The sequence below is a fragment of the Antedon mediterranea genome, chromosome 6 (genome assembly GCF_964355755.1).
Source record: "Antedon mediterranea chromosome 6, ecAntMedi1.1, whole genome shotgun sequence".
NCBI lineage: Eukaryota > Metazoa > Echinodermata > Crinoidea > Comatulida > Antedonidae > Antedon > Antedon mediterranea.
The window spans coordinates 18757680-18820800 of record NC_092675.1 but is presented as its reverse complement, the minus strand read 5'-3'; the positions used below and the strand labels follow the sequence as shown (position 1 = coordinate 18820800).

General features: G+C 33.9%; 5 protein-coding genes across 6 annotated transcripts; 1 reads left to right on the top strand and 4 right to left on the bottom strand.

The window, feature by feature from the left end:
* Positions 1-8817: 8817 nt before the first annotated feature.
* On the bottom strand, positions 8818-25246 carry LOC140052097 (broad substrate specificity ATP-binding cassette transporter ABCG2-like). Of its 2 annotated transcripts, XM_072097501.1 has the most exons (17): positions 25229-25246; positions 23083-23285; positions 22738-22797; positions 21742-21856; positions 21149-21301; positions 20165-20322; positions 18374-18525; positions 17110-17229; positions 14982-15151; positions 12738-12803; positions 12362-12447; positions 12128-12217; positions 11800-11924; positions 11162-11316; positions 10805-10894; positions 10396-10463; positions 8818-9562 (listed from the first exon to the last, which is right to left on the bottom strand). In XM_072097501.1, exons 1-17 carry the CDS (start codon positions 25238-25240, stop codon positions 9415-9417), a joined length of 1971 nt encoding a protein of 656 aa, XP_071953602.1. In that variant the 5' UTR covers positions 25241-25246; the 3' UTR covers positions 8818-9414. The 2 variants fall into 2 exon arrangements, with proteins under 2 accessions (XP_071953602.1, XP_071953601.1); XM_072097500.1 differs by lacking the exon at positions 25229-25246 and having other exon boundaries at positions 23083-23610.
* A 2326-nt stretch (positions 25247-27572) lies between these two features.
* Positions 27573-34438, top strand: LOC140052099 (alcohol dehydrogenase class-3-like). The gene is made up of 10 exons (XM_072097504.1): positions 27573-27678; positions 28276-28377; positions 29825-30054; positions 30175-30307; positions 30808-30894; positions 31800-31929; positions 33117-33247; positions 33480-33615; positions 33838-33976; positions 34194-34438. Exons 1-10 carry the CDS (start codon positions 27658-27660, stop codon positions 34216-34218), a joined length of 1134 nt encoding a protein of 377 aa, XP_071953605.1. The 5' UTR covers positions 27573-27657; the 3' UTR covers positions 34219-34438.
* On the bottom strand, positions 34360-47278 carry LOC140052098 (methionine aminopeptidase 1-like). The gene is made up of 10 exons (XM_072097502.1): positions 46851-47278; positions 42776-42910; positions 42345-42405; positions 41557-41648; positions 40044-40195; positions 38835-38905; positions 37531-37662; positions 36020-36163; positions 35356-35421; positions 34360-34668 (listed from the first exon to the last, which is right to left on the bottom strand). The coding sequence occupies exons 1-10, from the start codon at positions 46956-46958 to the stop codon at positions 34487-34489; spliced, it is 1143 nt and encodes a 380-aa protein (XP_071953603.1). The 5' UTR covers positions 46959-47278; the 3' UTR covers positions 34360-34486.
* LOC140051721 (uncharacterized) lies at positions 45046-46302 on the bottom strand. Its single transcript, XM_072097016.1, has one exon. The coding sequence runs from the start codon at positions 46300-46302 to the stop codon at positions 45046-45048; it is 1257 nt and encodes a 418-aa protein (XP_071953117.1).
* A 4111-nt stretch (positions 47279-51389) lies between the features above and the next one.
* LOC140052454 (piggyBac transposable element-derived protein 4-like) lies at positions 51390-52349 on the bottom strand. The gene has a single exon (XM_072098065.1). It carries the CDS (start codon positions 52347-52349, stop codon positions 51390-51392), a length of 960 nt encoding a protein of 319 aa, XP_071954166.1.
* Positions 52350-63121: the final 10772 nt, after the last annotated feature.

Below are 63121 nucleotides of genomic sequence, written 5' to 3'. Positions count from 1 at the left end.
TAAGCGAAGTTTCCGAATCATACTTGACCTTCAGCGAAGGAGACTGCTTTTCTCTTGCGGCACAGAAGAATATATTCTCTGAACTTAGAAGAAGTAGGTCATTTTGATTTATTTTGTTATTGGTTGACCTGTGGTGTTATGACATAACAACACGACAGTGTAGACATTGGTTAAAAATGCAAAAGACACCTAAAAACGATCGATTTTTAAAGGTTCAATTTTCTCTATAAAATGTCAAACTAACAATACTTACTTGATACTTGATAGTTAGACCCGCGTTATTCTTGTAAAAAAGATTCTCAGTTTTCATTTTAAAGATGGCATAGAGGGTGCAGAGACATTCCAGCTGTCAATGGTTCGCTGTCAAGCTGCCTTCCACTCTGATTTTTTTACTAAATCCAGCACAGGTGGAATAGGAGGCTGTTTGCAATTGCTAATATACATATGTTTCAGTTAGATCGATTTCTTCTTTCCTCAAAATGCGCGCATTTGTATTTTTTTAAAGTCTTATTTTTGTCTTTTAAGTCGTATGCATCTTCTCTGCAGCTTTTCTAATTGATGTAGCGATGTCTTGTTTGTATTTGGTTCTATAAAACAGATCCACAAGTAGGTATTTCTGTTATACGTTTCCTTTAGGGAACTATCTTGGCCATTCCAATTCGCTGTTTGGCTATACATTGTCCTAACCAACAAAATCATGTACATAATAAGATTTGTATTATTTATTGGTTAAATAGAAAAGTTATCTATTCTAGAAATAAACCCTACATCGGTTTATTGTAAAGTAATCTACTAAGCCACAGTATGTCAGTCATGATTTGTTTACTAATTAGAACTAGACACAGAAAGGTGAAGAACGCATGAAATTTGACAAACAATTTATCAAGTTTACGGATTGAAAGGTGTTTTAAGAACGAGAGAATAACCAGGTATTGCTACAGGCATGTGTTTGGTGAAGTTTATTGATCAATTGTTTCCTCTGTTTTATATTATCACCGTCATTCAAATATATTTAGATATCGGTCAGTGATTAATTGATTAAAATGAATATGAAATTAGAACGATTGAAAGAGCGACTGGAACTAAATTAACAGAGAAGAGCTCTGTGGATCGACTGAATGAACAACTCGCTTCACTTATAATTAGCACTTTTTGACAAAGTTCAATTACTTGGATGAGTACAATCAGTTTAAAAAACAATTCAATATAGGCCTATGTTATTTTAAGAAATTAGACAGTAATTGTAACGCGGCGCTTACTATGATTAAAGTCATATAAAATAATGTTTATGTAAAATCTAAAGTAATGTGTACAGTTAATGATTGTGCCATCACCATACTCATGGTATAAGTACTTGGTTCTTCTGATCTATCATTGTTTATACTGTAATAGCGAGTATGCGCTTCAAGTAGAAAAGTTACTTCTGCCCATGATCATATTATATTTCCGATTGTACGCAGTATGCTTTTATAACTATAGCTTCAATTGTCAGCATTGCCACCTAGACATAATGAAATAATTTTATGAGTTTGTATTATACACACATAATTGAGAAATGAGATTAAAATATTCTAAAATTTAAAAATCGAATAATATTCCGTAATTCTGTTATATACAATAATAGCCTGTTGCTTGTTTCATCTAAGTTATTTACTTGCGTAGGTGTTGAGGTACCTCGTTAGTTTCCACGTCGACCTGAGGGTATACCCACGTCTTAATAATTAACAGTCAAATCTCTTAGGGCAAACACTGTTTACGTTATTGTCCCTAATACGTTCTATAATTTCACCAATAAAATAGATTTTATTTCTATTTTTTGTGCGTTTAGTTGTTTGTCTACATCTTCCATCTGCACATTCCAATCACTAAATGTACTGTTATTTGAATCGCTGAGTTAATAACGTTCAACGAACTAATGTATGGAAAGGGTCCAAATGTTCATAATGTAGGCGATGCACCTTCTTAACAAATTTGGGTTTGGGAACTTAGACCTACTGTTGTCTACACTAGCACATTTGAACAAATTATACAAATTCAAAGTTTGATAAAATAAAGTCGAAGTTTGTCAACTGATCGTCTGCATTAGCAAACTTTGGAAAAACTGTTATGTTCATCGAGCAAACTCTGAGTTTTTAACAAATAGTTTGCCAAAGTATAGAAGTATAGACTTCTTTTTGGTCACGCGAGCCTGTAAACTTCTCCAATAGTAGAATTCTAAGATTTAAAAGATCGAGTTTGCTACAATTTAGAGAAGTTTATGAAATAATGTTTAAAAAGTTTTGAACAACATTTGTTTGATACTTCTCCATCTACAGGATCATGGATAAGAACTGTACGATAACCAAGTTTTTTTGTAAACGAGAGCTATCTTTGTTTGATATTGGTTAATAATTTTGGAAACTAGTTTGTGTCCAAGTTCATATAGTCTACATTGTACAATTATAACACTTTTCTAACCAAAACTCGAAGCCTCGTTCTTTATGAACTTAGTATAGTCTTATAGAATTTGCGGTTCTAATGATGTTAGTCATGGTTAGATTTGCAATAGATGACTAATTTGCTGTTTATCTGACCAACTGATTGATTGGTTGTTTAAAAAAGTATGCAAATTATTCGAACTTCATATGAAAATAAATATTTACAATGCCTAAAATTACATTTTCACCGATGAGATTTGTCTCAAACCAAATAATAATACAGGTATATCCCTGGTTCTATATTTTAAATAAAATTATATGTTTGCTGTAAGCTATAATGCTTTATTTTTGGTAAATAAATGAAATAAAATAATGAAAGAGGAAAGACGGAATACAAACAATATATTACAATAACTAACTTGTAAAACGAAAACATGAATGTACACTGGTAACTGAATTGTTTATACCAATAAATATTTTTCATTCGAGATTCGTGATTCTTACACTTAATAAGCGTGCTCGTAGGTGGACTGTGCATCGGATGAGTGTTTTCGTATACTTATCTCAATTGATTGAAAATTGACATGTTTTGATGTTAACTGAGATGGATTATTTCTGGAATTCTATTTTTATTGTGCAAAATCCCACATATACCATAAACATGTACTTAAAGGCAACTTATATTAACTCAATGACATACCATTTTTAGTATTTTTGAGCTAAAAATAATTAAACATTCAACACAGAAAAAAATATCATGGAGAATAAACGTCAGATACAGCAATTTACTGACCAGATTATTGTATTTTTATGATACGATGATCTTCATTATAAAATAGCGCTATAAAATGTCGCATTATACATATTATATTATATATCATATAATATAAAAATGCCAACTTGATTTTAAGGGCTACTAGATGTCTCTATGTAGACGGTTACAAGTACCAGTACCAGTACCAGTACCAGTACCAGATGATGCAATATCAAACACGTCAGCGATGACACCAAAGACAAGGTAAAATCATGTTATGATGATCTATGAATGTATCGAAGAAGGTTGATGGGTGAGCGGAAGGTCAATCCAATACTCGGATCCCAATTCGTGTACGATTATATAAATGTCTTTAATTTCTTACAAATGTTGAAAGATAGAAAATGAAAAACAAACATGGGCAACATGAAAGTACCGCGGCAACTTCTCTCTTCTTCGCAGAACAGTACGTCATTTTGACGAACCAGTTTGTGTTGACATCAATTATCGGATAAACTTTGGATCATTCATGTCTACAATAAAGGATTAAATACTTATTGTTATACATCCATGTATCAATGTCATTTTTAATTTAAAGTGAACTACAAATTAGTAAGATTCCATGTAATTGTCATATTTGTATCTATTTCTATTATTCGCTTACTAAAATCATCTTCCTTTCTTACTTTTGAGAATAGCCATCGATAATGTTGCCAATGATGATAATGTAGGTAATGGTAGTGGGATGCTGTGGTGTAGACATGATAAATATGATAATATATATACTTAATTGAAAATTGAAAGAGGAAGATGATAAAATTAAAGATAAATTAACTTGAGTGTTTTCCTTTTATTCAAATATTAAAACTAAATATTATGATCCATCTAAATTAAAATGTATGTATCTAATGTCTACTACAAATACTGATTCCATTACTAAGCTTGGAATTGTTTTTTTTTCTTCATTTAAACGCAAAGCATAATTTTTAAACGCACTCTTTTCATAATTATAGATAATGTTGTTATATACTATTTGAGCCAAATGCTATATGTAATAAATAATGTTTCTTGGATTTTTCCAAGGAAGAATAATGAATGTTTATGAGTTGAAGAAAAAAGAACAGATAGAACAATCAACGAATGAAAATATTATAATATATTCACTTCATATACAAAACATTCATTACTTTAGGAATAACAAATATCAAAGTAGCTATAGATTTAATCTCAAAGGTTTTACAAATCATTGTTATATTATTAAAGATTATTATTAGTTATTGAGGCTCAGATATAATGCGTGGGGACGTTTATATATAATTTCACCACGGGATAGAGTATTTGAAATACGTGTTATAATGTATTAAGTAATTTAGAATATGAAAACCTTAGTGATATACCTGCAGTGTTATTATTATGTTTTAAGACGAATCTCCTCGTTGAAGATCTAATCGACAGATTCAATTTCATTGTGGTACTCCTAATTTTAATGTTAGTATTTGGATAAAATTAAAACGTCTGGGAATATAAATTGTAACCGCGGCTCTTGTTTGAGTATGCACCATGATGATTTAGTATATTAAAAACTAGCGAACCGCGACTGCGCCGTGAAAGCTTCGATTATTATTACTTTTATTATCGTCAGCAAAATAAGTTTTAAAAAAAGAATGATAATCATAATTATAACACTGTATTGTTTTTTGTTATTTGAAAATAATTTCCATCATTAAAAACGATGCATTACTTTAATGTGTCAAAATTATCATTATCACCAGAATTTTGTTTCTATTCTTGAACAAAAATAACGTGTCTTCTGGCAAACATCAACATTGCTCTACTTAAAAAATAACTAATTATAACAAGACTATGTGATTGGTAGCAGAAGTAAGTTTCAATGGTCTGTATGTAGTTATGCGATAACCAATACAATAAATGAAACAACTAGCTGCTGTTGAGAATGATGATGGTGATGATACACGGCGTCAACCTCTTCACTTCATTTGTATACGGTAGGCATCATGAAAAGATAGTGAATAATAAACGCGCGCGTAGAGAGATGCAAACATACGGGTCTCAAAGTTAGAATACGTGTAAGTTAACCGTTTTAATAGCATTGAACTGGAGCACGGGATAAAAACTGTATTGTCAAGTGACTTCATAAGATCCATGCGGACTAAACGTGTTGAAGTACACTTTGGTTCATTGCAATTTTTTTTATCCATAGGGAAATATTGATATAGATGATACAGAAACATGTAACTGATATTAGCTAAGCAGAATATTAAAGTTGGAAAAAACATCATGAAATACTAAACTAAATATAACTGCCAGATAATACAATTCTAAAACATGGTGTACTTTTATAACATTCGATATTCAATAATGACATAAAAAAACCAACAAAAGTGATGTTTGGTATCACAGTGAAACTGTACTGTGTCTAGAACGATAAAAGATAAATCATTATAATCACAGTCTAATACCCACAAAAACGTTGACATTTTTCTGTTTATCAGAATTCTGCTAACAGCAGTTTTGATATATACTAGTGACAAATTATACCCTAGAGTTTATTACTAATAATACCAATAGCGAACAACATGAACGTACATTTAAGTCATTGTTTATTGCACAAAAGCGTTGTAAACATTAAAGCAGTTTTAACATTGAAATTAATGTTCCCCAGTATAGCGGCCTTAAGTAACGACTATGTCGTGGGATCATTCCATAGAGTTCACTCAAAATTAACTTTAATTGGATATATAGAATATTCATAGAATGATGACGTCAGTGGAGTAGTTTGTACATCGTTTGAGGGTTGTGATATTTGACATTCATCATTGCCTCGAATGTGGCACGCGTGTACACCAGGAACAGATTTTACATGCATATTTTAAAAAGATAATGCAACCTATAATAGTAACTGTATTTGTGAATTGTAAACCTCGTATATAATAAAATATATTTGTGCCAGTACCTAACTAAAACGGTTTTTTTTTCTCTATACAATTGTTGTTCTAATTAGCACAGCAGCGGCTACTTTCAGTCCCCGTACTCTGTCTATAGGACACATAATGTATCAATTCTTTACGAGTCATAATAATGGGGTTATTTTTGGGGGTGAGGTGGGGACGGGCAATAAATGCATATTTATTATATAAATACTGTATCGGTACTAATAAATACAGGACCCAAGTTAGTACTGTAGAAGCCCTCTAAGTGTTGTTTGTTTACGGTTACAATACTGGCTCTCGTATTTCTCCACAGTCGTACACATAGGCCTACCATCGGTAGAAGTCACATTTTCGTTTAAAACAGTATGAATATATAGCGATTGTCGGTACTGTATCTTTCTCCAGTCATTGGAAAATATACTGTATGTGGAGAATAGCACTAAGAATCGGGCAATACTATATGTAAATTTACTTCTATAATGTTAACCTGGAATAAGATATACTGTTGAAGCATATGCAAAGTAATTGGCTCAACAATGTAAATACTGATTGATTTGAAGATCCAGTGATCAATGCGTGGGTGCTTTGATGAATATGAACATTAAGCCTGTTCCAGTGTTTTCAAGGATACAGAAAATCAATGCTCAGAACAATTGAAAAATCAATAGTAATTTTAAAAGTTATGAGTATGTAATGTTTGATTAATCTTTTTCTATAATTGATTAAAATATAAAAACAGATTTGATGGATAAGTCTGAAATACAATTTGTGTTAGTCCGTCTTAGTCAATTGCTAATTTGATTCAATTATTTGTAAAAAAAAAAGGAAAAGTGATATGCCCAAATATGGACGAGATTACGTCATCACTACCATTATTTTTCAAACTAATTTTATAGTGTAGACAGAGTCAACTGCTAATTTAATTTAATTATTTGTTTAAAGAAAAGAAAATGAAATTAATACTTGGTTCATTTGATTTGTTCCATTTCTTCGTGTTTTTAATGTCACGAGAATGTCTGTGAATATCTATGTACATATTATTATTTTTCCTGGTATTGTTTTTGACAAATCGGGAACTTATTTAGTATAATTATCGTTATAATTCTATTCTCACGAATTTTGAATAGGCAGTTAAAAAAGCATGTAATACATTTCCAAATTCTGATCCAAGATAGCCTTTTAAAACATTTTTTCTACTGAGTGAAATCAATTATCCAATTATTGGACATTCATAATGTTCAATTTGTACCACAGACGCTGCAATCTGGCAATCCCTTAATATGTTCTATTCAATTGCCATGATAAATTTATACCGATCGCCTAAAATAGGAACCTAACTCATATGGACGTATTATCATGCGTGATATAAAACTTTGTATGTTATATACATGATTCCAAATTGATTTTGCTTAGAACTCCATTCTATTATCATAAGCGTTTCTCAAATGAAGTCCATCATAAAATACCTAAAAGCAAAACTGATGAGTCCTTTGACTATAACGACCTATTCTTTAATGAATGTGATCCTATAATTTTCCTAAGGGAAATTTAACTTTCAGGGATATAATTAATTTTGACGATCGTATAAATATAATTGACATGTGTTATTGAACTACATAAACGTAGGAATTCTGTATACTTTAAAATGTTTCAACGACTCATTATGTATATATTCATTATTATATTGACCGTTTTCTTATGACACATAATTACACACTATGTAATGGAGATGAATAAATATCATCTATCACCTCAGCCTAACGATATGTTGTTTGTCATTTTCGAAATTATAAGAAAACATTCTCGTTGGCAGAGACATTAAAAAGAGAGTGTTTATATCCTGAAGCGCTGTCACCCACTCTGGTCCCGCAGGCAATTGTCTCCAGTCTTTAACACCTATTCCACCCACTCTGTCCCCTGGAGGTTTAACTGGGATGTTTGTTACCATTTTTATATTTCTTACTGACATTTGTGATGATTATCATTGGTGGTGTTGTCAATAATTGCCAGATTTTCATTTACAAAATACACAGAGGTTGAGTTTTGTAAATACAACAGATGTCTTTGTATAGTAAGAGTTTGAGGCTAAGACCTGAACCTGGCGAACCTCTTGGCCTTGTTAGCGACGACAGTGATAGGAGCAACCTTAAACTGCCTTCCTAATGTTTTAATTTACCGAGGCACCAGGAATAATAATCTGAAAGGTAAACTGGTTGGTCAGATGAAGAAGGACATTTCCTGTTGTCTAGTTTTGTTTATTTTGTGTTTATATCTTTCGTCTTCATTTGAGTGTTATGCTTAAACCTACCAACCACATGGCCGGCTATACAACGTCTAGCATGAACTGCGGCCGGGGTACAAGTACACAAAGGTAACCCTATAATCTTCCGAAAGATGTACTGGGTTCACTAACATTCAACCGAGCTAGTGTAGGCCTACACTGGATCTTCGGTTTGAAGTTATCCAAGACGCCAGGTGAAACATAAAACAATGTCAGATCAGAGAGAGCATGTTAAACTATTGTAGAATCACACCAAGTGCAAATTTGTCACGGTTATTTAATAACAATATCCATGAATTTAATTTTTTATTTGATCTGATGCCCCAGGAGAAACCAACAAATACTATTATACTTTTATAATACTATTATATTGCGGTTCTTTTCAAATTAAAAATCAGTCAGTCAGAGACACAGTGATATGGATACAATCATAACTTGCTAAACTATATTTATTGATTGCGTTGAAGTATTGAACATGATTGGACGGCGAGCCTTAATAGTTTAAATTATCTTTACAAAATTTTAATATTACAAATATAAAAATCTAAAAATCCCATAATACTGTACATCAATATTTTGTTTAAATTCCGATCATACTACAGATTTCTGAATCTTTTTGTAATCTACTGAATTATTTTGTCTTTTAGCAAAATACGGGAAAGACATTTTTATCAGTCACTTTGAAGAATAAAACTTAAAATTTAAATTAAAACAACGAAAGTTGTATCAAATAAAATATAAAAACAAGAGGATATATAGAAGGAGACAGTTCTGTATTTTACCTCGCTAAAAACTAAAATGTGCGTAAGGCATTTTTAGTGAATTCAGTAAACATTTGATTGAAGTTTGCAATCAACATAAATCATCTTATTCTATGAATAACTTATTTTACCCCACTATAATGACTGCGATTATTGTAGTATAATACCAAAGGATGATTGTAAGAAGTGACTCGATTTTTAATAGATGCTTTTTGTCTGATTAAACATTATGTAAATGAATCAATTTGATTTATTTAAACTTGGGTGACAACCTCATCTGTAAATATGCTATCAGTAGAAGCCCTATAGATATAACACCCATTGCAACCTGGTTTTGCCATAATCCCCATGAGCTGTAATCAATGCCTTGCTCATTAAGGTAAACTGTTCCTGGTAAACTGAAACAAAACAAAAATGGTAATTGATATACAGTATGAATACATAATACATACATGTACAGATTAAAGCTGCGTTCACACTGGGCCCGAATTTGGTCCGGCGACAGGAGAAAATTCCGGCTGTGTTACTATTTTCTATCGATGAAGTACGTTTACATTTTATAACCCGAAATGAGTGAACGGTTCTAAAGGCATGCACTCATTTTCTCGGCTTATTATCCCGCCGCCGAAATCCGGCCACGGTAAGAGTGTATCTCTAATTTCATAACATTCAGTATCCAATTAATAGTGTTTTAATGCGTTGTTATTATTATTGAGTGGGTGTGCGGCCTATATCGTTTCATTCGTACAAACCTACATTTTAATATTAAGCAATGCTATTTTTATTTATCTCTCAAAATCATGTTAACATCAATATTACACATCGAAAAAAGTAAACATACTCTATATTCATTCATTCATTCATAATGGTATATATATTAAAATCATCTTCACAGAAAAACTGAATTGTGACCATTTTTTACATTATTAAAAGGTACTTAAAATATTTAAAATGTTTAAAAAAAGATAGCATAAAATAACATCAAACATTGAGAAACACACAATACATCATAAAAAAACATTAAAATAAACGAGCACAACATCAAAACTAGTAAAAATCTAAATGACTGGCAAAGTGAATTGAAAAAAATTACCTGACATTAAACAAACACAAACCCGATTCTGTTTCTGTCATTAGGCAGATACTAACCGACTATCGCAAGTCATATATAAACTAGTCTAACTGTCATAAATACTTAGGACTATATTGTTAAAATGCTGTGATTTCTTACCATGGATCGGTTAGTGTTACGTTTACAGGGCAAAACGTAGATGTAGCAAATTCATTAATAAGCAACGTCTGGTATAAAAAAAGATAATACAATGAAATAACAAATGTAATTGTTTTAAATTATTTATTTAAGCAACATTTAAAGTTTTGAAATCTTGGAAGCCAGATTTCTCGTCAGATACGAGCCGAAACTCTAAATTTAGACGTAAATATTTATGCGTCTATAATGAACCAAACTGATTCGTTTTCTGATTCATAGAAACATTGTATAAATGTAAACAAATTCGAACTTGAACTCCTCCTCCTACAAATTTCATTTTGGATTATAACATGATGTGATATACAGTAAACCACTTCTAGTAATCGATGACCAATATATTATATTAGTTTTGTTAAAGAATAAAACTTACGTTTAGGCTGTATCTGAAAATGCTTGTGTACTGTAACCATTGCAGCCAACTTGGCAATGAAGAAATATTTACAAGAAAACCGCCAAATACCTATGAAAGGGTTAAAAATGAAGACATTTTTATCATTATTTTTGTATTTAGAAGCACAATTTTATCTTTTATTTATTATTTTGTAACTCCCACATCCCCATATTGAAAACTTTTTCAGTGGTGAATAAATGTTCATCATATTAAGAAGAATACATTTATGTAATACTACATAATGGATCAGGGTGTTCGTAGATAAAATAAACACTTCATAGACGCTTCATTCCTTTGTATTAAATATTTTAAAGAATTGAATCCAATGAATCGTACCATCATAAAAACGTAGGCCATTGAGACAAGAAGAGTTGCAATTCCAACGATGTTTATTCTAGCTCCCATGCAGAACGCCAGACTACATGCAGTGAATGATGTCACAACTAAGTCCAAAAGGAATATAAAGAAGTTCGAAGCTTCTGGAACGAATCCTGAAGGAAAATATTAACAATTAAGGCATATACTAAATTAGTAAGGAACCATTGCTAAACAACAGAGTCATTTATGGATTCAGGTAGGGTCATTCTCGATATTATAGTTTTTACCATTATGATAGTCATACTATTACGAGAAGCACACATTAAAATGAAATCCTTTAAAGAGGCTTAGCACTTGGTAACGATTAATCACAATTTAAAAGACGAAGCGTTTTGTGTGTTTTTTTTAAATAAAAATTATAATTTGGAAAATAGTTAGATCGTACTAACAATCTCCAGAAGTTATACTATTAGTTCTAGACATTCCTATAGGCCATACCACGGACCGATTAGCACTCAATCAGTGACGTATTATTAATCGTTATTGTTAATCAAAATTAGATTGTGAAAATCATATGTTACGCAAGTAACAAATGATAAATGAAGCAACATCAACAGCATGATTAATGCTGTAATGTGCAAATGTTCCTGAATTACCTATCATCCAGTACGTGATAGCTGAAAATACACATGTTGGTAACACTCGCATCGGGAGAAGATCGCAGAACACCTTCGCCATGAAGTAACAAGAAGTACGATAGTAACCACTGGCAGACTCGTGACTGAAACACAAGTAATATGTAAACTTTTCAAAACATTACAATTGCTAAGATTTATTTATGTTTTCTAAGGTTTAATCACGTAATACAAACTTGGACAAATGTATGTAGGCCTATTATGTATCATGATATTTTCACTTTTCAATTACGGTATCGATCATTTTTATAATTACAGTTAAAGGTGTACATTATGTAAATATTCATACTTAAAGATAACCCTTTCTTGAATAAAAACTTCAACTGCTCCCATGTTTGAAAATATCATGTTCATCACAAGAAAGAAAAATGCACCAACTCTGAATTAAAAACAAAGCCAATCTAACAGTTAATGAATGCAAATGTATGTACAAAAGAAAATAATATTTTTGTAAGTAAGCGTGTGCAGAATGACTTTTGACTCGACAGAAGCTCTTATTAACATGTTGATAAAGCAATTTTACCTGTTTTGAATTCCGGGCGTTAGACTGTTATCAAGCTGGAAATAGATGCCACCGACAATAAGTCCAAATATCACCATAACAACCAACTGTAAACACAATTAAGACATGAATTACACAGAATATACTGTATAGACTTAAGAAAAACAATGTTAGATTTCTAAAGGGGCATTGCAGATCGTGCTTGGACTGAAGCTAAATGGTTCATGGCTTTTTTTTTCGCGTTTCGTAAAGACAAGAAAAAGGCGGATCAAAACCTCAGTACGCTAGGAAAATAATAAGTTATATAAGCTAATAACTAAGATATTTAAATAATAACAATATAATATATTAATACAATAAATAATATTAATACATATATGTATTTTGTTATGATTACCTGAATTGTTGATGCAGCTGGATTTCTTAGTAAGTTCAAGACAGATCGCTTAGACACGACAGATAGCTGAAAAGTGTAAGAAAGATTTATAAAATAAAATGAATACATCTCAAGACGTATGACAGACCAACTGGGTCTCTGTTGAGGGATAAGAATATATAGATCATATTTTTATTTACTCCCTATACATGTATTTTTTTTATGATTAACTTCGCCTTTGACACCTGATTTGATTGTATTTATCAATATGCCTAATATCGAAGTAAAATCCTATCTGGTAAGGTTTTTCAGAGTGGTTGAAAAACTTGAATGTCCACCCCAACCTTCGAAAAAATCGTCCCGGATCCACCCTGTATAATACATAGCACAGATAAATTCGGGTGACAAAACCAACACAAACTAGATTTAATTCGTCACTATGACGAATTATAGGTTATATGCATTGATTTAAATAAAGATAATTGATTTTTAAAATATATATTGATTGATTGATTTTCTCAGAATCTTTAATTATTTATAATATATGATAGGACCTTGCTAACGCGAACACCATAGCCGGTATCACAATCCGATCAAAGATCCATATGCGTATAATGTCATAAACCACATTTGTTGTTACATAATAATAAAGACATAAGTTAATTTTTATCTAGATTTCATTATAAATCATGTGTATAATCTATACACTAAGAAATAAATTTGAACAAACAATACGGATAATAAAAAAAAAACTAATTTTGTTTCGTTTCCCAAGGTGAGACTCGATCTCGGTACTTGAATGCTATAGACACGAGCAAAGACCACCGAGCCATACACAACTGACTAAAAGTTATGGAAAGATTCCTCAGTGTATTTACTATGCAGTAACCACTTTGGTGCAGATAGATTATTACATACCGCAATGAATTATAATGTTTTACTATGATGACATCTTTAAAAATTAAAAAAAATGATGCACTGTCAAACTATATACTTTTAACTTTAATATATGAACTTCTTAAGGAAGAAAGTTAACGTTAAGTTTGTTATTTTGGCCTAAGAAAATGTTATAATTTGTTTGATTGTCGAAATTAATTTTGTTAAATTTAATATGCCATTAATGATGACTTAATCAACTTTTGTTCTTCTAATTTCATAATAAATCATACATATGATACATACACTTCAAGAAAATTAAATAAAAAATAGGTGTTCCCGAGCATTCTAACGATATATATTAATTTTAAAATTTAGCATATTTTCACCATTTTGTTAACTTACACGTGCGTAGCCCGTCACTTTTGACGTGCTCGTATAACGCTGTTTCGCGTTGAAAAGTGAATAAAATATGATGATATTATTAAAGAAAGGTTATACAACAGTAATCGGACACAAACAGTGTGCATTAACGTTTGACGCGCAGTGCGCGTGCAAAAATCTGCGCACTCATGGCAATTTTTTAAACGCTTAAAATTGCCTGAAACGTACTCTAATTTCATCGAAAATAAATTCTGACAATTTTCAACATTTTAAGCGCGCGTACGCATGCGTTATATGCGCTACGCACGTAATTGTATTGCCATATGATGAAATATGACCTGAAATTTATGAGTACCAAATTTTGTTTAAAAGTGATTCATGTTTGTGAAGATATGATTACAAACGTGATTTCGTTAAATCGCGCGTAGACCGCGTAATTTTTGATTGCGCATCGTGAAAACATAACCACATCGATTCCTGGCCATAAGGAATATACTCTGAAAAATTGACTTAGATAGATGAAACTGATGCCAAGATAATTCACGGACAAATAGTGCTAAGGAAAGAATAAATAAATAAATAAATAAATAAATAAAGATTTTGACAGAATCAAGAGGTTATATGCATATCATGCATATAACCTAATTATTTGTATCACAGGCTCGTCATAACTCTGCTTGCAACAACTATTTATTTATGTTTAAACAACTTATGAAGATGTTGTGGGGGCGACAACAACATCTTCTATGAACCCACCAACTAGATTGCCTTGCTATGAAAGAATCTAGAACCTTTTCAACAGAAACACATTATTATTATCATATTAGGTATTACTTTTAACAAAGTAAAGATATCCGGATATTGGATAACTAACTCTGAACACGTTAAGTTCTGTCTACACTATCAAACTAGTTCGACAAAAAATTGTGATGTGCCCAAATATGGTAGTAATATACTCAAACATGGTAGTGATATGACGTCATAATGTCCATATAAAGGCCTTACCTGGGTAAGAAATGAAGTTGGATAGTCGAGTTTTTGCGAAAACATTTCTTCATTGCCGGTGTATGTTTTCCAAATACTGTCGAGTTCTTGTTCCATTGTTTTCTGATACGATGTGTCTAAAAACATATCTGCCAGAGATTTGCTATTCGCAGCTGCGTTTCCGTTGAATCCTTTTGGAAAGTAACATTTTACAATCTCAATGGACACGGATTGTTTTAATTTAGTTATACTATAATATTACAAGCCTATTGTAAATGTTTATTTATTTATTTATTTATTCAACCATATTTCAAGAGGGTGACCCAGCCAGCGGAAGCTGATTTTAAGGGGCCCTCAACAATACGACATAAAACATAATAAGTAAAAAATATATTACAATTGTTAAAATTGAATAATGAATAAATATAAAGGTCAAGAAGATAACAATTTAAAAAGAGTCATTATTAAGCATAAAATTCTTTAATTTACTTTTAAAATTTAAAAAGGTATTGCAATTTCTAATAGAAACGTCTAACGAGTTAAAATATGTAGGTCCTTTATAATTAAAAGAATGTTTAAAAAGTTCACACTGAGGTCTTGGAACAACGAGATCACCCCTGGAAAGTTGCCGGGTAGCCATTATTCCATTGGCAGTAATTCTGGCAAGCCCACGGCAGATGTTAGTTGGGGCGAGATTGTTAGAGGCTCGATAGGCAAGACAGCCCGTTTGATAGTCAGCAAGTTGAGAAACGGTAAGAGTAGAAATGGTGTTAAAAAGTTGACGGGAAGGAGTAGTGTAAGGAACTTGAAGAATAGTTCGGAGAGCTCTATTTTGAAGTTTCTGAATCTTAGAGATGTGATTAGGCCTTGAGCCCCACACCGTGATGCAGTAATCGATGTTAAGTAAAGAAGAAGGGCAGTGGAAAAATTAAGGAAACATCTAGTGCGGGAGAGAAGGAAAATAGAAGAGTTAAGTTTATTGCAAAGGTGGGAGATATGGTTGTTCCAGGTGAGGATATTGTCGATAAATACTCCAAGGTGCTTAACGCAAGTGACATTTTCGATGGGCTGGTGATTGACAGTGAGTTTAATGTCAGGACTCCGTCTAAGTTTTTGTAATGTTCCAATGAGCACAGACTTAGTTTTTTTGACCTTGATATATAATTTGTTAGCAGATAGCCAGAAGTAGAGATGGTTTAAGTTGGTATTAAGGTTTTGTTGTATAAGGGCGGAGGACTTGTTAGCAGTGAAAATAATAGTGTCGTCAGCAAACATATTAGCAGAGCAAGTATTATTTAAGCAGTTAGGGAGATCATTGATATAAATAGAAAAGAGAAGAGGACCAAGAATAGTACCTTGAGGGATACCAGTATGAATAGAAAGAAGAGAAGAGACAGAAGAGTTGAAGGAAACACGTTGGAAGCGAGAAGAAAGGTAAGAATCGAACCAAAGGATAGTATTGGGGGAAAGGCCAAAGAAAGAAAGCTTATTAAGGAGGATAGAGTGGTTGATGGTGTCGAAGGCCTTGCGAAGGTCGATGAAGACGGTGCCGATTGATGTGTTGAAGCCAGGTGTCATGGGTATTAATAAGGGCGGTAAGGGTAGAGTGGCCGGGTCGAAAACCAGATTGTTGGTCAGAAAGAAGATTATTAGTGTTAAGGTAAAAGTAGAGTTTTAGAGCAGATGGGAAGAACAGAAATGGGACGGTAGTTGGAGAGTTCGTTTTTTGGACCGGACTTAAAAAGAGGAAACATGAGAAATTTTCCAGAGAGAGGGAAAGGTGGAAGACGTAACAGAAAGATTGAGAATGTAGGTAAGAGGACGTTTTGAACCTAGTTAACTTTACAGAAAATCATTTCCGTTAAATCCTTTTGAAAGTAACAATTTACAATCCTGATGAACACAGAGTGTCAATTCATTTGAATATTCAGCAGTTTCTCAAAGGAATTCGCATCCGCAATAAAACGCAACTAATAGTAAAACATTTTCATTGCAAGAATGCATTATAAAAGTCCAGGGACTTGGTGTGCCTGGTGAGTGGGATGTAAAAGTGAAAGTATATAACCTGATTCATTAAAGTTTATTTAAGTGCGGCAATGAGATGGATCATGCAGGAGACGCACATATTATTATATGTACGTATACATACCTGTTACAGCTTCGCTGCCAACGACTGTAACCTCTTCTAGATCGCTTGACCTTACGCTATCCCCATTTATTACGTCAAGAAAGAAATCCGGTGGGTTGTTGTGAGCTTCACATTCGTAACCTTTTTGAATAAAGAAATATAAATGAGATTACCGTTATACTTTCAACCCGTATGTAAACATTTTAAGACTGAAATAATTTGAAACAAGAGAAAGTTAATTAAAGAGAATGCCTGCCGCCGTCCGTCATCTTTTTTCTTGCGTAAAATACATAAGCAATTATTAGACATACTGTAATCACGTTTACCAAATATTTGTAGCAAAGGCTTTTACTTCCTGATCGAAACCGACATTTTGAAATGTTTAATGTATACTCTATCTGTATTTAATTCATTCATTCATTCATCTTTTAACATATGCTTCCATAATATCTAAACTCAAAAGTTCATCTCCTTGTCTTGTCTTTGTTTTTTTAACAAATAATTAAATATTGCATTCGTTGATGTAATGTTCTCTTGATGAACATCGGTCGAAAATGCGTTGGTGGTGGAATAATAATCATACATCCACATGATGTGAGAGGAAACGGAGAGCTTATCGACATTGCGCTATCGAAAGTGAAAATAATAATAACCATAATGACATTTACTAATGTATCCATGAATAGCAATACTCATGAGTGAGTCATATGGCTGAGCGGTTAAGGCAGGGGCGCCGTTTACCGTACCTAAAGAGCCAACAGCAACATCGGCAAGGGTTCGAGGCCGACTCGCTCCTAGTTCTGGTGGTGGAACAAGTCTTCTCGGATAAGGACTATAAACCGTAGGTCCAGTGTACACAGTTATAACCTGTGTGTACTTTAAAGAAACCCAGTTCATTATTCGAAAAAGAGTAGGGGGTTACCCCGGTGAACTGGTTCACACAATAGCCCCTGTATCAGGGGGATTACCACCTATCTGATAGGACAGTGATTAATTCACTATTGGTAATCCTTGGCCACATTGCCTAAAGACATAAAATAAATAAATAATAAAGAAAGTATTAGCATCGCTTTATTCATACAAAATAATGGTTTCCACAAGTTAAAAGACCGTCCGCTTAGCACACAGTAGTTCCAGACTGAGTTTTGAGTTAATATTAGTTAAAAGAATAAATATGTTGTACATAATCATGGCGTTTCATACATCAAAAAGCCTCGAAATAACTACCGACTTGGGACAAGTCTTGAGCATATATAAAGAACATTAGTGGAGTATTATACTGTACCTATATTTTCAAAATGTTTCAGTGCATCTTTGGCAGGTCCATGGAAGACAGTTTCACCAGCATTTAGAAGATGTAGCTTATCAAATAAGCGATAGATTGAATACCGTGGTTGATGAATTGAGAATATGATTGTTCGTCCATTTTTTGATAATCTTTTAAAACATAATAAACAGAATGGTCATTGCATTAGTATAGTTACTCAGTATTACGATAATGGTTAGTAGACGATTAGAATCTCAATCTAAAACAAAGATTAAAATAATATATAAAAATGTCGAATCTCGTACGGTAGAGTAAAAAAATAACTACCAAAAAACGGTACCAGGCCCATTTCCATAACACACGTGTATCAATGTCAAATATTAAAACTAACTTAACCTATATCTATCTCATTAAGAAAAGGAAACCACCTCTCTTGGGTTCTAACCTTGTCTTCCGATTGGGAAGCTAAAGCACTAAAAAATTCAAAATAAAAAACATCGAGCTTGTGTTAACATAACGTATTTCAAAAGAGGAAATGTATGTGTGTCAGAGGAGACATGAACAGTAACCCAAGTGGTGGGAGAAAGGTTGCAGTAGCGGAAGATATAGAAAAAAAACTATACGAGAGTCGGGTGCGGGTGGGTTTAAGACGTGGATTTGCAATATTCTTTAATTTTGTAATTTAAGACGAATTTACACAGACGAGCGGTAACAGTAATGTTATCGCTCGTCTGTGTAAATTTGCCTGATGGAAACTAATCTCCTAAACTGTTGGATACACTTCAAATGGGTGAGTATAAGCTTTATTCACATTGGTAAAACCCAAATTGACCCGGCTAGGCAGGTTAGAAATCATGGGGTTGAAATGGATGTGGGTATGACTATGACTTCTCATATCTCAAAAACTATTTCTGCGTCGTCTTTTCACTTGCGAAATATCCGAAGGATTCGCAAGTTTATTAATGAGACAACAGCTAAACAACCTGTTCATGCTTTTGTCACTTCACGACTGGATATGGGAAACTCTTTGCTATACGGGCTACCACAAAAACAACTCCACAGGCTTCAACTGATTCAAAATACAGCGGCACGAGTTGTTAAAAAATTACCAAGAATGGACACATATAAAATACTTTGGAAATATTGCATTGGCTCCCTGTTAGGTACCGCATTGTTTTTAAAATATTACTCTTTGTTTTTAAGTCTATAAATGGCATGGCTCCTGAATATATTTCTGACATGCTTAGGCTGTGTTCCCGGAAGTAATCTGCGTTCTAGTGATTCGCTGCTTCTACATCAGCCTAAGTCTCACCACTCATGGGGAGACAGAGCATTCTCCGTTACTGCTCCTCTTCTGTGGAATGCTCTGCCGAGCTCTATAAGATTTTGCAAAACTGTTGATACTTTTAAAAATTATTAAAAACACATTTATTCATTAAGGCATATGGAAATCATGAGGTTTCTTAAAGTTTTTTAGACTTAGAATTGTTTAGTATACTTTTTCCTGGCCAGCATTATCTTTGGGGTACCTCTGTCTTGGTTGTTGTCTCTGAGCACCCGGTTGTCTGTGGCAAGGCAAATGTGTATCCTGCTCTTTTGTTTGGTCACCTAGGTAGGGGTCCGGGACCGCGACAGAACGACAACGGATGGGGACCCTCCAAAGAAATTGCATTTTTTTTGTCAGGGATTTGTATGATTTATTTCTTTTTATTTTAAAATGCGCCTTGAGCACTCTTGAGTGGTATGTGCGCTATAAAAATCTTATTATTATTATTAGTATAATGCCAAGTAAATGACAAGAAAACTCACTTTGAAAGTAAAAGCATTACAGAGTTAGCCGTATTTGCATCAAGACCTGTGGTCGGTTCGTCCAAGAATAGCACACCAGGCCTAGTTATAAGTTCCATACCGATATTTGTTCGCTTTCGTTCACCACCAGAAACACCTCTAATGAATACCGTTCCAACCTATGTTAACAAATATATATATTATAATAAATTCTACCCTATATTTTATCTACAATACAAATGTTGTGATTATAGGAAGGTGTATTGAATTGAAATATTTTATTTATACTACTGGGCAACTTCTTCAGTCAAAGACTGGTCTCTCAGACCTGATCAGTGGCTGTGATGTACTAGTATACCGGGGTAGTCCCTCTACTCGTCTCGAAAGGTTCTTTAAAGTGCACACAAGCTAGATGTGTACCCTGGACCTACGGTTTATAGTCCTTATCCGAGAAGACTCGTTCTACCACCAGAACAATGGAGTGAGTGTGCCTCAAACCTTAGCCAATGTTATGGCTACTTACGGTAATCATTATTACTAATCCTGATGTAAAATTTTCATGAAAGTATAATAATGTTAGTACTACTAACTAACAAACCCTCGCGATTATAAAATAGATTCATATTATGGAATTAAGTAGTACCCTCGCACTATTAGGTTAATGCGTATTCCATTTTTAAAAACTATTCGTATTCAAATTCTTTAAACAATCCCTCTTCAATTCAATTATATCAGAACGTTCCGTGAACGTAGTAGGTAGTATGTTCTTCCAGCCATACATATGCCTAGTCTGGGTTCCACACTTAATACAGTATTAGTAAAGGATAAATATTTTGGCACATAATTATGACGTGTCTTACGTATACTACTTGAGCTTGAAACTCCAACAAACATCGAAGTCTAACATATGCCCTTCTGTGGACGTACAATATGCTATCATCTTTTTTTGGTGGAATTCTTGGGAACATTATGTATTATTAATGATTATCTTGTAAATTTAGTTACCATAGTATCGGCACATTTATCCAACCCCAGCTCTGAAATAATTTCAGTAACTCTTTCTTCTCTTTCTTTGTTTGAGACTGTCTTTGGAAGTCGGAGTTTTGCGGAAAATGCTAGGTTTTCTCGAACGGTCAAAGTTCCTACAACAACGTCATCCTGTAATAATATGTACAGTGCATTACTAATAAAATAATTTGGAATCTAAAATCATTTTAATAATAAATGTTAAGCACATGACGTGGTTTTACAAGAAGATCTGCTGATGATAAGATAACCAAACGGCAATTACATTATATCAGTATTAATGACTAGTAGTGATTACGTCACAAAGATTTGACATATGTGTTGAATTTAGAGAAGCACACGGACAGCTGATACGTCCTCTAGTGGGAACTAAGCTTAGGCTAAAAACATCCACAGTTTGTGACTATTCTATAATTATGTAACGTATATTATACGTTATATAATTATACAATAGCAGTAACACAATTACCAAGGGTTTTGTGGACAAACACAAACATAGATTCATTAACTGCCTAATTATATTGTTAATATTTAACTTTGCCCTAACGGTGAGTGTTTGTTTAAACTCTCACCTGCACGACATATCCAGACACCAAGCGGAAATCTTCAGGCCTAGTAGCACCATCTATAAGAACACATCCTGATAATCCCTTTGGATCTTTACGAGCAGCCAACACATCAAGTAACCTGACAGACATTAAAGGAGAATGTTACAACTACTGTATGCGATAAATACCATCTAATTAACGAATAATCAAGAGTCGTGTTATAGTGGAATTATAAAGAGAGAAAAAAAAATTAAAAAGACGACCATTGTAAAAGTGGTATTTAATTTCAAACGGGAACCCGTAATCACTGTTATTTTGTCACAAACATAAAGGGGGCATTCACCCATGGGCGGCGGTTTCGCAATGGACACACTAGTGAGTTGATTTAGGATTACCAGAAAAGAGTGAAATTGTAATTTCATTTATCCCTGGGATTACAAAATAATCAATCTATATAGTATATGATAATCTATTTAAAACGCAATAAATCAATTGTTTTGGATTTTTCCAGGTGTTTTGATTTTTATGGTTTTTTAATGTTTTTTTTTCTTCATATTTTAGACGTCTCACAGGCGAGCAGTTATATTCGTTTCAGGTATGATGGTGAGACACACAACTATGGTGTACTATATATTTGCTTTGTGTAGGCCTGTAGGCTAGCTGCTGTACTAGGCTGTACATAACGTGACACGTGATTTTTACATGGTGTTGTTTTCAAGAAAAATACGGGTACAACAACCATCTTGTGTTTTGTTTGTAACAAATGATCAAATCTAATTAGAATTCTATGTGATCCGAGTTATCCCTGTATAGTATAGGCCTATAGTGCCTAACGCTTTTGAAACTCAGTTGTTTATCGGATCTGTAGTCACATGAGAGAATAATAATAAATATATTATTGTGCGACGCACATTTTAAATGACGAACCGTTCAAGGTCCACTGAGGTTTAATAATTTACTCCACGGCTGAATACATTTCTATTTAGTCTTTGTTGAATTGTTATAAAATATACTACGTACGATGTTTTACCACCACCAGTAGGACCAAGAATAGCGTTCATTCCATTTGGAAATATACCACTGAAAAGTAATAAAAATAGTTATATTCATAAATATAATCATTAACTATCGTTTTGACTGTTAGTACATTGTGTATACGTGTTTTGAGTATCGCTATCATCATCTGTAATAATATGTTAATCATCCTCATTCTTCCTCACCATTTTGTCTTCATTATATCCTCTTTGTCTTACCGTCGTCCTCATAATCTTCATCAATTCGATTTCATCTCATTCTAATTATAAATAATCAACATCGTCTCTTCAATATCATCCACAGTTTAAGTCACATACATAATTAACTTACCTAATATTCATCAAAATATCTTTCTGTTGTTTTACTCCATCTATTTTGACAGGTACACTGTAGTTAATGCCATGGAAAGAAATCGTAGATCCAGAAACGGATTGAGACCGTCCAATTTTACCGTTTCTGGTTCCTCCATTCTGATTAGCCGATCCTGTTGCTGATCCATACGACGAAGCGTGTCCAGAAGGAAAAAGCTTTTCCTGAAAAACAGATTCACCTTTATGAATGTTATTTTTTTGGCTTACGCAGTCGACTTCATCATGAGTCATACAGCCGACTTCATTTTCTGCTAGGCCTTTATCAACAGCTTTCAACATTTTCAGATTTAATAGCCAATATTATACTGTAGTCCACATGCTAAAAGCATCTGCTACAGCAAGCTGGTGAAGATTATGGTCAGCGAGACGATAACAAACTATAGAGTATTAGACTTAATTGACCTTTGAACTTAATCATAAAACTGTTCAGTTATGTAAGTTCGTAAAGCGTTATATAAGTGCGTTCGAAGCATTTGCTTGTTTTGAACGTGTTTATATTGTGCGATAATTGTTTATGGGATAGAGGTAAAAATCATCAAAGCGTACGATTCTGTTGCTTTTAAATATCCCTCATGCGGCTGAAAAAGTACAATACGGTACATGAAAAAAAATGAAGATTAATAAAATAAGACTTTGAATAGGCCATTTTGCAGTTTTAAAAAAGGTTATTCACAAAATAAACGTTTAATTTTAACCAAAGACCCATTGTCTAACTTTATTTTTTGCTTTACATTACATTTTTTTCAGGTAAATTATTATAATTTTTTCGATCCAGTTTTTGTGAAATTAAAATGGCATATTAAAAAAAATTATGGAGACAACAAAATATAATAGTTATACTGAACCGACCTAGGTTCACTACGACTGCACAATGTACGAGAGAGGTATAAAATAATAATTATTACGGTATTTTATACCTCCCTGGTACGACCACGTTAATTGTACATCCGAAGTTTTCCTCTATAACGCATTTAAAACTCCGATGTTTGTGTTAAAGCGAGAAAATAAGCAAGGCGACAGGCACGTACGTTTAATTAATGTTATGTAACTCAATTCTAATCATGCTACTCAATAATATTATACTTATAATAACTATATTATACGGGTGACAAATAGAGCATACCGGTCCATTACATCATTTTTGTGTTCTGAATTATCCCTCAATAATGCTCGAAAACCCGCTTTATCGATTCTCTGCGGTCTTGATTATATCGACATAACTTCGGTTATGCGCGGCCACATTTTCTTATTGGACTCGTACGTACGCTTCCATCTCTTAAAAATCCATAAGCTCGTAAAAAGCTGATAACCGAGCATTTAGTGCATTCGCATCCCATTATTTACGATCAAGAGTAGACGCCATGTACATAAACAGTCACTGGTTGTAAAAATCATTAACTACCGCTACAATAAATGCATACTTTAATTCATTATTCCGAAAAATTATTTCAGACGCATTTATATCGTTTAGGCCTACTGCGTGTCTCGAAATATTGTCCCGGATATTCGTTCCGGAAATCCCGTAACGGGGACCTTAAAGCTTTCATTCTTGTGTATGCTTGCTTATATTAAAACTTCACTTAAACCTGTATATTTTTACGTTATTGGCATATGGCTTAAAACTTCACCTATGGACAGAGTAGGCCTAGGTCTGCTTTTATACCTACCACACTTAGTACTCTCAGCTGTAGTGTTAGAGCTACGTCCATTGTAAAAGTTGAATAAATAAATAAACAATTATATAACTGTTAATCACACATATGCCTCATGTATAAGCCTAACGTTAAAAAAGTAATAAATATCGTAACCGTAATTAAATACCACAATTAGGCTAAATTAAAAAGATACAGTAGCTTTCTTTGTATAAACATTGTATTAATAGGATTCTAAATAGGATTCGAAATGTTTGTTTCGAACTGACGGGACACAGTAGGCATGGGTTATGTAATTACAGGTGTCTCATACTATCAGGTGATATACCTACTGGACTCATCTTAGGAAACAATAGTTTAAAAAACCGGTTCCTGCTTACGGTAATAAATCGTCCTTAAGTTAAACATTAAAACTTCTACTAAAATGTTTTATGTGCATTACTGTTGACTTACCCTTTCTGTCATTGTATTTGTGGCGTTACGACACTCAAGACCACCACTTGAACGTACAGTAAATACAACTTAAACTTGTTACTTCGACAGGGCTCAGCGTTTACTTTGGCCTTTGGAGTTTGAAAACTTCACTGTTTGCGTTTTGATAAAGGATTAAAGCAGTGTGAATGTCATCACATGAGGGCTGAGAGTGTAGCACGTTGTTGATTGGCTGTCGAGTAATGAGTGACTAAAGATGTGACTCTTTTAGATAATTCACACATTTTGTCTTGTATTCGACATTTAAATAGGTTACGATTAAAATAGCGACGATTCTGAGATAATTTGACACGATATTATATATAGCTTATATGTAGATGATGTTTGATTAGGGCAGGCCAAAAGTTGACCCCAAACAACATTGCATCCGTACAAGAGTGTCCCACCAGAAATTTCGGCAACTTGGTTCTGTATAAATTTAAGGCCGGCCGAGCATATAATCTCACTGCTTCAATTTCCATCCCTTCTCCCATTTGAGATGATCTCCCCAGACCCCACTTGAGATCATCTCACTTTCGTAGTTATGAGTCTTTACTCTCGTTTCTGAGTTCAAATTGATAAAGTAGGACGCGGGTCTATACCGTCATGTTCATATGAACTTAATTGAATGTTTGAACCGAATTCAATGATATTTCATTACACAAAAAATAGGCTATATATAATAAAATCATATATAAAAATGATTTATAATCATAAAAACAACACTCTTTATATAATTATTTATATATTATTATTACTGATCAATGATTGATTTTATAGAATGGGATTAGTTTTTAATTAAAAAAAAAGAAAAATCCCAAATTAAAATCAACCCATCAATTTCCTAACAATAACAACAACATAAATGTATCATCTTCGGCATGCATGATAAAGTACCTGGTGCATAATTAAGAAAGTGCGAAGTGAATTTGTGAATTTCTAATAAAAAAATATTGAAACATAAAACATTCCGTCATAGTAAATGTGACTCATCAGGGCCAAATTAATGTTCCCGTAACTCATTTGTTATGAAAACAATGCGACAATCAAACAGGTCTATGGTTTTTACGATCATGTAAATCACTAGATCATGAAGGGTGTGGTGCGGGTCTGCCTATAATTTGTAAGCACTGGGTCCGCCTCTATTTCAAACTTAGATCCGAGTAATAAGCTATCGGTAAGTTGACTCAGCATTAGGGGTTCAAACCTGACTGCTAACAGTGTTGTGTATTTTCTATAGAAAAAGAAACAGTGTGAATAGAAGTGTGAACAATATAACTTGACACCCGGGGCCAATTAGCACTTTTATAACTTGTTTTATTGTCGGATTGTACAATTATATTATATTAACATAATCTGGGCTTTGTTGAAAGCTGCATCCACTAAAAGTTCAAATGTCTGGATATTGTTTTATTAAATGGTAGTTTCACAATATTGATAAATGAATCGAAACTTCTTTAAAGTTCTGTTTGAGAATTTTAACTTTATGAATCCTTTTTCTTTATGTTTGAATGTATCGTCTGTATTTGTTTGTATTGTTTAAGAGGGCCTCTTCACGTCAATGTAGGTAGGTAGAAGTCAGCTGTACTGCTGTACAGTGTTATATCTACTCTTGTAAAAATAAAGTTAAATAAATAAATAAAAGTTGAGCACAGACAATATGAAGTTCTTATTTAAGGATTCGCGCATGACACTTTAGGCCTATAATATTAAATATTATTATATGGTCCCTTTCAACAATGCGACACAATATTGGATAAGAAAATTTAAATGTGTGGCTGGTGGGCAAATAAGTTTAAGGCTTACTCACCAGAAAAGATACAATAAACATATGACGAGTAAGATATATAGTAAGAATATAAAATAAAAAGTAAAAAGACCTAAGTAAAATAAAAAATTTAAAAAGCAAATAAAAAAAAAAACAATAGTATAAATTATTAGATAAATGACCTGAATGACCTAACTACTACTTTGTATTATATTATTTTGCCTAGTTTTTGAAATTCACTTTCATTTTACAAAATATTCATTCTTATCATCTTCGTCTTCAAACAATTGTTTTAAAAATGAATCGTTTCATCCTGATAATTTTGTCATCAGAGTTTTTACATAATATTTATAACAAAAGTATGGTAAATTCCTTAAAACATTTGCCCAAATTATCTTTTTTTATCTTTAAACATAATTTATATTGATATTTGTTATGATTGATATGTTTTATGATACAGTCTCTATTTCAAATGTCGGCCGCTACAGTTTGGTCATGTTTGACTAAACATCCAGGGGTGCATGTCAAAAGGTCATGTTTGCACGTTCTCACTTCCTTTTCGAAAGAAGTACCACACGTTGTTTCACAACACACGGATTGCTCCTGTTAAATTTAACTTTATTTGAAATTCTCAGCATATAGTATGGCGGATACTGTTGGAAAGGTACCCTCAATTCCGTTAATATGTTTTGATTCAAATAACATATCAAGCTGAAGCCTAAATATATACATGTTTTACAAAACTAATGTAATGTATTAATAATTTTTACATTAGTTAGGCGCGCCAAGCCTACTTGCTGGTAGTGGTAGTCTAGGTAGTAGTAGCTGGCTAGATAGATAGAGGGCCTACATTCTACAGGTAGAGACTAGGTTAATAGCCTACTAACCAACAACGAATGGCCTAGATATAGTATAATTTATCAGTAGGTAGGAATATGCTAGCCAGAGGAGGCCTTAAAAAAACAAAAAATAATAACAGCATCTATTTTCAGTTGATTTCCGGACACCATTATTAATTTTAAAAATTGTCACTCAATCCTGCTGAAATGTCATGAGAAAAAAATGTACTGTAAAATGTTCTTAAAGAATTGGTCTAGTAGGCCTACATCAATACTGAATAATTTTAAAACAATTGTATTGATTGCTTAAAATCTATCGAATAAACACCACAGGAGGCATGTAAGATATTTACCTAGCCTAGTATTGGTATTTCCCATCAATTAAAAACAATGTTATGCACATTCTTTTCTATTGTTGACAGCCAATTTCTTGTAAAGCAGCTGTGAGTTGGGAAGCTAAAAAACCTTTAAGTATTGAGACAGTTGAAGTTGCTCCACCAAAAGCAGGAGAGGTTAGGATCAAGGTGAGTTTTCATATTTAATGTCAAAAGGTATCCAAGGGGAGTATTTTCTAAAATGTTATTTACCTATCCTGGAGGATGTTTACAAATAGGTGTTAATATGCCATTTTCACGAAAAGATATCTTTCATTTCGTGAAAAATGTGTATATACGAGTGGGGAAAAAAATAAGACAGTACTCAATCCTGATATTTTCTTGGTGCTGTGGTGAAATGCGCTGCATTTAAAATCAAATTTATCAAATCTAGATTATAAGTGAGAGAGTTTGTGTGTTTGTTTGTTATACAAATTGAATATTACTGCAAGTAACCTTACGGGGTATCAAAATTACCGGGAATATTCTAAACTATATTTGAACATCATCCGCCATCTAGGATCCAAGTTAGGGGCCAAAATGTGGTAAAAATGGCCCACTTTTCCCCACTTTCGTTGTCTGCGTGTAACCATTCATATAGGGTATCAAAATGATCGCAATTTACCGGGATGGTTTTAAACCACATTTCAACAAGTCTAGGGATTTGGTGGGAGAATGGAGTTGGGAAGATGGGTGTGAGAATTGGGGTTCGTGGGATAGTGGGGATTTTGCTTAGGCTTGGGGTAGTCAGCTATCAAATTGACCAGAATTGTGGTAGGAAATTGTTAAAGTATTTTAATTATCCCTGGAAAGGAAGGGGATGGGAGATGGGGGTGAGGATGTAGGCCTATCACCATGACCGAAACTGTACTGGAAATGTTTTAAACTACATTTGAAAACTGCCTCTGAGGTATTATGGGTTGGGAGTAAATGGCTAACATAATTTTTACTGGAATCATCTTAAACACATCACCCAGTATTTGGGGTGTGTTGGGAGGGAGGAGGGGGAGCGGAAATACTGGCATAATGAAGTATATGATTGGAATTGTACTAGGAAAAGTTACTAAATTTGAACTGTCCAGGGGTAGAGTTAAGGTTTGTTAATTGTGGCTGGGATGGTGAGAGGGGAAAGAAGGCTGGGGGGCTGCAGTATTAAAATTAGATATTTTAATTATCAGCCAATATGACAACTATTTACACAGTTTACAACGTACTTAAAACATAGGCCTATCATAGCTATGCATACCACTCTCATTTTGAAGCTGAAGTTGAATTGAATTTGTCCTGGGAAGCATTTGTTTTTAAAAAAGAGTGTGGGGTATTATTGAAGGGTGAGGGGTGGAGGTTGGTGAGTGTAGGGAGATACTGGCGTCGGGTGTTATGTACTGAGAAGGCTTTAAACTAATTTTGAAACCTGCCCTGGTGCGGGTATAATTGCTAGTAAATAATATGAATCAATCAATAAAACATTAACTTTATTTAAACATTGACTTTATTTAAACTTGATACATAATAGATAATATTTTATAATTTTTAGTGAGATGACAATCTGTTTTTGAGGTTAGTATGACTTTCAAATTAACAATCTCTTTATCAGTTGCTTGCTACTGGTGTGTGCCACACAGATGCCTATACACTGAGTGGACAAGACAGCGAAGGAGTCTTCCCATGCATTCTCGGGCATGAGGGCGGTGGTGTCGTAGAAAGCATCGGTGAAGGGGTGACATCTGTTGTACCAGGAGATCATGTCATACCGTTGTACATCCCACAGTGTCGGAATTGCAAGTTTTGCAGGAATGAAAAGACCAACCTTTGTCAGGCAGTCAGGTTTGTAACTATTGATCTGTTTTCAGGACGCAGAGCTCTGGATACCACATCCTTCAGATGCATACACACTCATGTGTTATCATAGGGTAGTCGCTTTGTACCTTTTTTTTCTCTCTTTAGGGCTACTCAAGGTAAAGGCGTGATGCCAGATAGCACGTCACGTTTTACTTGTAAGGGTAAGACTGTCTTCCACTTTATGGGCTGCTCCACTTTCTCAGAGTACACTGTTGTTCCTGAGATTGCTGTTGCTAAGGTAGAGTATTTTTTTACAGCCATGTCAATGTTTTTTCCTAAATGAATTAATTTTATAGAGAAGGTGCGAACATCATTTCAAATAGATTAGTGTGCCTTCTAATTAACATTTTTAACAGTAGTATAGCCTACTGTAGTTGAGTGACCAAGCATATAAAGCCTGGGTGCTGCAAACCATTGACATAATATCAGCACAGGCTTATACTTTAAAGAACTTTTAAGTGCATCTTGCAGAAGACTATGAGGTTGCCCCTGTTTCAGCCCCTGTCAATAGACCAAATTATTTGCACTTAGTGGCTGCAGGTAAAAAATGGGCCAGTTTAGTAAAGATGAAAGTTGTCGTCCACTCATGTGCACATTTCTTCAAGGCACAGATTATTCTCCCCACATTTAATACAACCAAATAATGTGACCGCCGCACATCCATTTTAAATTCATTCAACTTTAGGGAATATAGTTTGAATATGAGATAAATAAATTTGTTTTTAAAACACAATATAGGTAGATGTGGAGGCCCCATTGAACAAGGTATGCCTCCTTGGTTGCGGCATTTCAACTGGTTATGGTGCAGCACTGAACACTGCTAAGGTATATGTTGATTTACTTGTATACTTCAAACAATCTAATAATTATATAAGAAACTTAAAACCAGTGAACTAATTTCATGTCTTGTTTTGTAATATGCATTAGTTTGTATCTATAAATCAATTTTTAAATTTTGCTTAACATGTACGATTTAAGGCCTAGCTACAAGCATGGATTTCAGATATGATATTTGGTTAAATGTACATATATTTAAACTGTGTATCAGAAAACATGATGAAAAACAACATTTCTTCTTAAACATGTGCCTGTATTATATTTTACTTTAATAACAATGTTTAATTGACTCTGTTTTCATTATTTCATTTTGCTGGTATTTATATATCAATCATGACTTTCATTTGTATTGTCTAGGTTAGTCAATTTGTCTAGGTAAACTAGAAAATAATTAGATTGTAATTGCTTTAATAAACCTTAAGTCTCTAGACATTTTATTGATATCCTTGGATATTAAAGTTCAGTTTCCGTTATGTTATACAATACAGTTGTAGGAGTTATTATACAAATTGACTTGGAATCTATGTTATATTATAAAAAATTATTGTTTTACATGAAAACTCATTTAGTTTAGCTTAAATACAAGGCTGCTAATAAACCTCTTTAAATTTAATTTTGAAATTTAATTTCAGCTTTCATTCTATTACACAATTCACAAAAATTCATTTTCAAAATATTTAAAAAATTCAAATTGTTTTCATTACTTTCTCTATCTTAGATAGCAAAACCGTGGATTGTATAATATGTAACATAACATCTTGGAAATTACAATGCAAGATAGCACATTGGGTTATATTTAGCCCTCGCCAACTCCCTCCCCTAATTTCAAAATCCTGTATCTGCCACATTTTTTTATTTTGTCTTCTGTGTTTTATATTAACTTTACATTGTAGGTTGAGGAGGGTTCTACGTGTGCTGTGTGGGGTATAGGAGCTGTTGGAATGGCTGTCATTATGGGCTGCAAAGCAGCTAAAGCATCTAAAATCATTGCTATTGATATCAATCCATCGAAAGAGCAACAGGGTACTTTAGAAAAACATGCTTATTATTTATTATACTATTCTGTTATACAAACTCATTGCTGTTTGTATTTGAGCTATGCGAGTAGTTCTTTTTCCAGCAAACTCCAGAAACAGGACAATTTTGTGGTAACCGGTTAAAAGGTAGTGCAAAATAACCGGTTAAAAACACTCATTTAATTTGGTGTTTGAATGCCATTTAACCGGTTATCGCTGAGCAATTTTTAGCTTCAACACAAAATAACGGTTATTTGATTGACCGATACTGACCTTGAGTCTACACTGCAGTAACGTTTGAATTAACCGCCAGGACCAATTGTATTTTGGGTAATTCCAATTATTTTTGTCGACCACCCACTGATTTAAACCTTTATTTTGGGACAGAAATGCAGTCAATATAAAAATTACATTAAAAAAAAAAAATCGGTTTATTCGGCGCTATGCAGCAGAAACAGACCCTAGTGTCTCAACATCGGCAGGGGTTCGAGTCTCACTCACTCCATGGTTCTGGTGGTAGAACGAGTCTTCTCGGATAAGGACTATAAACCGTAGGTCCAGTGTACACAACTTGCTCGTGTGCACTTTAAAGAATCTAGTACATCTTTCGAGACGAGTAGGGGGTTACCCCGGTGTACTAGTACATCACAGCCACTGATCACCAACTGGGCCCTCTGGGAGATCAGTCTTTGACTGAAGAGGTCACCCAGTATAAAGATAAAACAAACAAACAAAGTCTCCAAGTAAAGTACATGGAATTGTCGTGTTCAGAAGTGGGAGTAGGATTCAGTGTATGCAAACACAATCTATCAGTATTTAATCAATGTGCTTGATCTTGGCATGTGTCCACAACACAAATGTGTGTGTGTAATGAGGTTTATCGCAAATAGCATAGGCGACGCATGATGGCAAGGGTTTGGGAGCAAACGTCACAACGCGCATGTACCAGATTTGTTTTTTGTAGGTATGCATCAGGACGTTTGCTCCCAAACCCTTCCCATCATGCTTTGTGCAATTACATTCATCGTGAAATCAAGCTATTTGCAATAAACCTTGTATCATAAGATCAATGATAAAGTATAAATATGTGAATGGTTAGTTACAATTAAATCTGCTTGAAAAGCTTAAATAAAGCTTGGCTAGCCTTCCATGGTGTGGAAATACAGTGCAACAGTTATGAATTTTATTTTTTAGCACGAGAATTTGGTGCCACCGACTTTGTCAATCCAAAAGACTTGCCCGACGGCACTGTTAAACATCTAGTAGCTATGACTGATGGAGGTCCAGATTTCACCTTTGAATGTATTGGTCTTGTTAAGACTATGGTAAGTGAAGGCATATGTGATCAAAATTTCTGAATTCACCATTGTTGGGAAAAACAATTCATTATACAAAACACATTACACAAAATGATGAACTTTATTTTATGTTACTCCAGAATAATTTCCTAGACTAAACTGTTCTTATTTACATTATTTAACATATAATCTTATCCAACTTCCACCATACTGAAAAAAACAAAACATTTTCGTACTAAACTCACCTTTTTTTGCAAAGAGGGAAGCTTTAGAGTCTAGTCACAAAGGTTGGGGAGTGTCGACCATCATTGGTGTAGCAGGGGCTGGTCAGGAGATCTCTACCAGACCATTCCAGTTGGTTACTGGACGCACTTGGAAGGGAACAGCATTTGGTGGTAAGAAAATTAACCTGGTAGATAGTTTTGCAATCTCATAAAGGTGAATGATACTGAGCTTTTAAGTTAAAATACTTACTCTTTCGTCTGACATAGCTGGACTTCATCAAATCATACGGTTCAGACAACCAATCTTGCTGATTACCAACATGTCAATAGAAACGAAGAGCGAGTTGATTGAAAAATGTAAATAAATAAAACCCCAATATTTGTCTTTAAAAGGTTGGAAGAGTCGTGATAGTGTGCCTAAGCTAGTTACCGACTACATGTCTGGAACTGTAAAGGTAGACGAGTTTGTTTCGCATGAGATGTCCCTGGACAAGATAAATGAGGCATTTGACCTTATGCATGCTGGCAAAAGGTAAGTGTGTTTGTCTAGTGTCCCGATTCTAGAGTTCACATTTACACTCTTGTGTTTGTTTAAAACATGAATGCTTCTTGTATGATCAAAACATTCCTTTGTGTTGTGCCAGACAATAATTTACCCCCTTGTTCATAGAAGACGAACTGTGTGCTAATTCTTTTAAACTGGTATACATGATTATGATTTCTGTTTTTTTTTTCTATTTTTTTTACAGCGTGCGTACAATCATCAATTTCTAAAAAGAAAGAGACATTGTGTCTAATAAGGTCAAGTTTAACGAGAAATAATGGAAAACAATACTACTTTATAGATTGTTAAATGTCGCATTTTAATTGATTTATAAGTATGTTTACACATATTCTGAAATACTAATTTTGAGAAGGGGTAAAGATATATTACTTAGACAGTACAATAATATATTTTCAGAGAGACAGTAAAATTAAAGAAAACAAAGATAAACCTTGTCTTAGTTTTATTTATTTGTATTCAAATAAATGCATGAAATAATTAAGCATTCTCTTTATCTAGTTGATCTAAGAAATGACCTCGTCTATTTTGTTCTGGTCGTATAGTGAGTATTTCGCATCCTGTTTCCGTGACAACAAGTGTGTGCTCAAACTGTGCTGAACGTTTACCATCTTCTGTGACTGCCGTCCAATTATCTGGCCATGTTCGGTCTTTCCATGTTCCTGAAATTACAGTTTGAAACTTAAGCCTTGTCTACACTCGCTATCAAACTTTATGCGACAACAAAATGTGATGTGCCCATATATGGACACATTTTTTTGTCAAATTAGTTTGATGGTTTAGAAAGAGCTTAAGACTGCCCACTCGTCTGAACAAGTTACTTTAATTTTACTACAGACATTTTACTCCTGCATTATATATAGTGTTACTTCTATGTAAAAAAGGAATTAATAAGAGGTTTTTATGGAGGTAGAAGTACGCTATACAATTTACAATATCAAAATCTATCTTTATTGACATTAAGAACATTTTCTTCAACCTCCAAGGTCAGCAGACAACCTACGTTTAGACATCTGGTCACAGTGCATTATCGGTAGCCACGCTTCACCCTAAAGCGTGGTTCCCACTAGCGACGCAAGGACGTAACGCAACGTAAGTGAATTGACTAATCACAAGCGATGGCTTATTCGCTTGTGATTGCGGACTGTCTATAACTTCGCTTGTCATTGGTTAAAACGCTTGCGTTTACGTCCTTGCATTACGTTCTAGTGGGAACCAAGCTTAAGTTATACCTCGGACATAGGAAGTATCCCCCTTGTATTCGATGGCGAGTGGAGTGAATAACACATACATCATCATATTCATCATTCAAAAAACACCGTTTTCTATTTTAGTATTGTATATCTTACCTGCCGAAATCATTGGTTCAATTGTAAATACATGCCCCGGTTTCATCACGCCAATTGCTTTGTTTTCTAATAAATAAATTGGATTAATGGTTAAAATGTGTAGGCATACAGTACCGCAACATGACATGAACATTCAAAATTCAGTAATCAATAAACCAATTTACAGTACAATCACTTCTGATGGTTCCCTATTGGATAACGCACCAATTTATTAGTGAAGTAATGTTTCAGTCGCGTAAAACACACATGTACATTTGCCCGTTTCCTTTATCCGTTAGGGGGTATTTGTAAAACAATTGATGATGTAGATATTATAGTTGATATAGCGAATCAAACTTTGTCTAGTTAAACAGCATGTACAATTACGGAATGTAGAATTTCTTCTTTTTATGAATTTTAAGAATATCGATATATGGCCTGATGAAAGATGTTTTATTCTTAACAGTTATAGACAATCTTTTAGATAAGTCAAAGATGCTCTCCAGGTGGAATGTCATCATGAGATGAGTAGTAGTAATTAGTACAGCTTTCTTTTTTTTTTTTATTAATTTATATGTAATTTTACTTTTTACTATGGACTAGAAATTCCGAAATAAAAGATTGAATGGAATTATTTGAAAAAGAATTTATGTAGGAAACCTATTGTTGTTACAGTAATACTTACTAGCATAGTGTGGTACATTTGGTGCTGTATGAAACAAGCGATGAATTCCATGTCCACAATATGTACGTACAACAGAGCATCCATTGGTCTGTGCATGCTTCATTATGGTGTTACCGAGCTCACGATAACGAACTCCTGGTCTCACTGCAATTATTGCATATATAAAACAGAATTTCAATGAGTATTCTAATTGTAGATAATGTTCAATCTATATATAGCGCAAAATGCAGGGCACCTCTAAGCGCTGAACAATCAACAGAAATGTAAAAAGAACTAAATTAATTAATGTTGGAAGTGCAAATTAAAATGGTGGGATTTGAGGAGTTTTATATGATTTTTTACTCCACTGTACAAACCATAGTAGTAGGACAGTTTCATTCCACAAGTAGTAAATGTTTCAACACACTCTACTATAGGAAACAATATAAATAATAATGTTTCATGGCATTACTAAACAGGTTTATTTAATGACCATGCTTGTATGCATTTAAACCTGCTTTATAGTTAGTTAATCCAATAAAGAGTGAAATTAATCCCCTTTCTCACAGAGCTGTGTGCCAGGAATATGCGGGAATATACCATTTCCATGCCGGTATGGTTTTCTGTGAGAACGGGTCGTCTTAGCATCATGCCGGCATCGACATGACCTGCTTTAGACCTAGTAATATTACTAGGGATATTCCCCGCAATGCCAGACGGGCATTCTGTGAGAACGTAACGCCGTTATATTCCGGGGTTATATTTAATTCCCCGTCGAGGCTTTGACACCTTGCGCGGTCAAGTGTATCACTTTGGCGCCGATTAAATTAAATTAACAATAATAATGTCGAACTGGAGGGATAAAGAGATAAGAGAGCTGCTTAACATAAGGGGACAAGAAGAAATTTGTAGCATAATCTATAGACTATAGGCCATTCATAGCTCTTTGTTTGTTGGTGCCTGACCCTTCGTCGCCTTGTAAATTGTACAGCCTTCTAAGGTGTTTTACAGATTGCTGATGACGGCTAATTAATTGCTGTACCTGTATAATATATGCACAATATAGCATGTATTGCATAAATATTCTATAAAGGAAGATTATTATAATATGTAACTTATAATTCGCCGCCATATATCGCTAGACAAAAATAATAACAATAAAGGACGCCCTCAATAATTATTTTGTCAGAGACTTTTTATTGGCCGAATATGCCAGACTCCTTTCTCACAGAAAGCCGGTATATACCGGTTATATATTTCCGGCACAATAGTCCGATGAGAATGGGTATATGCCGGTAACGATACCGGCAAGACGCCAGCATAATACCAGTATATTGTAGGCACATCTGTGAGAAAGGGGCTAACCCACTGGACTCAAAATTAAATGTTAGGTTATGTTTTCACCCCTGTATGTATGTGGGTAGTTTATCTATGGTTTTATCCTCTCCTGACAGGCTGTATATTAAATAGGAGAAAAAGCTAACGATCGTGAACAATTTAATTTTGTTAATTGGTTTATAATAAAAACTGACCTTCATCTATTGCCTGCATTAGACAATCATATGCCACTTTTACAAGGTTTTTACTTCCTTCATCAACTTTACCGACAAAAAAAGTTTCATTTAGATCGCCATGGAATCCTTTGTAATACACTGTAATGTCAACTATAAAGAAACGTAAATTGCTACAGTATAAAACTGTCATTTATATATTGTCATGAATAATTCATAAACAAATCTGTCTTAATCGAACTAGTACCAGGTGCTTTGTGTTCTTGTTAATTCCCTAAATACATAAACAAATCATTTCAAAACACATTTACTTTATTTCTTGGGTGTTCATCATACAAATTCTAATGCATGTAATTATATATAATAAGTTATTCCATAATCTTTATATTGCCTGTGGATGTTCATGTTGTGACATTTTGCACTTACACATACTTAGGCTTTTAAGATACAAAATAAAACAAATTTATCCCCAGGCAATAAGCATTAATTTAAATTTTTTCCGATACTGTAATATTTAAGATTGCAAATTTCAAATACTAGATAGTTGTGATACGTGATGGATTCTTTGACGAATAAACAATCTAAACAACCTCAAGGAATATTCGGACATTACATTTTAAACTATTTAGTACCCGCACACAACCAGTTGGGAATACCACATAGTTAATGAGACCTTTAAAAAAAGTATAAATTTAATCCTACTTTGGCAGAAATATAAAGTAATTAATCGAATTCACTAGCTAAAAAACTTGATTTTAAACAACTTGAAACAGAATAGTATTATCGTGTGTTATCGTTTTTTTTCTTTAAAATTAACCTTGTCTTATACATCATTTCTTGGCAATCCATTGACTATACATGGTGACATACTGTAGGCTTCATTTATACAATACATCTGATAGCCATTTTGTATGTTTACGAAACAAATATATTCATTTTTAGTTAAATCCCCAAGACCTGCAATTGTTGTCGTTTTGTAAAAATAATGTACATAAATATATATATAATTTTAATTTGAAACGATAAAGATGAGGAAATCTGTGAGAATGAGAAAAAGTCGCCCCAACCAAGACTCAAACTCGGACTGCCTGCTTGATATGCAGATGTCCTAACCATTAGACCACTGGGGCTTTCATGGTATTGTTCGAACTCGATTGGATAGCGACTCTTTAACACTCTCGGCGTGGTACGGCGGAACAGCACTAGTCCTCAGTTGTACGCACGCGCAACAGAGATCAAATTGATACGCACTCATCTTTCAGTATTTTTATTCACGAGGCGAAACTTAGAAAATATTCTAATTATTGAAAAACACCTGTACATACTGTTCACAATGTCTCCATCTTCTAATGGTCTTCCATCAGGTATTCCATGACATATAACTTCATTAACAGAGCTACAAATAAAAAACACACACAATTTAAACTTGACCTTTGATCCTGAAAATCAAAAGGTAAAAATATTACCAACCTTTGAACTTAGGAGGGATATTCCTCCTCTGACCTCATAACACCAAAAATGAAATGCAGGAAGCTTCTACCTACAGATGCTACACAACTTTTACATTACAAGCTAAATTTGATGATAGTTTATAGTATATATTAGGGAATATCACAGTGACAACCAACATGTTCAACGCCATACACGTTTTAAATCAAATTTGCAACCTTTCAAAATTCTAGGAAACTATCAATAAAATGTGTAGTTATTAATTATCAACAATAAATCATTGAGGTTAGGTGTATCCGATAAAGTTTCTAAACGATTCAAATTGCAAAAAATAGAAATTCATCTGCACTCTGTCTACTGTAGAAATTCTATACTGTTAACATACTGAAAGGCTATACTTAATACAAATGCTGCACAAACTAAAATGACATCTTGGCTCTCCTTAACATCGCAGCACTTAAATACGTTTCAAATAACAAAAGAATAAATATAGCAAGCAAACATTACTTAAATTATCATCTTTTATTTGACCTTTAAAAATAAGTGTTATACCTAAAAAAAAAACACACCTATTGAAAAGTTAAAATTCAAAAGATGATTATTCCTTTTAAACGATAAATCAACAATTGAATGTCAAATAAAAACTAAAATGTCATCTGATTGACAGATTTAAATAAAGTGCACACTAAAGAACCGTGGGCGGACTTTGCATGGACTCCAATATTGACGATTGTCACTGTCAGAATTTGTTATTGGCAAGTATACAGTATTTAATCACAAAGTACATTAAAACCATTATCAATAAACCCATTAACCTTAGAACATCTATGACATTTCTGACAATCATCTTGCTGGTGATAAATACTCTTTTTTTTTAATCAAAAACCCTAGATCCCCATTGCATTACGTTTAAGCTGTTGTATTGTAGTTTTTTCTAAACATTTAATTATTACAAACATACAACGTAACCAGGGGCATATCTAGCTTTTGGCCTACTGTTAATGCAAGTTTAAATGTATTATTCAACATACAGTATTCATGACACTTTTTACTAATTCAAGCTTGTTTAAATAAAATATCCTTACGTGCAACAAGATTTTGGAAACTGGTGGTAATTTAACGGTGAAGGATAACAGTTGCGTTCCATACAAGCATCATGAACTATTTGATCTATTTCGTCGGTAGTCACGCCAACTTTAACTGCACTATATGCAATGTCTAAAACTTCTCTCCCTAACTGAAGAAAACGTAAATAAAAATATTCATGATTAAAACATATTGAATGGCGGATCAAGAATTTTGAAACAGAAGGGCTTAGGGCCTAACAATTGTAAAATGAAGTGCTGCATTTAACATAATGTCCTATCTTTTTGCATTGTACATTCACATTTTAGGAAGAGTTAGTGAGAGGGGCGAGGATGGTGTCCCCTGAACCCGCCTTATAGCAAGGAAAATAAATTAAGAGTTTATTTTTTTGGCACCACAACAGCATGCAAGGTCTAATGAATCAATCATTCATTAATACTACTCCATCAACTATTAATAACACTCTTTAACATTAACTCTCTCGTTTAAATTGAAGGCCTGTGGGGAAACAAAAAGTTAAGTTAAATTTAAGATAAATTGCAGCCATTTTACTTGTATCTTTGGGCAACATCATATATTTGAAATATAAAACATAGTATGAAGAGAAATATAAAACATTATTTTGGTTGTTGAGTGTGTTCTGCAATACATTATGCTTTGTTTTGAATGTAGCTGAAGAATGGGACAAAAGTGAAACTAAATTAAGTTAAGATTTTAAATGGCAGCCATTTTACTTGTATCTTTGGGCAAAATCATATATTTAAAAAATATGAAACATACTGTATAAAGATAAATATATTTTGGTTGTTGATTGTATATTGTGCAATACATCAATGCTTTGAACATAGCTAAATAATGGCAAAATAATACAACTAAATAAATTAATAAATAAATTAAAAACAGCAAAAATAAATGTTGTTTTGCATACCATCGGCAGGAGTTTGAATTGTGAAAATCAAAGATAGACATTAAAATATATTATACTTCTTGCCAACTGTGAGTCTTGTCAGTTGCAATTATGGGGCTTTTCTGGCTATAAGGTATTTACCAGGGTAAGTTTTCACACAGTTACATTTTATATACAGAGTATCACGTATGAAACATAAAGATACATTTTAATATTTAAAAAAACATGCAAATTTCCTCCCTGACTTAGGAACAGTTTGCAATATTATACCATATTAGTATTGCATTTCTAGCAAATTTAAGTCTTAATGGAAATTTTCCAGATCCATGTTTTCATCGTATTATATTATAATACCGTACTTCAAGATTTTAATGTATATCTTATATGAAATACAAACAAAAGAAAAAAACAATAAATAAAACATGCCTCTAAAGCTCTGTCTACACTCAAAATGTATGTGATATGGACACGATGACATTATATCACTACCAAACTTTGGCATATTACCATATTTGGGCAATTCACAGGAACAATTTTTTTTGTCAAACTAGTTTGATAGTGTAGACGAAGCTTTACTGAGAAATATTTCCATTGCAATTACTCACTCGGCATGTCTCTCGAAGGATTTCTATTTCTTCTGAACTTAGCACCTTAATCTGTGTACTCCCTCTAACTGCCATCTCACTAGCAGGATAACCTATTATAAACGCATCATTCAAAACTCATTATCATCAACTGCATGTTATTTTCACATAAATGTTATAATAATAAATAAATAATAATAAATAACATTTATAAAGCGCAAGAGACAAAGATTTTAAAGCGCTGTGTTTTCCAAGATCTGTGCAAGTAGTAGCGTGTGATTATGCTTCTCTGAAGAGATGAGTTTTGAGTTTAGTTTTAAATGTGATTACAGATTTTGATGAGCGTATTTCGAGGGGTAGAGTGTTCCAGAGTTTTGGGGAAGCGACAGCGAAAGCACGATCACCGTAAAACCGAGTTCTGGAACGGGGTCCAGGTTTAAGAAGAAGTCTGCTGGATGAACGAAGCGTAGAGTTTGTTGACAGAGTAATGATGTCACATATGTAGGCTGGAGCACATCCGTTGATGGCCTTATATGTCAGCAACAGGATTTTAAAACGAATGCGCTGCTCTACAGGCAACCAGTGTAAGTCACGTAATAACAGATAAAACTCCTCATTAAGAACAAACCCTTATTTTTATCATTGTGATTTTACTTATATTTCATGTTCTTGAATATTATAACTTAAATATACATGTCTACTGTGACAATAGAATGTAAAGACATTGTAATTTGTACGCTATCAAATAAAACCCAGAAATACCGAGGTTTAAGACAATCATAAAAATAGAAGTACTCATTCATTCTTACCTTTCACATCAGAGGCATAATCAGGTTTATCTATCTCTGGTAGAACTTCTCTTTTGGGTGACTATAAAAATAAATAATATAAAACATCTTAAAACCATAATTGTGGACAATGTATTTTGTCTTGTATCAGGGTTTGAATTGTGAAAATAACGATAGAAATTAAAATCTATACTTGTTGTACTTGTAAGTTTTAGTTGTATACATAGTCCCAGACAAGGGACATTGCCATTATGGGACTGTTCCAACATAGATTTTTACTTGTGGTATGTTGGTTCCTACCTGTAGTAAGTTGGTAATAAACATACTCTGGTAAATAACTAAGTGTGAATAGCCCTTATGTTAGAAATAAAACAATAAACATCATAGAGGTGTGGACAGTACTTGGACATGGTCAGGGACAATTATGCTAGAAATGTTTAGTGTATACTTACAACTATATGTGGTCTTAGTGGTCCTGAGTACACATACCCAGGCCAGGGGTTTGCATTTTCCTTTGCCATATGATCTTTCATTCTCTGTTTTTTATGTACAGCCTTGTGAACTGCCCAGTTGGCTTTGAAACAGTCCTATGGAATACAGATTCAAATAAAAACAAAGAAACATTCATTAATCATAGATTACCTCCGCCAAGGAGGTATATGTAATCAGTTGCGTGTGTTTGTTTGTTAGCAGGATTACTCAAAAACTAATGACAACATCTTTCCCAAAATGAAAATACAGATAGATATGTGGTCAAGGACTACTCCATTTTAGAGGCAATCCGGACCACGGTCCCAATTCTGGACCACTTTTGAAAATTATTTTCAGACTTGCTAGTGTTAAAAGATAGGACAGAAATTTCAAAAGTCGGTGGGCAGTCTTAAAGTAACAAGTAAACTCAAATTGTATTTTCTTGAGAACTACTTGTCCAATAAACTTCATTTTTGTATAAGCGGCAAGAATTATATTTTGTGATTTGTAATTTTAAAACATAATTAGATTTAATGTACAAGTTTGTTTATGCGAGTAGTTTAAAAAACCCTATTTATTTTCAAATTCATTCGTTTGTTTTTTGCGTTTCCGTTCTATTGTTATTCGGCTGAAGCTATTGTTAGTTGAAAGGCGGGTTACATAACCTTTACACCAAACTCGCACATGTTTGTAGTGAAATTAGCCTTAGCCACACACAGCATTAAGACACACATTTTCCGGTGACTAAATCTGATATAGAAGAATTTTACAGTGGGTGGAAGTATGCACTCTCGGAGTGGCTTTCTAGTAAATCTGTATGTATTGTAGATAGTTATCTTTCAAAAGAATTAACGATAACATTTAACCAGAACCCAATTTTTGACTGAGAATGACAATTTGGGTCAAAATGAATAAAAAAATTATGTGACATTAACTATTTAAGAATTTAAAAAAAAAACAAATTACAGTGTTTTTCCAGGGGGAAAATATATCTTTAATATATTTATTTATTCCTTTCGGTGAAACATGAAAAGGTAGCACTGAGGAGACACAAGAACTGTCAAAGACAACTATTGCCAAAGGGCGTGTCAAAGGGCGTGTCAAAGGGCGTGTCTTTCCAACCAACAAACAATACAAGCACAATAAATTATTACAAAAATAGACTAAGTACAATAATACAGTTAGTTAACACTCATGCCAATAGGGAATCAAATGTTTCCATGACCAGTTCAACAAGCTTACATATCTTCCAAGAAAATTAGTAATTTTAACCACAACAATATTTTATAATTTAGGGACGTAAATGAACCCAGGAATGAACATTGAATTTGACATTTTACTTTTCAAACTAAAGACCAAGCAAAGATTACTTAAATAATACTACAGAGAATAAAATGAATAACAAAGACATATTTCAGACCAACTTTAAGAGCATTACATGTAAATTGATGACAATGAATTTTGTTTTCCTAGCAAATGCAATCTTTATTTGGCACATATAAACAGCTTTATGTCTTATTGCACTAAATTTAATACAAATAAAACCATTTATCATCATATACAAGCAATTCAACTTACAAGACAAAGAATTTTTCACTCTAGAATACATTATCAATTTACAATGATACTTATTGTACTATAAGATTTAAATCTCATTTGTAAATAGTCACTTTTAAAAACACAGTTTCAGTTTGAATACAGTTTTTAAGATATGAATCATATCTTGTATGGCAGACAACATGACACTACCAGATTTAAGAGCAGTATCTTGTATTTGGATAATATCCCCATGTGGTGATTTACAATGTCTAAATCCATACAATAACAATTTAATGTATGCATTTTAACTTTCTAGTCATGGTTCTAAACTTACACTGTAGCATTAATTCAAAATCCTATTAAATTCCATAAAAAAAACTCACATTCAAAAGGTATTACAATACCAGTAATGGAACAATGAATGGTTTGATATGATTTATATTATTGAAAGAGATTTAGTGACAATTTTGAACTGTGATTACATCACTAAAAGTTGGGTTTATTGTAAACAAATTTGGAAATCTCTATGTTGTATGCAGTAAAGTATAGGAAAAATGTGTAAAAACCATAAAAATAATGTGTAAAAACCATAAAAAAAACACATTTACTGAAGATTATTAAAAACTTACAAAGCCAAAAAGAAGAGAGAGCGAGAAGCTCACACATACTGGGCCTGTGCCCTACACAATTTTTAGTATATTTTTTAGGTTATTCATGATATTTTGTTTTTAAATTGTGCAGCTAGATAATCTGTCCACAACCCATTTGAAAAATTCTGCTTCATTTTATGACATGATACAGTATATTTTCCAAAGCTCCAACAACTATCACTTTTAATGTTTGTGTTTGACATTGTAGCGAGTGTAGCCAGTGGTTGGCATTCAAGCGAGTGTAGCCAGCGGTTGGCATTATGGCGAGTGTAGCCGGTGGTTGGCTTTGTTGCGAGTGTAGCAGTTGGTGTTGTGGTGAGGGTAGTGGTTGGCGTTGTGGTGAGTGTAGTGGTTGGCGTTGAGGCGAGTGTAGCGGTTGGTGTTGTGGTGAGTGTAGAGCAGTTGTTTTGTGGAGTGTTGTAAGTTGGCATTATGGCGAGGGTAGTGGTTGGTTTTGTGGTGAGTGTAGTGGTTGGCATTGTGGCGAGTGCAGTGGTTGGCATTATGGCGAGGTTAGTGGTTGGCATTGTGGCGAGTGTAGTGGTTAGCATTGTGGCGAGGGTAGTGGTTGGCATTGTGGCGAGTGTAGTGGTTGGCGTTGTGGCGAGTGTAGTGGTTGTCATTGTGGAGAGTGTAGTGGTTGGCATTGTGGCGAGTGTAGTGGTTGGCATTGTGGCGAGTGTAGTGGTTGGCGTTGTGGCGAGTGTAGTGGTTGTCATTGTGGAGAGTGTAGTGGTTGGCATTGTGGCGAGTGTAGTGGTTGGTTTTATGGCGAGGGTAGTGGTTGGTTTTGTGGCGAGTGCAATGGTTGGCATTATGGCGAGGTTAGTGGTTGGTTTTATGGCGAGTGTAGTGGTTGGCATTGTGGCGAGTGCAATGGTTGGCATTATGGCGAGGTTAGTGGTTGGCATTGTGGCGAGTGTAGTGGTTAGCATTGTGGCGAGGGTAGTGGTTGGCATTGTGGCGAGTGTAGTGGTTGGCGTTGTGGCGAGTGTAGTGGTTGTCATTGTGGAGAGTGTAGTGGTTGGAATTGTGGCGAGTGTAGTGGTTGGCATTGTGGCGAGTGTAGTGGTTGGCATTGTGGCAAGTGTAGTGGTTGGCATTGTGGCGAGTGTAGTGGTTAGCATTATGGCGAGTGTAGTGGTTGGTTTTGTGGCCAGTGTAGTGGTTGGCACTGTGGCGAGTGTAGTGGTTGGTTTTGTGGCGAGTGTAGTGGTTGGCATTATGGCGAGTGTAGTGATTGGCATTATGGCGAGTGTAGTGGTTGGTTTTGTGGCGAGTGTAGTGGTTGGTTTTGTGGCGAGTGTAGTGGTTGGCATTGTGGCGAGTGTAGTGGTTGGTTATGTGGCGAGTGTAGTGGTTGGCATTATGGCGAGTGTAGTGGTTAGCATTATGGCGAGTGTAGTGGTTAGCATTATGGCGAGTGTAGTGGTTGGCATTGTGGCAAGTGTAGTGGTTGGCATTATGGCGAGGGTAGTGGTTGGCATTGTGGCGAGTGTAGTGGTTGGCATTGTGAAGGATGTGCTCCATTGCAAAACCACTTTTTTTACTGACCATCGTAAAGTTGGCAGACATTTATTAATACTCACCATTTCCCCAAAACAAAGTAGGCCTAGTAAGACATTTTTAAATTGGTAATCTATCTATAGGCCTAATGTTATTCTTTATATTATGTTATACCTTTAATTTATAGCAGCCAGAAGCTTTGATATGGTACCACATAGGCCTCTAGGACCTATTAGTATTACTACTACTAGGCTAGCTCTAGATCCCATAAATGTTAGTCTTTAATCATAGCAATAACAATAACAATGGCATGGCAATATGGAAGGAATCTAGGAATCTATTCTATGCATGAATTAGTTACCTGTGAGCAGAAATATGAACCGTCGATGCTTAATTTAATGCATGTTGGGCATTGCAAGCGTGATTCTTTTCCACATCCATCTGTTTCGCATATTCGTGCACCCGACATACTGTTTTGGCCTGTCAACCAGATCACTTAGGCCTAGACACACTGACCCAATCTCAGTCCGGGAGGGAAGAGCTGGCTCCCCGCCGACGAACAAACAGTAGGGCGGTATAGCCAGTCGGCCGCCTAGCCTATTCTAAACAACTTATGAGGCTTAGCCTAGTATATATAATAGTACAGTCAACCAAATTTAACATCTGAACATATATGGTTTTTTCCAACGAATATATAACATCAGACGTAAACAATTTGTAGCCGATATGCTACGATTTTATGTTACCCTAGGCCCACCACACACATGAGGATACGAAACACGGCGGCGACGAGCGAGAGGAGGAGAGAGAGAGCTAGTATTCGATTTTAGGTTGTCGCTGGCGGCGCAATTTTTGTAAAACCTATATAATAAATGTATAATGTCTCCGAATTTTGTATATTGTTTTATTTTTTCGCGCGCCGCTCCTTCTTGAGAATTATAGTTTTGTTTACTACGGCTGAAAAATGTGTATTTGGAAACTAGGACTGGACATGCGCACACCCCTAAGAACGTCTGGGATAATAGAGTCTATGAAAACATTTGCTGATTGAAATGCGCGGCATTTTTTGTAAGAAATATTTATTGTTTTATCGTATATATTTTTTTTTAAATATTTGTGAATTATATTTTTTGAGACGAAAAAATGAAACGAAATAAAATACACGGGTGTCCTACCATAAATACTAGGCCTACTATGAAACCATGGAACTCGTTAGTTTTAAAATGATGTTGGATTCTGTGGGATAAAGAATTAGAACAAGGGATTTTAGAAGTAGGCTAGGATTAGTATTCATTTAATTGAAATTGTAACTTCTATCCATCCATTAGAAAGCATCTTAATGACGCGGAGCCAATTACTTTGTGGTCTAGAACCGATTATAGGGAATGTTTAGTCATAGGCCTACACCTCCCTGGTATGCATGTGAGCCCCTTGCATGAGGGTGATGATCACCATCAATTATGACACTGTCAAACATGCACCTTTAGAGCTGCTGTGACATACTCACACCAGCACATTTGGAATGCAATACAACCCCAAACCTGTACTTTTATCGTTTTCGCTCATTGTACTTTTGCAAACCTAGCTAATAACATAATTAGTAATAAGAATCAATAGAATAATTAATCTTGCAGAACCATCACGACTTATAAATAAACAAACCTATCTAATCATTGATGATTGCATGCTTGGAGTATGTTCTTATTACGGAAACCCGTACAGTTTTAAACTGTTAAAGTTAAGAGATTTAACCAATTCAGCCAGTTATCGTGTATATCTAAAGTGATTTTTTTCTATATGCCTAGTCCTGAATTCACAAACCGAATTACATTTACTTTTTTAGCTCTGGAAACTACTATTACAAGCAATGGAAGAACGATAACATATTAGAAAGTGTTATTGCATCTATATATAAATTTACGTAAGAGCAAAAATTGGGTAAATCGCGCGTTACTTCTATAATGTTTACTCGATGGTATATAAAGTTTGTTCGTACTTTCGGTACTGATTTTAACCAGCTGATGTAACCCTGTTTACTAATTAAATTGAGTTAGATGATTAGTTATTGACCATTAAAACGAATTTAGGGTCAACGATTGTTTTCCGATCGTGGTATACACTGTCTAATGAATGTCCATCTTGAAAAAACCCACACACAATAATACGAGTATGCTTTCGGCTTTTCCTATCTCCTTTTACGATAATTGTTTTTAATAGCTGAAAACAGGTTAAACTGCTTGAGTACAGCATCATAAGACAGATTTAACGTTTATACAAATGTATTTATTTGCGATGAATGGAACATTCCAATCTCTTAGTCTCAGTATAATTATTTGGTTTAACACAAGTCGGTAAATTTATGGGTCCCTTGAGATAAACTTAAAACCGTTAGTATAGTATTGCAATTCTTTGAAAATACTGTAAATACGTATTAACCATTGTTGGTAGCCATTTGAATCGCAAATTTCTTACTGTGAGTGTGTGTATACTGTTAGATATATAAACAAGAAATATTTCTTACAAAAAACGCTGCTCGCATATTGAAAAATATTTTTTATTTCAAATGTTTTTGAATGTGTCATTTTATTGTCACATAACAGTTATTTTACCTGAAAAAAAATGTAATTTAAAGCAACAAATACTTAAATTGTCTGTCAGACAATGGTTTTTGGGTTTCTTTTCTTTTTTTATATGTGAATAAATATTATTTTTTTGTTACAGAAGTGAATACTCAATTTCTGTCACTTTAGTTAATTTTATTGCTAAGGTCAAATCTGGGGGTCACTTCATCACCCTAGATATTTCAATTGTGAAGTATCCTATTACAAACACAAACTTTAATGGACTGTTTCAATAATAATTCAATGAATATCTGACAGTGAATATACCAGAAATGCTTAGGGATTTGTAATTTTAGCATGACATGTCCTAATAGACTCTTTCCCAGACGTTTTTTGGGTCTACAACTGTAGCAGCTGGAATCAATAAATTATAGTGGAGTTTCCATTTTCACAAAACTGTCTGTCCTTAGAACTATAACTGCTGCTTGCTTTAGCTTCTGATTGAGTAGTCCTAATGGGACGTAGCGGGCTAGAGCAGCAGCGTGAAAAATAAACTTTATTACTATGAGTGTGGGTAGGCCCTACTGTTAGATATAATGTTATGTACAATATACAAATAAACTTTATTAGGGGCTCAATGACAGTTGCTCCTCAACGTTTGTATCAATTTATGATTACGAAAATTATAAACCTTGTAGTGGTGTATCGTTACATGTACTTTACTATTTCACTCGACTATGACAGTGACAGTTTTAAAAATTAAGTGTTAAATCGTAAATGCCGTTTTTAATCATGTCACTGTCATAATAATAGATAATAGTACGGTACGTCGTCACGAGGACGCAACGCAATGACGACTATGGGCTACGCATATAATCACAAACGGTGGATTGTTCGAACAGTCGCTTTTCATTGGTCAACGCTTGAGCTTATGTCGTTGTGCGTTTAAGCTTTAAGTTTTTTAAGCAGTATATCAAATTCTCAATAATGGTTTTTTTTTATCTATACCTGTATTTTAATGATATATTATTACGATTTTCATAATATCCTGTGCTGAATGCTGGTTGAGCTTCCAAATGGATTACTCCTCGTCAAGAATAATCGGTGGCTGCTTCGTGTATTCGTGTATAGGCCAGGTCTATCTAGTGTTATTGACTACCGTACACAATCTTTAAGAACATAGTTCGCTCTTGTTGGATCAATTACGGATCAATTATGTTATTATTAATTTATTATTAAATATTTTAAATAATTTCGGCCTCCTATTTAATAAAACCTAAAAGGTGCCATAATGAGTTTTAACTGAACATCCAATCAGATTGTTGATTTCGAAATTTCGACGCCTATTAAATTCACAAGTTAATAGATATAGGATATAGAATATAGAGTTTTTCTGATGATGATGACTCGCAGTTTAAAATAACGTATTTCCGACGAATGCATTATACGTAAGTGAATCGCTTTTCATTGGTACAGTCAATCAATCAATAACTTAAAACCCTCTTAGTACCGAATTTCCAGATAATGACTTCCTGTGTCAACCAGATTCTTTTTGGGAACAACATTTTTTCAATGTTTTTAAAGGTGGTCTCAGTTTTTTCAAGTTTTGAGAAACTTCTAGTCATTTTAGAGGAAAACATTTCTAATAACATATGTTCCTTATAAAATTTCCTATCTTTTGGTAAATATTTCATACATTTTTGGCTGGACCTAATTTATGATTTATGAATTCAAAAATTATGAAAAATATGAAACATTTTGTTGTGTGTTGGAAGCTATTTAGACACAAATTGTATAACTTTTTTCAAAAATAATAATTATATTATTGTTATAAAATACATTATTGATCATAATAATAAGCAATAATTATTAAAAAATATGAAATTTCATATTTTTAATTTTTTTTCTTCAATTTTTTGCAAATAAAACTTTTTTTTTGTGTTTGTATATATTTTATTTTTTATTGATCATCATTGGCCTGGCTACCATTACATTGGAAGCACGCAAGCCTCGCTACCACGTCAAGGTCGATGATCACAGCGAGGGCAGGTGGCACGTTTGTATGTGCCCCGTCAACCAAAGAAAACATATTACAGAAAAATGAGTTGTCAAAATAAAGGAGTTGTAAAACAAATGAAGAAAACATATTACAAAAAACATTACAAAATAAAATATTATGAAACAATATGAGTTGTAAGAAAAAAATGAGTTGTCAAAATAAAGGAGTTGTAAAACAAATGAAGAAAACATTATGGAACAATATGAGTTGTGAACATAATCAAACAATATAAATCAACACTATTTACAATCTAATCCACTTACCATCATCTCACTAACCTTTATTCTCCGTGGTACTCCTTTGTACAATCTGCTTTGTAATCCTGAAGGCTGTGGTAGCGGCCAAAGCATGGCACAGTACACATGGGCTTTTCACACTGCGCACAGATGTGTTTGGTTTGGTGTCTTTTGCAACCAGGCCCTCGCTTTGAGCACACGAAACAGTCAGGCTCAGACCTCCTGCCTGCCGGTGTCTTTTTCGGGTTCACTGCAGGGTAGTGGCGTTCAGTTAGCCGCTGTGGTTGATCTGTTGACCTTCTTCCTGGTCTTGGGTTGGGACGTTGATAGTTCGCTAGCAGACCATCAATGAGATCCAGACGAACCTTGTCAGACCTGACAATCGCATCTGGACGGAAACTCCTGTAAATAATCAAAGCATTCACAAAACTTACCTCCAAAAGATAAAAAAATACCTTCTTCCACCATTTGAGACTTCTGTGGATGTTGAGGTATGTCCATAGCAGCCGGTCAGCACGGTCCACTCCACCCATATACTGCGTATACAACTCGATGGCACATGGCTTGGTGATCTCTGTAAATCCTGCTCCATGTTTCTGCTTTACCTGTTTCTCAAAAGTCATAGAATTATGAACAGTAGAAATAACAGTTACCTTTCTCTTGTCCTTCCAAGTAACAAACAACTTGTTTCCATCTCTTTCAAATACTGTATCTCCAACAGCCATATCTTTTACTTTTACCTTGATTGACTGTGGAGTCCCAATTCTGTCGCATCGCATTGTTCCGCATGCACCCGTACCTTGGTTTTCTAGATCTTGGAAAACAGCTGGGGAGGAAAAATAATTATCCATATATACATGGTGCTTCTTACCTGCAATCGGTTGGCACACACGATTTACTAACCTCCGTGTTTTATCTGGCCGATCGTCACTACCTGTATACAACTCTTGATGATATACGTAGCCAGTTTGTGCATCTGCTAATGTATATGCAGTCATCCCCATTTGTGTGGCTTTTGTGGGTTGTATGTTTTGAAACGAATTCTACCTAAAAAAGCTATTATACTCTCATCTAATGACACGTTTCTATAGGGATAAAAAGCAGATTGAAAGTTAGCAATAAGACTAGACATAAAAAAAGAAACCTTGAATCCTCGATCATAGGTTGGGTCATCTCGATGAGGAGCAGCATCATCATCAGCCAGATGGATACACCTGAGGAGCAGCATGAAACGGTTTCTGGACATAATCTTCCGGAGTCCAGGCTGGTCCAGAAACCAATTCGTAGACCAGTGACTCTCGTAGCTTCCTCGTCTGTCAAAACCTAAACCTAAAATAAGAGCAATGAACGCACGTACCTCATTTATGTCCGTCTCTTTCCAATTTCTCAAAGTTGAACTACCTAACTTACCTTTATCCCGAGCAAGGGATATGAGCTTCTGCGCATACCTGTTAGTCTCCGTCACTACATGATGCAGCAGCCCATTATCCAAGAAATGCAGGAAAATCTCTGTGATCGTAGATTCTGCATCATGAACCTTCGGCCCCGATTGTTCAGTAAATTCTCCTAAAAAATACACAATAAATAAATATAAAAAAACCATCACTAATGTATGTTTGAAATGCAAAACATTTTTATTCCTACTCATACATAATATAAATGGATAATACAAAAATAAAAATAGGAATACAAAGATAGGAAATATACAAAAATAATGAATAATCTAAATAAATGTTAGGCCTACAGCTATTTGGTTTTTATAAAGCCAACAAAAAAATACAACTTTTGAAACATAATGAAAATTACCAAGTTGAGATAAAAACACGAAGTAGTCAACGTAATAAGTAAATATAATAATATAGAATACATATTTACCTAACCAGGCATAATCATAAGCCCGATCTTTCCATTCTAAATCGTCGACTCTTCTTCTGTACCTAGGCCCTCGTGCACCGTCGTCTTCGGGTTCATCGTCGCCGCTAATATCGTCTCTATCAGGCGCGTCAGAATCTGATTCTTGCTCTTCGATATCGCGATAAAAAAACTGCTCATCATCACTGTCATCAAGCAAAAGAAGATCCAGGGCTTCCTCAGCATTATAGGCCATTACGTAACAGTAATTAAAAAAAAAAATTAATGATTTTCAATGTAAATTTACGGAAAATAACTGGTTAAAACTTATAGCGTGGTTGCAAATTTCTGAATCGAAATTTAAGATAATTTAAAGTGTTCTAAACAACTGAGAAATGTTCTTAAATTGGCTAATATCGCCTGAGCTCTTGTGCGGGGCATTCCCCTGCATTTTTTCCCCAAAGGAAAGATGATTTCTTCCTGTTTGGTGTCGAAGGGAGGAGGGGAATGTGTTCTAACATTAAGACAATGTGATTCTTGCTTCTATAGCATTCTGTCAGTGTATACTTAGAATGTTTATATACATAGTATTTTTTAGTCTTTAGTTCATAGTATTCTGTTGAATACTGTCACGTACCTAAAAGCTTACAATGCGATATGCATGCTATTGTTGACGTACACCATTAGAAAAGATCCGTGAGCTCATGAGTTGCACGAACCTGTGATTCTAAAGGATTAAATTAGTTACCGGTAATGTAATGTAACTCCATGCACTAACGTTCATGGCACTCTGAAGAGTCAGTACCAGATCTTGTTTTTCTACCGTTATATCCTGTCCGATACAATTATTCATCACATCATAGTAATTTATATTGCTTGATTATTACGTTATCAATATGCAATATTCGAGTAATAGAAATTATATTGAGTTTGTGTGGTAAACAGTACATAAGGTCCGTCTGAACGATACCGTACCTATCATGATGAGCATATCCAGCCTAATTACAATATCATATTCCCAATACTACTCTCGAACATTGATTCTATCATGCAATTTTCTGGTTTGTTTATTCACCATAGATTAAAGTAATTCCATTACATTTCATCTTGAAAAACTTAAATTGTAGCTGACTAAAATCAATAGCGAATATGTCACGGCGGTCAAAGTTAGAACAAGTAAACTCTAGGATACCCTCAGCAAAAGGATTATTGCCTTGTACAACCAATCTGCCATATAAACCGTTTACAAATTAGATAATTTAAATAAATTCAAAGCTTTGTGTTGTTATTCAAGAATACATTTAAGCCAATGTCAGTGATTACATTCAATTTATGACGTTATTTGAAGCGAAACGGGCGATGTTTTAATCCCTCAACATTCCGCTGTATTTTTTTTTCTCACTAGAAGGTATATATATATACATACGGTATACAGCATGTTACTCACATCATTTAATAAAATCAATACAACAATACGACTTTGAACATAATCAAAAGTTTGTTCTCGCATAGGCCCACACAAAGCTAGATATCAATCGACTGTGTAGGCCTAATAATTTGGTCATGGTATTTCCAATTATAATGCTTAAGATTATGGTTGGGGGCGATCGGAATGCGCCTATAAATATCTATACATAGGCCTACTTCAGATCGCCGTTATAAATAATTAATTAATTGATGACTATTTTTAAGCATGTTGCACGGTCGTATATGTGCGGTCATGTTTTTGCGAAAGAGACCATGGGATATCCCATTCTTTCTTAAGCCACGCACAAGTCTCTATTTTCAATATCCTGGATTGAATGTCCAACATAATGGCTCTGTTGCTTAATGTTAGAAACCGCATTAGATGGGAAAAAAACGTTAATATCAGTGTATCGTCAATTTCCAAACTAATTTGAATTAGCTGAATATAAGATATGATAAACTAAGTGAAAAGTTCACGTCATGCGTCACGTATTATCATTTCAGTAATGAACTTCTTAGTAGGTATTAAATCAATTCTATCATTTTTTTTTGCGACAGTGGTCAGCTGATAATAAACGTACAAACATTCACTTTTGTTGAAACCAGTAGATTTAATTAAGAATTTAATCTATATAGATATTTTTTAAAGTAGACTCTGCTTTATAGTAGTACTTTATAGCACAAATTTGATGTGGCATATGGACATGATGATGTCATATCAACCATATTTGGTCATATAATTTTGTTGTCAAACTAGTTTGATAGGCAGACAGAGCTTTAGGGTGTGATAATCAATCTGGAAATGAAAGAATGTATTGTGGGCTAAAACAGTGCTAAAGGAAATGATATTCGCTCTACTGTCATAAGTTCGAATCTCTCCTGGGAAAGGGGGTCTTCTTTAGGGCTGAAACCTGTGATATGGCCTAAAATATTGCTGTGTCGTATTCAGTAGTTATGAGAAGATCCTGCAATTATTACTCATTATTCACATATTTTCCATTAATCTTCATAATCAATTAGCGTTTTTAATCTTAATACATCCTAATTTTCATTATGTTAATTGTTTACTTTCATACAACAATTGTCTTAAATATTCAATTTTTACGACTATACGCAATTATGTTCATTTCAGCTTCCAACCAGACTGCACTCTCAAGACCACAATTATGAAAGACATTCTCAAATTTCTTCAATTTCGTTTAATCCATTGCCATTTAGATTACCATTAACAGTTTTGATTGCTTTTAGTGCATATTCAGAACAGGTTTCTAAAAATAGCTTGAAAGATATATCCAAATAATTAGTTTATTTTAATTGTACCTTTATTCTGTATGTTGCATTTTTAAAATGCCTGCACCTCTAGAATTAGTTTTAAACTTACTTTTTTGCTTAAAGTTTTACTGTAGGCCTAAACATCAGTCTCTTCTGTTTTTATAAAATTAGGTTGACTATGCTCTTCTATTCAAGTGTTCAAACCTCTTTTAAATTCTAGTTCGATCTCTTCGTTTTTTCTAAACGCTTTGGGAATATTTGTTGAAACCGATGAATGACAACATTAACTTACAACATTAATTAACTAACGTTAAATAAAACAAATTGATATAGAAAAAATGGTGAAGTTTGAGACTCACCAAACCGAATGTTTCTGCAATACATTTTAATAACATAACTCCATCGAGAGAAAAGTCAAATTAACTTTTCGATCCTTAATCAGAAATTATAAAGCAATGTTTTCAATTCATTGTCCAAAAAAATAAATACTATAGAATGCATATTAACTTCAGCAATGCATGTCTTGGATTCAGTTGATTAATAGCCTCCCCAGAGTCAGTATAACCCGCACATCCCAATCACACTAACTTGCCTAGACAGTATGACAGTCTGACTTTATGGAAAAAACGGACTTGATAAAACCAATTATTGCATTAAAATGTATCAACAAATACACAATCATTGAATATCCCTTAGGAAGAGATTCTTGAATAATATATTATTGGTCATAAATAAATGTTTAGCTTACAATATTTAAGTCTCACTTTAATAATTAATATCTTAAAAATAATCGACTATTACTGTCTCTTAAGAAGATATGAATTAGAGATATTCTTAAATACTTCAAGAGGTGTAAATGTCTAATTTAAGATAATGAATGGATTCAGTTGACCTAAATGATGTACACTAATAGTGGTAAATGGACGGATTAACCTATTATAAAAATACACAAAGTACTCTCATCACGATTTGAACCCATGGCAATGCATACCGGAAGAGTAATGTTTTATTACACACTTGCCTATAGGGAATTCGTGCATAAAAACAGCTTTTTTTCCCGGATAATGGATGACGATTACCTGGAATTATTTTAGTTTTGTTTACCTTTTCAGTTATTCTAAAGGCAAATACATTGGGAATAAAATAATAAAGATAATAAAATTTGTGTTTTAATTTAGTTTTTCAAAAAGTATGGAGTAAGAGCAGTATCTAAACCTAAGTATCAAATATGGAGTAAGAGCAGTATCTAAACCTTAATATCAAGTATGGAGTGGGAGCAGTATCTAAACCTAAATATCAAGTATGGAATAGGAGCAGTATCTAAACGTAAATAACAAGTATGTAGTAAGGGCAGTATCTAAACCTAAATATCAAGTATGGAGTGGGAGCAGTATCTAAACCTAAATATCAAGTATGGAGTAGGAGCAGTATCTAAACCTGAATATCAAGTATGGAGTAGGAGCAGTATCTAAACCTAAATATCAAGTATTGAGTAAGGGCAGTATCTAAACCTAAATATCAAGTATGGAGTAGGAGCAGTATCTAAACCTAAATAACAAGTATTGAGTAAGGGCAGTATCTAAACCTAAATATCAAGTATGGAGTAGGAGCAGTATCTAAACCTAAATATCAAGTATGGAGTAAGAGCAGTATCTAAACCTAAATAACAAGTATGTAGTAAGGGCAGTATCTAAACCTAAATATCAAGTATGGAGTAGGAGCAGTATCTAAACCTAAATGTCAAGTATGGAGTAAGGGCAGTATTTAAACCTAAATATCAAGTATGGAGTAGGAGCAGTATTTAAACCTGAATATCAAGTATGGAGTAAGTGCAGTATCTAAACCTAAATATCAAGTATGGAGTAAGGGCAGTATCTAAACCTAAATATCAAGTATGAAGTAAGGGCAGTATCTAAACCTAAATATCAAGTATGGAGTAGGAGCAGTATCTAAACCTGAATATCAAGTATAGAGTAGGAGCAGTATCTAAACCTAAATATCAAGTATGGAGTAAGTGCATTATCTAAACCTAAATATCAAGTACGTAGTAAGGGCAGTATATAAACCTAAATATCAAGTATGGAGTAGGAGCAGTATCTAAACCTAAATATCAAGTATGGAGTAGGAGTAGTATCTAAACCTAAATATCAAGTATGGAGTAGGAGCAGTATCTAAACCTAAATATCAAGTATGGAGTAAGTGCATTATCTAAACCTAAATATCAAGTACGTAGTAAGGGCAGTATATAAACCTAAATATCAAGTATGGAGTAGGAGCAGTATCTAAACCTAAATATCAAGTATGGAGTAGGAGTAGTATCTAAACCTAAATATCAAGTATGGAGTAGGAGCAGTATCTAAACCTAAATATCAAGTATTGAGTAAGGGCAGTATCTAAACCTAAATATCAAGTATGTAGTAGGAGCAGTATCTAAACCTAAATATCAAGTATGGAGTAGGAGCAGTATCTAAACCTAAATATCAAGTATGGAGTAAGAGCAGTAGCTAAACCTAAATATCAAGTATGGAGTAGGAGCAGTATCTAAACCTAAATATCAAGTATGGAGTAGGAGCAGTATCTAAACCTAAATATCAAGTATGGAGTAAGAGCAGTATCTAAACCTAAATATCAAGTATGGAGTAGGAGCAGTATCTAAACCTAAATATCAAGTATGGAGTAGGAGCAGTATCTAAACCTAAATATCAAGTATGGAGTAAGAGCAGTATCTAAACCTAAATATCAAGTATGGAGTAGGAGCAGTATCTAAACCTAAATATCAAGTATGGAGTAGGAGCAGTATCTAAACCTAAATATCAAGTATGGAGTAGGAGCAGTATCTAAACCTAAATATCAAGTATGGAGTAGGAGCAGTATCTAAACCTAAATATCAAGTATGGAGTAAGAGCAGTATCTAAACCTAAATATCAAGTATGGAGTAGGAGCAGTATCTAAACCTAAATATCAAGTACGTAGTAAGGGCAGTATCTAAACCTAAATATCAAGTATGGAGTAGGAGCAGTATCTAAACCTAAATATCAAGTATGGAGTAGGAGCAGTATCTAAACCTAAATAACAAGTACGTAGTAAGGGCAGTATCTAAACCTAAATATCAAGTATGGAGTAGGAGCAGTATCTAAACCTAAATATCAAGTACGTAGTAAGGGCAGTATCTAAACCTAAATATCAAGTATGGAGTAGGAGCAGTATCTAAACCTAAATATCAAGTATGGAGTAGGAGCAGTATCTAAACCTAAATATCAAGTATGGAGTAGGAGCAGTATCTAAACCTAAATATCAAGTATGGAGTAGGAGCAGTATCTAAACCTAAATATCAAGTATGTAGTAGTAGCAGTATCTAAATCTAAATATCAAGTATGGAGTAGGAGTAGTATCTAAACCTAAATATCAAGTATGGAGTAGGAGCAGTATCTAAACCTAAATATCAAGTATGGAGTAGGAGCAGTATCTAAACCTAAATATCAAGTATTGAGTAAGGGCAGTATCTAAACCTAAATATCAAGTATTGAGTAGGAGCAGTATCTAAACCTAAATATCAAGTATGGAGTAGGAGCAGTATCTAAACCTAAATATCAAGTATGGAGTAGGAGCAGTATCTAAACCTAAATATCAAGTATGGAGTAGGAGCAGTATCTAAACCTAAATATCAAGTATGGAGTAGGAGCAGTATCTAAACCTAAATATGAAGTATTGAGTAAGGGCAGTATCTAAACCTAAATATCAAGTATGGAGTAGGAGCAGTATCTAAACCTAAATATCAAGTATGGAGTAAGAGCAGTATTTAAACCTAAATATCAAGTATGGAGTAGGAGCAGTATCTAAACCTAAATATCAAGTATGGAGTAAGAGCAGTATCTAAACCTAAATATCAAGTATGGAGTAGGAGCAGTATCTAAACCTAAATATCAAGTATGGAGTAGGAGCAGTATCTAAACCTAAATATCAAGTATGGAGTAGGAGCAGTATCTAAACCGAAATATCAAGTATAGAGTAAGAGCAGTATCTAAACCTATATCAAGTATGGAGTAGGAGCAGTATCTAAACCTAAATATCAAGTATGGAGTAGTAGCAGTATCTAAACCTAAATATCAAGTATGGAGTAGGAGCAGTACCTAAACCTAAATATCAAGTATGGAGTAAGAGCAGTATCTAAACCTAAATATCAAGTATGGAGTAGGAGCAGTATCTAAACCTAAATATCAAGTATGGAGTAGTAGCAGTATCTAAACCTAAATATCAAGTATGGAGTAGGAGCAGTATCTAAACCTAAATATCAAGTATGGAGTAGGAGCAGTATCTAAACGTAAATATCAAGTATGTAGTAAGGGCAGTATCTAAACCTAAATATCAAGTATGGAGTAGGAGCAGTAGGCCTATCTAAACCTGAATATCAAGTATGGAGTAGGAGCAGTATCTAAACCTAAATATAAAGTATGTAGTAAGGGCAGTATCTAAACCTAAATATCAAGTATTTAGTAAAATCAGTTTTCTTTTTGGTCTCATGCTATTACTTGCTTCTGGCAAGATGAATTGTAAATTGTACTTTTAAGAACTTTTGCCGAATAAATATTATTAATATTATAACCTTCTTGCACATTTCCTTCAAACATGAATTAAAGCTGATTATTAATGGTATAGTCTAATACCAACCTAACCTGTTACTGTATAATTTCTTGGCAATTTACAGTTATTAAATTTACTTTGGCCCGAAGGAAAAAATGGTTTCGAAAGGTCTCTTATTTTAAAGAGCATGACCTTTTCAACGAAAAAAATATTAGATGTTGATAACTAAGCCTACGAAATTAAGCGATTATGTTTAATATCTCAATTTTACACTTTGGTGGAAAATATATGTTATTGCAATCAGCTATTGACAAAAGGTAGGTTTACTAAATCTATTTATTTAATGATATGATAATGATGAAAAAAGATGACGTATTTTAATTGTGCGAACATTCCACTCTGATTATTATACAACAAACAAATCGAAAACAGTTCATTCTTTACTAGGAGTAAAAAGGGAAGATTTTTAGCCAATGTAGGCCTATAAGTAAAAATAAATTAGAATATTAGGAAGGAAATAAATAGTTAAATCATCAGCGTTATTGAATTAAATAATACTTCTACTACCACCACAACCACTACCACTTAGGCCTAATATTTAAAACACAGACGAACAGTCTAATAAAGAGTTCTTATGTAATATTAAGACACGAATAGAGAGAAAAAAAAACAATTAGTTAATACATAAAAGAAAGTTAAATAGACCTACTGTAGACACAAACCTATAAAAGAAATAAACAGGCAGACTGCGAGGTTCCGATTATATTGTGAATATTGTTGAATTGAATTGTCATGAGTGAAATGCATGCCTCCTGGATGGTAAGGCAGGGAAGATAACAAGTCATGTTGATGATGTGAACTATGGTGTAACCTAGCACGTTTATGTAACAAATGATTTTGAAAGATGTTGTCGTAAAAGAAAATTAATTATTCCACAATTGAAAGCTATTTCTAAAAGTAGGTCCAAGTTTTTTAATTATTAATATTAAATAACTTGCTTATTGTATGTCCTCCTTTTCTGTACATACGTTGAAATTAAATACGTAACGTTGAAAGATTTAGTGCAATGTTTATTCATGGATACAATTTCAACTATTTTATAAATTGAAAAGTATGTTATGTCAATGAAGGGTTTTTGCACAAACTAACTTTATGACAAATTTGCTTTGAGTGAACAATATAGTCATTGTTACCATAATATTCCAATGTATTACATTTCATATATCAAATATGTTTATTATTATTATTCACTTTTATTTCAAATATCAAAAAATTGACCAAAATTACAACTCGTGGCTAAGAGCCAAATTGCGTGTAAAATACATGTCATATCAAAAATATAAATATATATAAAAAATATGAAAACAAAAAAAACAACAAAGAAGGGGAGAGCAGTCGCAAACTAGCAGGGGAGAAAATTAAGAATTCAGTAATTTGATGAAGTAGGGTATAGGGCTATTGGTAAATCTGGATGTTTTAGACGCTAGCTGGGTAATTTTGTTTTTATTTCTTAAATTCCTACCATGACAGCTATGTCTGGTCGGTGGGATTAAATCAGCTGTTTGTTTAATTTTGGGGAGATACTCAGCGAACTTGCGACAATGCTCCACCCTTCTTTGAGCCAAAGTCTCTAATTTAAGAAATTCAAGGGCACCAGAGTAAGAAAAGTAATCATTGCCTAACATTATACGGCAAGCCCTCTTTTGAACATTTTCAATACAATCGCTTAATCTACTAGACAGGCCAGAATGCCAAACAACATCAGCATACTCAACAACTGGTCTAATGTAACCACAAAAGGTCAATTTAAGCTCTTCAATGTTAAAACCAAATCGTTTTAGTGATCGTAAAAAGAAAAGTTTCCTGGAAGCTTTAGTGATGATGGAATCAATATGACAGTCCCATTTAAGGTTGTCTTGAAAAAAAACTCCCAGGATCTTGGCTTTATTAACATATTGGAGCTTATCAGTTCCCAAGTGTATGTCAACGTGTGAAGGTTGGGTAGAACTGAAACACACCTTAAGGGCCTGACATTTTTTGGGGTTAAGCACTAAACAGTTGTCGTTACACCAGCGGAAAAAAGAATTAAGATCATCTTGTAAAAAACCAGGCAATGAGAGCTTACGATTTTCACAAAATGTAAGATCATCTACATATTTCAGATACTTAGTTTTAGCATTTGTACCAGCATCGTTGATCATGATCTGGAAACATAAAGGGCCTAACTTGGTTCCCTGTGGGACACCAGCTTTTAAGTAAGAGTAATTAGATAAGGTACCATTATATTTGACACACTGCATACGCATAAAAAGAAAATCACACAACCATGGTACCAAAGCCCCCCTGACACCAATATCAATGATCTTATTAACAAGGATGGTATGGTCGATAAGATCAAAGGCCTTGGAGAAATCAGTAAGAACCATGGTACCAACATTGTGCTTATTCTCAGCACCTTGACAGAGATAATGCACCAAGTGGGTCAGGTAATGAGCAGTAGACAAACCCTTAACATTTCCAAACTGGTTAACATCGATTTTTGAACTTATATCTTGTAAGATCCAGTCAGTGATAAACTCCTCAGCTACTTTGGCAAACACAGAAG

Bases quoted from the DNA above. Each gene is read 5' to 3' on its own strand.
- LOC140052097 (XM_072097500.1), bottom strand. From the start codon at position 23,402: ATGTTGAAAGCTGTTGATAAAGGCCTAGCAGAAAATGAAGTCGGCTGT. The intron at 20,323-21,148 runs GTAACTAAATTT...TTGTTAACATAG, and splicing joins ATAAATGTGCCGATACTATG to GTTGGAACGGTATTCATTAG. The intron at 9,563-10,395 runs GTAAGAAATCAC...GTTTTGTTTCAG, and splicing joins GTAACACTAACCGATCCATG to TTTACCAGGAACAGTTTACC.
- LOC140052099 (XM_072097504.1), top strand. From the start codon at position 27,658: ATGGCGGATACTGTTGGAAAG. The intron at 30,308-30,807 runs GTAGAGTATTTT...AACACAATATAG, and splicing joins CTGAGATTGCTGTTGCTAAG to GTAGATGTGGAGGCCCCATT. The intron at 33,248-33,479 runs GTAAGTGAAGGC...TTTTTTGCAAAG, and splicing joins TTGGTCTTGTTAAGACTATG to AGGGAAGCTTTAGAGTCTAG.
- LOC140051721 (XM_072097016.1), bottom strand. From the start codon at position 46,302: ATGCCAACCACTACACTCGCCACAAAACCAACCACTACACTCGCCACA.
- LOC140052098 (XM_072097502.1), bottom strand. From the start codon at position 46,958: ATGTCGGGTGCACGAATATGCGAAACAGATGGATGTGGAAAAGAATCA. The intron at 40,196-41,556 runs GTGAGTAATTGC...CGTTTTCTTCAG, and splicing joins TCCTTCGAGAGACATGCCGA to TTAGGGAGAGAAGTTTTAGA. The intron at 34,669-35,355 runs GTAAGATATACA...CTGTAATTTCAG, and splicing joins TGAACCAATGATTTCGGCAG to GAACATGGAAAGACCGAACA.
- LOC140052454 (XM_072098065.1), bottom strand. From the start codon at position 52,349: ATGGGGATGACTGCATATACATTAGCAGATGCACAAACTGGCTACGTA.